Below are 72,089 nucleotides of genomic sequence, written 5' to 3'. Positions count from 1 at the left end.
TTTACTACACCTGAAGCTTTGTGTGTCTCTCTCTTGGCTCCCAACCTAACAAATGTATGTATGCATATTGATCTCTGGTATTTGATTTTTAGGGATAGTTAAATAAAAATCACGAAATAATTCCACTAATTAAAAATGAATCCTCGCCTGTAATCCTAGCACTCTGGGAGGCTGAGGCGAGAGAATCACTGAGGTCAGGAGCTCAAGCCCAGCCTGAGCAAGCGCAAGACCCCCATCTCCACCAAAAACAGAAAAATCAGCCAGGTGTGGTGGTGTGCGCCTGTAATCCCAGCTACTCGGGAGGCTGAGGCAGGAGAATCGCTTGAGCCCGGGAGTTTGAGGTTGCTGTGAGCTAGGCTGACACCACAACACTCTAACCCAGGTGACAGAGTGAGACTCTGTCTCAAAAAAAAAAAAAAAGAATCCTAAAATTATGCCATTAATTTTTTAGACACCATCATCACAATTTTAATTTTCCTATGTATTTAGCAAAAAGAAAAAATTATATAATGCCAAAAATTAAAAAGTTACTCCAGCTACTAGAATATAATTTTGGGTTTTGATAATAGAAGACACAAAATATTAAACATTTCAAAAATGGAAATAAGATGAAGATGGTGTGGTAGGCAGAATTCTAAGATGCTCCCAAGATGCTTGCCCCCGTAGTGTACAAACCCTCTATTATCCCCTGCCCTTGAAGTGAAGGGGCTGTGAATACAATGGGATAACTACTCCTTTGATTAGGTTATATTATATAAAACTGTTTTAGCAAACTGGAGAGATTTTCTGGCTGGCTATGAAGAAGTAAACTGCTGTGTCATGAGGGTGCTTGTGAGAAGGCCACATGGCAAAGAATTGCAGAGGCCTCTAGGAGCTGAGAGAGACAGTGGACAGCCAGTAAGAAAGCTGGGACCTCAGTCCTACGATCGCAAGGAGCTGTATTCTGCCAACAACAGTGAGTTTGGAAGAGGACCCAAGCCTCAAATGAGATCAAACCCCTAGACTACACCTTGATTGCAGCCAGAGACTGGAGTAGATGATTTAGTTAAACTCTGCAGGGGCTCCTGACTCATGAAAACTGAGATGATAAAGATGTGTTGTTTTGAGCCGCTAACTTTGTGGTTCTTGGTAATTTGTTACGCACTATAGAAAACTAATACAGATGGCCTGTAGTAAAGGAATGAATATTATTGATATGATTTAATAAAACATGTTCTAACTACTGTATTGAATAATCCACGTTGACTCTAAAAGAAATTGCAAGCTGGGGCGCAGTAGTCTGCACCCGTAGTCCCAACAATACTGGAAGCTGAGGATCACTGGAGCCCAGGAATCTGGGCTGTAGTACACTGTGATCGTGCCTGTAAATAGACATTGGACTCCAGCCTGGGCAACATAGAGATATTCATTTATCTCTAAATAAATAAATTTTTAAAAATAAAACAATTTATTAATAAAAAAGAAAATAAATTACATAAAATGTTTATCTACGATTTTATCCAGCGTCGAAAACTTTTGATAAATTCAATACTCCAGGAGACTTTCCAGTTATATTAAAAAGAATCAGTCTTATTAACCTGTACTGCTCCAACTACCATCGTGGGGTTTTTTGGGTTTTTTTTCTTCCCCAGCCAATGACACATCCTGGGGATTAGTACTATAATTGAACAGAATTTTTAAAACTTCAATTTATAATGAGAGCTATGTTAAGCCTTTCAATATTTCTTATTAAAGCTCTCTTTACTTTCACCAGACTTTCCTTCATGAACAGTGCATTGTTGGGCACATGTCAAGGGACAAAAGAAGTAAGTTTGTTAAGCAAGGATCACCACCACTTCCATTGTCCACACCGATTTCATCTCAACAAGACCAATATATTCCACTTATAAATCAGTGAATCATCCTAAACAGAAATATGTTTAAGTCTAGGAAAAGTGGGACACTCTAAGGAGGATTTATGGCATCTCAATTAATGTTAAAGGGGTCATTTCCAATTGTCCATTGGTTTGGCATCTTAGATGTTCTCACACTTGGGACACTGTCACACTGCAGTTATATTCAGCATAGAGGGTAGGAGTGACTTTTCTGTGAACAGTGGGACTTGCGCTGTTATGAAGAGGAAATGGGGAAGGATAGCCTGAGTCATGCTACGGGAGGGTACACATGAAAGTTGAAGGTGTGGAAATAGAATTTCCTAAAATTCTACATGTTTATATATCCCTTGGAAAGTCTTCCCATTCTCTAGTTTGACGACCTTGACTCTAAAATATACATTCCTCCTGGTCAATGACTGTTTCTTATTATCTGTATTCCCTTCCTGTCTTCCCCTTCCTTAGCACCAAACATGGCAGATAATGGACGTTCAGTAGACATTGGCCTCCCAGTGGGCACAGGGAGACTCTGCCAGAAGTAGGGTCCTTCTGCCTGGACAGGGCGGAATAACTGCAGTCAAATTCCTGCTTCCTAATTCTCCATTATATTTATTTCCTGTAGGCCATTTAATACCACCTCATTATTTCAGAAAGGCAGATTACCATGTGAAATAAACCATTCCTCTCTAAGTACTCTAAATTCAACATAGATTTGTTGAAACTTGGCAAAAGCTCTGTGTTTCTTAGGAGTGTCTATGGGAGAAGGGGTGAAGAGAAAAAGTCCAGATGGGGAAATAGATTTATGTATAGGAAACTCGCACATAGGACTGTTTTGTTTTAAGCAACACTTATGCTCCAGAAGATCTCATCAATGCAAACATGTTTTTCAAGACTGATTTGGACAAAGGACTGCAATGAAACAATTTCTGTTTAGCAGCTAAAGTGACAACAATATTTGAAAAAAACTCAGCTCCTTAGCTTTGAAATCATGTAATTCTTGATGAATTTTTAAATTTGGGAAATGTACATTATTTCCAAATTCACACATTCAAAAGAACATTTATTAATACTCTTATATCACTGGGTTTCACCATCTTATAATTCAAATTCTCAAACAGCAAATATGTTGGGTTTGGCAATTTCATTCTGTGTTCTCAGTTCCTGGTGTGCTCTTGGCTGAAGAATGACCAGACACACCAAACTAAGACAAGCACAAGGTGAAATTTATTGAGGGGGAGCTAGATAGGATTATAGAGCAAGAGCAAGATACATACACCACAGATGACAGTGGGACCCCTTGTTAGCAAAAAGAGATCTTAGTTATGGTCTTGGTCTTGTTTCATAGTGTCTGGACCACATCCTTGTGGTTCAAATGTCACCATGGAATCACTTTGATTGGACAGTTGGGAATTGTATGACCTGAGTCTTACTGCACACGCAGATCTCCCATGAGCCCCTCTGAAAGCCCATTTGGGGGAGGTGAACCACAATGTAGATTTAAGCTAATGACATGATAATTAGCCTTATGTTGTCCTAAGTCACCTTCCAGACTCTATTGTACCTATGCTGCTTGGCCTGTGGTCTAGAGAGTCCTCTCCATTCTTTTGCAGTTGGCATGCTAAGTTCTGATTGGTAGATTGGTAGGGTGTTCCCTCCTCCCGCAAGTATGGCAGTGCTCAGGACAGGATTAAGGTGGGGCAGCACCAAGTCTGGGAGAGGGGGGCGTCTGGGGCCCACCCTTCTTCTTCCCAGGTGGGGCAATTGCAGTACCAAGGCAAGGCACCCACTTTCATCCTTAGGAGACCTGGGATCCCTTGCTATCTACTTAACACATCTGCACTACCCAAGTACTGTAGCTGAATTAACTGTTTTGAGGAGAGCCCCTTGGTCTGTAAATTAAACATATGAGGTCACCCATGCTTAGCAGAGTATGGGGCACTTGGAAGGTGGGCAACACATGAGTATTGCAGTATACTTAGTACATATGGTGGAAATCAAGACAGTTTCAGAAAATCCTGAATATGTCAAGGGATACTTTTCTGGGGGAAGTGTGTATGTGTGTGTGTGAGAGAAAAATTAATATACCTTTTAAATTAAAACAAAAATAAACAAAACAGGATGGAGGGAGGCAGCTTTGCTTTGCCTGAGGCTAGAACATAATGGCTCAGTTCTGCCTCCATCAAACTGGGATTTTCACTTTCCCCACTCTCCAGTCCAGCTTTCAGGACAAAGGGGGAGGAGGTTTCTTCTACCCACCTAAATTTTTGAAAGAAAAAAAAAAAAGAAGGCAGAGGAAGGGATTTGTTCTTCCCTCATCCATTCTTTCTCTCTCAGACCAAAGGGAGCCAGACATGGGAGACACAAAACCTTAACTAACTGTGCTGGAAGAACGTCAGTCTGAAAACACACTCAAAAGCAAACCCAAGGCACTGCCAAGGGTGTGGGGCACTGAGCCACAGGAGGATTCTTTCCGGGGCACCAGATCTCCTCTCAGCCTCAGAGCCTCAGGAGACTGGGAAGGTAACCTAAATTTAAACATAGGATCTTAAGTTTACTTAAATAGTGCAATAGAAGGCAATGGCAGCAAAAATGCTCTCAGTGAATCTTTGAAAGGGGGCCTTTGTGACAACAAAAGAATGGAATCTGGTTAGACCTGGGCTGGCAGTGTTTCCAACCTTGCTAGTTATTAAAATCTTCTGTTGAACTCTTAAAAATCCCAATGCTGAGACATGACCTCAGACTAACTACATGGGAATCTCTAGGTGTCGGACCCAGGTATCAATATTTAAAAGCAAGCCAGTGAGGTGGCTCACACCTGTAATCCTAGCACTCTGGAAGGCTGAGGTGGGAGGATGGCTTGAGGTCAGGAGTTCGAGACCAGCCTAAGCAAAAGCAAGACCTTGTCTCTACTAAAAATAGAAAAAACTAGCAGAGTGGTGGCTACTCGGGAGGCAGAGGCAGGAGTGCCACCAGAGCCCAGGAGTTTGAGGTTGCTGTGAACTGTGTTGACACCATTGCACTCTAGCCCAGGTGACACAGCTTAAAAAAAAAATTTTAAAGTGTCTCAGCCTATTCCAATGTTCAGTGAACACTTTTGGAGAGAGCTGGGAGCCCACCTCTTAACCTGCCAGGCAAATGCTTATTGCATTTAAGTTAGCATATTCTATTTATAAGTCAGACTGATTTAGTCTGCCATAAGTACTCAAGGGTAAACATGATATTAGGGCATGATTAATATTTCAAGTATATATTCCACAGGAACTATGAAGAAGGTATCATATTTCTTTATTAGTTGGCCTCTTCCCCTTCCTTTTGTCTCATGGAGCACAGTACCTTTAAATGAACTAAATATTACTCTGAGGCCTGAGAGACTCTGAGTTAATCTCTCTCTGCCTCAGGTTCTTAAAAACATTTTTTTAACCTCAATTTTATGTAGTTTGAATCCTGAAGCTGCTTCACTCAAATAACTCTGCAGTCAGAGTGACCTTTATTTTTTAATTGAGGTAAAAAGTACTGTTACATTAAGTTTAGCCTAAAGTTGCCTCCTTACATATTTTAAGTTCCGGCTAATGGTTTCTCCATACACAGTGAACTATAACCTAACTGGATGTATAAACCACTGTGACCTACTCTTGCACCTATCACTGAGTTTCGGCCAATCACAGGCAGCCAACTGTTCAAATCATGTTCAAATAAGGCAAACGCCGAGCTGTAACCCACCCAGTTCTTTCTGTACCTCCCTTCTGTTTTCTATATGTCACTTTCCTTTTCCTGTCCACAAATCCTTTCTGACCATGAGAAAGCAGCAGAGTCTCTCTGAACCCATTCTGGTTCAGGGAGCTGCCCAATTCAAGAATCATTCTTTGCTCAATTAAAATCTGTTAAATTTACTTTTGTCTAAAGTTTTTTTCTTTTAACAGTACATACAGTGAAATGCCCAAATATTAAGTTACATTTTGGTGAGTTTTGACAACAAATACACCTATGTAACCATCACCCCAATCAATATATGGGACATTTCCATCACCTCAGGCAGTTTCTTCATGCCCTTTTACAGTCAATTCTTACCCCTCTGGCCGGGCGCAGTGGCTCACGCCTGTAATCCTGGCACTCTGAGAGGCCGAGGTGGGAGGATTGTTTGAGGTCAGGAGTTCGAGACCAGCCTCAACAAGAGCGAGATGCCGTCTGTACCAAAAATAGAAAAAATTAGCCAGGCGTAGTGGGGCATGCCTGTAGTCCCAGCTACTCTGGAGGCCGAGGCAGGAGGATCTCTTGAGCCAGGAGTTTGAAGTTACTGTGAGCTTTGATGACACCACTGCACTCTAGCGGGGGCAACAGAGTGAGACTCTGTCTAAAAAAAAAAATTCTTACCGCTCTGCCCACAGGCAACCACTCTTCTAATCATCATAGATCAGTTTTGCCTGTTATTGAACTTCACTGAGTTGGAATCATATACGACACATCCTTTCACAGTGATCTTTTTAAAGATATAAATAGGATCATGCTAGTACCCTGCTGAAAACCTTTTAATGGTTCACTAGTACTCTTGGTATAAAATCTAGACTCCTCTCCATGGTCAGCAAGGCCCTGAATGCCTCTTAATCCTCCAGCATTGTCTCCCACTCTCTACTTCGGTGCTCAAGACGATGGTGTTCTAGTGACGATGATGTTCTAGTGACATGGGTCTCCTTTCCTAGGCTCCTTCCTGCTTGGGTCCTTTGCATCACTACATACCCCCGTTAACTCATACTTACCTTCAAGCATCATCTCAAATGTTATCACCTCTGAGACACAGTCCCTGGTGCTCCCAATTCTAAAGTAGGTTCTTCCTTGGTTCTTTTCACTTCTGCCACTATCACAATTAGTAATTATATATTTCTGTGTGTTTATTCTGTTCTACTTAAAAATTGTCAGTCTCTCCCCCTTTACCACGAGGGTAGAGGCCATGTCTGTTTTGTTCACCACCGTATTCCCAGCCCCTACCCAGAGCCTGAAATATATTAGGTGACCAATAAATATTTGTTAAAATAAATGGATGGAATGGCTTAACTCTTTTTTTTTTTTTTTTTTTTTGAGACAGAGTCTCACTCTGTTGCCCTGGCTAGAGTGCCATGGAGTCAGCGTAGCTCACAGCAACCTCAAACTCCTGGGCTCAAGCAATCCTACTGCCTCAGCCTCCTGAGTAGCTGGGACTATAGGCATGCACCACCATGCCCAGTTAATTTATGTGTATATATATATATATATATATATATTTTTTTTTTTTTTAGTTGTCCAGCTAATTTCTTTCTATTTTTTTTTAGTAGAGACAGGGTGTTGCTCTTGCTCAGGCTGGCCTGGAACTCCTAAGCTCAAACGATCTGCCCGCCCTGGACTTCCAGAGTGGAAATGGCTTAACTCTTGAGCCTACTATGTCACAAAATGGAAAAAAGAAAGAGAGAAGAAAGGCAAAAAAGATGTGGGCAGGTAGGGGTGGGATTCCAGTGGAGTAGTGAGAGTGAAGAGTAAATATTACCTTTGAGTAGTGAGAGTGAAGAGTAAATATTATAAACAACAACGGGATGGAAAGAACACTTGGAAAGGGGTAAGGACACCTGGCTCAGTGTGGCTTCTCTGGAACCCACTTTCCTCATCTATAAAATGCAAAAGTTAGGCTAGAAGATTTTTTCCATATTGCCTCCCCGCTATTCAGTATTTGGAAATAAATGCGGGCATTTTCTGTAGTCACAATGACTGGGGACCACTACTGGTATTTATTGGTTCAGGGCACCAGAAATGTTAAATGTGCTATGTAAATGTCAATGTATGAGATGGTCCTACATCTTGTATTATCCAGAATACCAGTGTTGAGAAACACTATGAGAATATAATTCTATGAAATCTACTGAGCATGGCCTGTGATTCCTCATTTTGTCATACTTTATAGGATACTTTCTAAGCAAATGTTCATTGGATTTGAAGTTACCTTATTGATTAAGATCAATTATTTATTTATAGGTCAAACTGCTTAATTTAGTCTGTGATAGGAATTCAAGAGTAGATATGACATCAGGGCATAATTGGCATTTGGGGTATATATTTCATAGGAACTATGAAGAAGTTATCGTATTTCTTTATTAGTTGGCTTCTTCCCTTTCCTTTTTTCCTATAGAGCACAGTAGTTTTATATGTTGGTAAGCATTTCTCCAAGCAAGTCAAAGTTTGACTCTATTTCATTCTTCCTTAGGAGATGTATAGACAGAAGTCAGTTTCTGTCTGGGAAACAAGGCTCAAAGCAGAGAAACATCAAGATTACACAGAGAATCTTCTGCGACAAGGTTGAAATTTTAAGTGTTGCACTTCTTAGTCTAGCATTTTACCCATCAGATTTGACTTCTCAGTTACAGTAATTAAGATTATGTTTGCTCAGTGTAGTCTCATCTGCACAATTTTAAGGTCCTGGCCTGCTCTATGTAGTTTCAAAAAAATGTGGCGGACACAGCACAAATGTCCATCAACTGATGTACAGATAAAAAGAAATGTGATATATCCATACAATGCAGTATTTGGTCAGAAAAAGAATTGAAGTCTACATACATGCTGCATGGATGAAACTTGAAAACATTATGCTAAGAGACCTGTCACAAAAGACCACATATTACATAATTCCACTTATATGCAATGTCCAGAAAAGGCAAACCTACAGAGACAGACAGTAGATCAATGTTTGCTTAGGGCTGGGGATAGGTAATGTGGAGACAGAGGAGTGATAACTAAAGTATATGGGGCTTCTTCTTTTTTTTTTTGAGACAGCATCTCGCTGTGTCACCCGGGCTGGAGTGCAGTGGCATGATCATAGTTCACTGTAACCTCATACTCCAGGACTCAAACCATCATCCTGCCTCAGCCTCCTGAGTAGCTGGGACTACAGGCATCAGCCACCACACCCAGCTAATTTTAAAAGTTTTTGTAGGGACAGAGTCTTGCTATGTGGCCCAAGCTGGTTTCAAACTCCTTTACTCAAGCTATCCTCCCACCTTGGTCTCCCAAAGTGCTGGGGTTACAGGTGCAAGCCACCGTGCTCAGCCTGGGGTTTCTTTTTGAGGTAATGCAAATGTTCTAAAATTGAATGTGGCAATTGTTGTGAATGTACTAAAAACCACTGAATTGTACACTTAAAATGAGTGAATTGTATTATATGTGAATTACATATCCATAAATCAATTTTAAAAATATGAAAAGTATTTAACTTCATTCATAATAAGAGAAATGAAAATAAAAACAACTACTTTTCACTCATCAGATTGGCAGACGTTTAAAAGTCTAAAATATTTATCATGGGCAAGAGTGTGGGAAAGTTGGTGCTCTTGTGCCCTGCTGGTGGGAGTATAAATTGAAGCAACACTGTTGGAGGGAAGTTTGCCTTGGTTTTATATATATATATATATATATATATATATATATATATATATATATATATATGTATATACCTTTTGATTTAGCCATTCCTCTTCTAGGAATTTATTCTACTGTACATTCATAAAGCATGAAAATGATTATTGCAACATTGTTTACAATAATAAAACCTGAAAACAACCAAAAGTCCATTAACAGAGAATTGAGTAAAATAAATTGTAAATCCATTTGTGAATAATTCACACATTATAAATACCATGAAGTTGTTAAAAGAATGAAGGTGTAGAACAATATACATTATGTTCATTTTGTGCAAAAAGGGAAAAAATGGCTGAGTGTGGTGGCTGACACCTGTAATCCTAGCACTCTGAGAGGCTGAAGTGGGAGGATTGCTGGATCTCAGGAGTTTGAGACCAGCCTGAGCAAGAGCAAAACCCCGTCTCTACTAAAAATAGAAACAATTAGCCAGGTATTGTGGTCCCAGCTATTCCGGAGGCTGAGGCAGGAGGATCACTTGAGCCCAGGAGTTGGAGATTGTAGTAAGCTATGATGATGCCACTGCATTCTACCCAGGATGACAGAGTGAGATTCTGTTTCAAAAAAAAAAAAGAAAAGAAAAGAAAAAAGAAAAAAAAGGGAAGAAAATAAGAATATATGCGTATGTATTCACATTAAGCATATACAATAATATGAGTGGTTACCTGGTTGAGTGGGAACTAGATAGATGGGAGATAGAAGTGGATATGAGATTTTTCACTGAATATCTTTTTTTTAATACAGTTTATCACATAAAAGAAAGAATGAAAGTAAAGAAGGAAGCTATACAAAATGAACATATATTCCAGAAAGAGTGGAATGGGTCAGTCTCTAAGAATGGAGAAAGACCTGAATATCTTTTTATATTGTTTTATTTTTGAGTCATGTGAATGTCTAACCTAAATAAAGTTAAATTTAAAAATTAAGAATATGACCAAAATAAAAGAATAAAGCTTATCCACATATAGTAAAATATAACTTGTACAAGATACATTAAGTGATAAATACAAGTTGCAGAATAGCATATACAGCATTTTTTCATTCATTTTTTTCAATTAATAGATAGTTTTGAGCTCCTAATTTGTGTTCTAGATACTAGGAATATGAAAGCAAACAAGGCAGCCTAGGCTCCTTCTCTCTTGGAGATGATATTTTAGTAGCGAATAAGTAAGCAAGCACATAAATGAACAAGGTAATCTCAAACATAGTGATGGAGGGTGACTTAGATTGGAGAATAGTTCCTTGACAGGTGTCACAAAAGGCCTCTCTGAGGAAGTGACACATGAGCTGATACCTGAGTGGTGAAACCTGGGAAAAGAAAGTTGTCCAGGAAGATAAAGCAAAGATCCAGAGGCTGGAACAAGCTCGGCAAATTTGAAGATCTGGAACATAGTCTGCATAGCAGGTAGAGAGTGGGAGACGATGAAGTCAGAGTGGTAGTCAAGAACGTATCATGGGTTTAAATAAAAAAATAAACATGTTTGTATATAAATTGAAAATATTTGGAAGGATATACATGAATCTTATTAATAGTGGCTATTTTGTGGCTGGGAACTGGCGATGAGAGTCAGTAGGAGTCTTTCATTTTCTATCTGCTAGTAGAGTTTGAATTTTTAAAGCACTTTAGAATACATAAAATAGAAATATGCTTCAAAGAAAAAAATTTTAATGTAGTGTTGGGCATGAATCAAGGAAACCAAACACTGTACCTAGAAGCTTGAGGATTCCTTTGGTTCTAGTCCCTCTAGTGGTGAGAGTGAAGTAGTGCTGGTGACTGTGTCCAAGCAGACGCATCCTATAGTGAGAGTTAAAACATCTTTAATATTACTATAACTCTGAAACACTCAACAGAAGTTTGAATTCTTGAAATCATGTAACCGTTGCCAACTTGGGGGTGGGGAAAACCCCAAAACTGCATAAAAATCACTACAATCACTTACTGTTTATTGTGAAGCAGGGGCCAGCAAGGTCTTTAGTTTTAAAAATCATAATAAAACATCAGGAAAACTCTCCAGTGTGATTGTCTTGAAACTGAATGGCTTAAATACCTGGGTCCTGGTCACCATCTCTTCTGAGCCTTTCTCAAGCACGTACTGCCTTGTCTTCTCTCCACCTGGACAAAGCTACCTCCTGCTCCCTTCTTGGTCAGCTCACCCCTTCTGCATGGCTTCCCCAACAACTCACTTTGTCCCCATCCTCACTCACCCTTTAGCACTTCCTGAGCAGGATAATTACAGCTGACATTTATGGAGCTGTCATTGGGTAGCAGATGCCACGTTAATTCATGTTATCTTGTTCAATCCTCAAATTGACCCTGAGAGCCTTGGTAACAGAGCCATTGTCATCCCCCTTCTACAGATGAAAGGGGGCAATCTGAGACGTAGGGCCTTTAAGTAGGATCACACAGCTGGCAAGTGGTAACTGTGACTTGAATCCTGTCTGACTCTAGACCACACACATTTAACCAGTAAACTATATTTGAACATATTGTTTCTATTTGGATATTAAATATATATTTTAATAAGTATAAATCATAGGTCATAAATTCACCTGTTCCTAGGGGCCAGAATGTGAGTCCATACATATTCTTTATATTCTTAAGGAATATGTCCTCTCTCATTTTCTTGAAACCTAGGGCCTTCTTGCTCTCTCTCTTGTATTTCTATATTTGATAAAAATAGGGATCAAGAAATATTTACTTAACAGAAAAGTTAACTTTTCTGTCAACACTATTATAAAAATATAAGTGACATTGTGATAATGCCTGGCAGCAGACACTTGGCCTCAGTACAAGAGAGTAAACAGGGAGTTGGGGGACTGTGACAAAATCAATAGTACAGGCCCCATCTACAGTGGGTAGCTGGGTGTGATGGTGGAGCCATCCTATAGTCCTAGCTTCTTGGGAGGCCAAGGTAAGAGGATCACCTGAGCCCAGGAGTTCCAGGCTGCAGCAATCTATGATTGCACCATTGCATTCTAGCCTGGGTGGTAGAGTGAGACCCCATCTCTAAAAAAATTTTTTTTTAAAAGGGGGTATTCATAGCTCGGCTCCAGGCAAATGCTGCCACTTGGAATGGCAAGCGGACCCAAAGTTGTCAGATCTTCCAATATTTTAAGAGAAGGCAGAAGCCTGGAATTTTACGTAAAATCTCTCAATTTTAAAAAAAGTTAGCAACTAATTCTTTTTTTTTTCTTTTTTTTTGGCGTGGGGGGGACAGTCTCACTCTGTCACCCAGGCTAGAGAATGCCATGGCGTCGGCCTAGCCCACAGCAACCTCAAACTCTTGAGCTCAAGTGATCCTCCGGCCTCGGCCTCCCAGAGTGCTTGGATTAATGTGAGCCACTGCGCCCAGCCTAATTTATATATTTTTAAGAAACATTGTATGGGAAGCCTGATTTGACCTGTGGGTTACAAGTTCAGTCTTGTCTCTTTAATTGTAATGCAAGTTCCTTATGGGAGTAACCACTAAAATAGATTCCTTTTGCATCTCCCACAGCATTAGACACGTGCCATGTTCTCAAGGAACTTTTGCTAAGCCCCCAATCTGCTCATGAATATTAATCAATGTTTCACTTCCTTTTGGCAAACATTCATTTGGCAAGCTTGAGCACTTATAGAATCATATTACCTGTGAATTTGTCACTGAATCAAATAGATTCTCTGAATTGACCACAGAGGACTAGGCCTAAGACATAGAAAGTATTTAGTAAAAATTCTTGGTTTTATTTCATTAATATTTCCTATCAGATTAACATCCTTGGTCTAGGTGACACCTTGCTGCACTTTAGAATCATTTTAAAGCTTTAAGAAAATACCCATGCATGTTCTTCACCATGAGGCTCCCTTTTATTAATAATTGGTCTGCAGAAGGGTCCTGCATTGGTATATATCTATTAAACTTCGTCAAGTGTTATGTAACTTTGAAACGATTCCAAACACTTACATAGTTTCCATGTGAGTGACGTGTTTTGCTGTAATAAGAAGATGGAGTGTACTCTCCCTTCCTTGTGAGGATGTTACATTACACCTCATCAGACCACACATGTGAGTTATTGGCCTCAACTACTTGAAGTAGTTTTCTGTAATTATTAAAAATGTAAAAAAAGAAAAAATACATACACATAGTAAAAATTCAAAAGGTATAAAAGAATCATTCCTATACTAGGGCCATCTAATCCCTCTCCCTGAAGGCAACTACTCTTGTGAATTTCTTGTGTATCCTTCCAGTGACATTATTATCATAAGTTAATAGTTATTTGTTTGGCTTCAGATGTGAATCTTTACTTCAATCACTCTCCTTTTTGACAAATCCTTTAATATTTCCTTGAGAGTAAAGGTGCTAAGGTTAGAGGGAAAGAATGACTGAGTGTGAGTGCTAGAGTTTATAAGGATCTGACGATCATCCTGTCCTTTGCTATTCCAGTGTGGTCCCTGGATCAACAGAGACCTCACCTGCATGCTTGTTAGAAATGTAGAATCTCAGAACTCATCCAGACATCCTGAAGCAGAAGTTGCCTCTTAATCAGATCTCTGGTGATTTGTATGCACCTTTTAAGTTTGAGAATCATCGCTCTTGTCCAATATTCTTCTTCACAAATTAAGGAAGCATGGCTCAGTAAGGAATCAGTGAAGAGCTGATACTAGAAATCAGGTCTCCTGACACCTTGTCCAGTGCATTTTCTCATATGCCAAAATTCTGGCTAGATAATTTGATGTAGCTTTTTTTTTTTTTTTTTGAGACAGAGTCTCACTCTGTTGTTTGGGCTAGAGTGCCGTGGTGTCAGCCCAGCTCACAGCAACCTTCAACTCCGGGGCTCAAGCAATCCTCCTGCCTCAGCCTCTTGAGTAGCTGGGACTACAGGCATGTGCCACCATGCCCGGTTAATTTTTTCCATATAGATTTTTAGTTATCCGGATAATTTCTTTCTATTTTTAATAGAGATAGGGTCTTGCTCTTGCTCAGGCTGGTCTTGAACTCCTGACCTCGAATGATCCTCCTGCCTCAGCCTCCCAGAATGCTAGGATTACAGGCGTGAGCCACTGTGCCCAGCCTGATGTAGCATTTTCATAAATTTTTTACTACCATGGACTTTGGAGTCAGACATAGCAGGTTCACATCCTAGCTTAACCACTGTCACATAGTAGGAGCTCACTAATGGTGTGTTAAATAAAATTTATAGGAGGTCATTGGTTTAGACTGAGTTCCTGCACTAGGCCCAATAACCCAAACCAAAATGGAATTACTCATGCTGAAGTGGTCCACATCACCAAGCCAAAATTAAGTTGTTTATCCTATCTTCCAAGAAATTAGGGGAGAGAGAGATGGTAGCAAATCCCCAAACAAGCCAGTTTTAGCCAGCATGATAAGGAAGTCCCCTCTGCTTTAATCTTTAAAAAGAAAGTAACTTTGAAACAACCAACCTGCCTTTCGTTCTGTTTCTGCTTTGTTCAGCCCTTTTCTGTCTATAAAGCCAACCTCCTACTCAGCTCATCAGAACGCTCATTCTATTTTATAGAACGAGGTGTCTGATGTTAGAACTTCAAATAAAAGCCAATTAAGATCTTTAAATTTGTTGTAATGTTGTCTTTTGACAGGTGGTTATGCTTCCTCTTGAGGCTTGAACTCTGATATTTTCTTTTGCCCAAAAATTCGTTTGTAAGGGGGCCTGGTGAGTCACACCTACAAATGATAAAATATCACTAAACAGGTTTTGTTAACCCAATATAATGTGGTTTACTTCACAACCTGATTCTGGTATAGCATCACATGAAAGGTAGAAGACCCTTATCTTAAGCATTCTTTTCTATAATGCCCAGTCTTTTAGACAAAGCCTTACTCTTTCACCCAACTGTCAACTAAGAATCCCTAAACCCACCTATGACTTGTAAGCCCCAGCTTTTTTTTTTTTTCTTTTGAGACAGAGTCTCGCTGTGTTGCCCCGGCTAGAGTGAGTGCTGTGGCGTCAGCCTAGCTCACAGCAACCTCAAACTCCTGGGCTTAAGCGAGCCTACTGCCTCAGCCTCCCCAGTAGCTGGGACTACAGGCATACATCACCATGCCCGGCTGATTTTTTTCTATATATATATATATACATATATATATATTTTTTTTATTTGGCCAGATAATTTGTTTCTATTTTTAGTAGAAACGGGGTCTCGCTCTTGCTGAGGCTGGTCTCTAACTCCTGACCTCGAGCAATCCACCCGCCTCGGCCTCCCAGAGCGCTAGGATTACAGGCGTGAGCCACCATGCCGGGCCAAGCCCCAGCTTTGAAATGTCCTGCCTTTTTGGGCCAAACCAATGTATGCCTTTCATGTATTGATTTATGACTTTACCTGTAATTCCTGTCTCCCTGAAATGTATAAACCAAACTGTAAGCCAATCACAGGAGTCCACTTGCTCAAGGCTTCTTGGGCGTGGCTCTAGGCCATGGTCCTCAAATTTGGCTCAGAGTAATCCTCTTTAAATTATTTTACAGAGTTTGGCTTCTTCTCTGTTGACACCTCCACCCATGAACAACCTTCCCCACCAGGAATATCCTGCATGCTTATTATTCTTAATAATGGGATTAACAGCATTTGTCATCGCACCCGATTATAACTTCACAACATTTCAACAGCCTTTAAAGATTCATTTACAAATCCTAATCAACATCTGACTCAACAGAAAAACTCGTTTTGACACACCTCGGGTCAGGACGCTGTCTTGCTCTGTCAGCCAGGGAGGGATTTTATTTAGCTATTCTACAAATGGAGGAACTGAAACACAGGGAGGTTAAAGTTCTGGCAGGCTCTGTTTTCTTTCTACTGGATCTGAAGCTGGAACGGATCAGTAGATTCTGAAGCGCCGGCCTTGAGAGCCAGGAGCCAAGCTGGAACCTAAACCGTCTATCAGAGCGCAAGCCTGGCGTCCAGAACCCCAGCCTGCCTTTGAGCGCGAGCCTGTGTTGTGGGAAATCACGACGAATGGTGTCAGTTTCTGGAACTAGGGCTTTGACCCCTGGAAACTCGGATTTGGAGGAAACACAAGGGAAAGGCGCCGATTTCGTTTTAGAAGACAGAACTTTGGCGCCAGACGGGAAGGACAACGAGAAGTCGGAGAAGGGCACGTGTGCGCGCGACTACGGGGCCCGCAGAGCCACCTGGGGGCTGGCTAATGTCTGTCCTCGCTCGCAGCTTCTGGCGCTCGTAGCCGCTTGTCTTCTGGACTTTGTCCTTTTCATCTGAACTGAATGTCAGTCGTTTTTCTCTTCCCACTTCCAGACGATGGCATTTGATGTAAAAATAGCACTTCCGGAGGGCCGGGTCCCTGGAGACCGATAGGAAGCGGCGCGTCTGGGGTTGCCCCTGTGGCGCCGTTCCCGCGGTGCCTTGTGGGAGTTGTAGTTCGGGGGCGGGCGGCGCCGCCCGGCGGGAGGAGACCGACTGGCTCTTCCGGCGTCCCCAGCCTTGAGGCTGCGCATCTGATGCTGCGTCCAGAGGTCCAAGGAGCTTCAACTCTGCTAGAAAGTTCTACGTGATTTCTACTATATGCATATATACCGTATATATGCTTTTATATATCTATTTGGTTTTCTTTAGTGAACGCATGTAAATAAAACAGTTATTTGCGGTTTTAAAATACTAAAAAAAAAAAAGTCGAGATGACTACATTGACTTCATACAAACAGTTCAGAAAGGTAGCAACTGAAACAGCCTCCTTTCTGTATCTACCCAGTTCCATCCTCTGAAAAAATACTGTTACCTGCTTTTTAAAGATGGATACCTGCAGAAAAACTTATAAGTGCAAAAGTACATCTTGTTAAAAGGTACACAAAGGAGATAATACCATAACACTCTTCTCAACCTTCTTTTTTTCATTTGTTGTACATGTTAGAGATCTTTCCATTCTTGCACGTGAAGAGCTATCTTACTCTTTTCAATGGCTGTATATCATACAAATTATGAATACCATAATTTAGTCATCCACTGCCCTTTTCCACCCCATTGATGAATATTCTGGTTGTTTTCACTTTTTTGTTGTTGTAAACAATGCTGCAATGATCATCTTGAAGACATTTTGGTGTATATCCACAGGCTAAATTTGTGGCGACGACAATTTGCCCAGTGAAGGATTTATATGCTTTATAAAAGTTGATAAGTACCACCAAATTGCCAAATTGTAACAATTTACACTCATCCAACAAAGTATGAAAGTATTTTCTACCTCACTTCTGCTTTCTAGCATGGGTATTATCAAACTTCTGACGTTTTGCTGATCTGAGATAAATCTAACTTTATCTTCTTTTTATTTGTAGTTTCATAATTAGTAATGAGGTTGCACTCATATTTGTATGTTTATTGGACATTTATATTTCTGAAAGTGGTAATATTCTTGGGTTTTATATTGGGTTGTTCTGTTGTTTCTGTTGGGTGGTTCATCTTTTTCTTATTAATTTATCTGCTCTTGTAAATTGATGAAGTTAGTCTTTTGTTATGAGAATCATGAAATTTCTTTCCTTGTACATTATTTGCCTTCTGATTTTGCTTTTGTATTTCTTGGCCACACAAATGTGCTTAATTTTTATATAATCCTGCTTATTCGTTTTTTTCTATGGTTCTTGAGTTATGTCATTTTCTGTAATTTATTTTAGTATAAGAAGAAGTGGCTCTAGCTTTATCATTTATCATTTCTCCAAAAGATTAGCTAATGGTCCTATCATGATTTTTTGCTACCTTTATAGCTAGGGAGAAAACCCAATGAACATTAAAAATATACCCTACTATGAGATGCTGCAACAGGTGTGAAGGTTAGTTTTGGGGAAAAGAGTAGAAATAATTAAGTGGAACTCCAACTTTCTTCAAAACATCTGCTAATCTTGTATTATTGCTTTTTCTGAATAATATCCTAAAAGGTTGTTAATATTTATTAAAATAAGTAATAAAAACTTTTCTAGCAAATACATACCTAAAAAAAGAGACTAGTTAAATGAAGTATGGTACTACCAGGATGGAATGCTACATGCAGCTTTTAAAAGAATGAGACGATTAAGTGAAAAGGAGAAAGGAGCAAGATGCCGAAGAGCGTTGATGTTGTCTGAATGTCTGAATGTGTCCCTCCAAAATTTATGTTGAAATCTAATCCTCATTGTGGTGGAATCAAGAGGCTTCCTTTTGGGAAGTGATTAAGTCAAGAGGGCTCTGACCTCATGAATGGAATTAGTGCTCTTATAAAACGTTAAAGAGAAGGCTCATGCCTGTAATCATAGCACTTTGGGAGACCAAGGTGAGAGGATTGCTTGAGACCAGGAGTTTGAGACCAGCCTAAGCACTAGCGAGACCCTGTCTCTACAAAAAAATAGAAAAATTAGCTGGGCATAAGCATGTGCCTGTAGTCCCAGCTACTCGAGCCCAGGAGTTTGAGATTCCAGTGAGCTATGATAACACTGCTGTACTCTAGCCCAAGTAGCAGAACAAGATCCTGTCTCACAAAAAAAAAAAAAAAAAAAAAAAATTGAAGCGAGCTGCCTTGCCCCTTTCATCATGTCAGGACACAGGAGTAAGGCTTCATGTGTGAAGCAGAGAGTGAGCCCTTACCGGACACTGAATCTGCTGGCACCTTGATCTTGGACTTCCCAGCCTCCAGAACTGTAAGAAATAAATTTGTATTATTTATAAATGACCCAGTCTAAAGCATTTTGTTGTAGCAGCCCAAACAGACTAAAACATGTGTGTACAAAATGCTGCCATTTCTATGGAGATCCAAGAATAAATATCTATGCTGTGTATATCTGTAAATGCATAGAATGACTCTGCAAATTGGTACCAGTGGTTGCCTCTAGGAAGGGAACTAGTGGTTGGAAGACCAAGGGTGGGAAGGACACTTACCTTTCATGCCTACCCTTCTGTACCTTTAAAATCTTATTCTATGGGCATGTAGTGCTCTTTCAAAAAATAAAATAATAAAATCTAAAATCAAAGTGGGCCCAATTTTCAACTCTGTTTGTCAGTTTCCCAGCTTTTCCTTCCTCCAAATGCACGCAGCTTCCAGATTAATCTTAAAGCTCCATTTTAACATGTTGTTCACGTGCTCAAGAACCTACAACATTTCCCTGTTGCCTCCGTACTTGCTCAGTATCCTCCAGTCTTTTTCTTTGTTTTTTAAAATTGAGATGAGGTCTTGCTGTGTTGCCCAGGCTGGTCTCAAAGTTGTGGGTTCAAGCAATCCTCCCACCTCAGCCTCCTGAGTAGCTGGGATTACAGGTGCACAGCACCACGCTCAGCCAATACTAGCCTTAAAGGCTTTTCTCTCACAACACACCTTGACGTAAGGTCATTTTCCTTACTTTTCCCTGAACTTGCAATGGACACATCCATCTCTCTACAGCAGCTTATGTGTTTTGCTACTTCCTCCTGCTTTCCATTTATTTTGTGAATGCTTCTGTGAATTTCTGTTAAATTTTATCTCAAAACCACACAATTTAGCATGTGATTGTGTGATGTGGTAAAGTTCCATATGGATTAACTTTATGTTCTTAAATAAATTAATTTAATGAGATGTAAGTTCTGGTGATTAAGACATAGTCCTGTTCAAGGAACATGGGGCAGAGTTCCATGTTGTTGCTATCTCACTGTGATTCCAGATTCCAGTAAGCAAGGGATCATTCAGGAGATACAACTGGACCTTGCAATCAGAATGAACAATGGCCAGGACACCTGTCAGAGAGGAAGCTCCCTGATGGGAGGATTAGTTTCATTGTTTTTTGTCAACCCCACAGCACAGTGTTAGCTTTAAAGGATGAGGTAATTAGCTAATTACACAGCCACAGTAGAGCATGTAACAAAATAAAACCCACCAAAGAACAGGTCCTTGAATCAGGCCCTCTGAATTGTCATTTCTACTAAGTCGGTAAGTTACTATGTGAAGTTTGGCAATTTGTAGATTTTACTGACTTTATTATAGAAGAATACTATATGTTCATCTTAGTAAGTGTACATGAGTAAAGAGAATAGCATATTAATCACCTGTAACCCCATTATCTAGTAATACCTTGCCATATTTTGGTGTATATTCTTTCTCATATTTTATCATCTTTTTTTTTTAGAGACAGGGTCTTACTCTGTTGCCCTGGCTAGAGTGCATTGGTGTCATCATAGCTCAGGGCAACCTCAAATTCCTGGGCTTAAGCCATCCTCCCGCCTCAGCCTCTTGAGTAGCTGATACTACAGGTGCTTGACACCACGCCCGGCTAATTTTTCCTATTTTTTGTAGAGATGGGGTCTTGATCTTTCTCAGGCTGGTCTGGAACTCCTGACCTCAAGCAATACTCCAGCCTCGGCCTCCCAGACAGCTAGGATTACAGGCACGAGCCTGTAATGCCCAGCCTTTGTACACATTCTTGAGTATAATCTTTGAATAAATGCCTAGATATAGAATTGATTAGACAAAGATCATGTAAAATTCTATGACTTTTGATATGCCAATTTCTATTTCAGAAAATATGTACAGATTTCTTCTGCTGCCAGCATTTGTTGTGTGTGTAGCATTCTTTACTAACTTTAATATGCAGAATGTGAGAACATGGTGGTTTAGGAAAAAAAAACCCTGTAAGTTTTTTTAATAAAACCTGAGGCCAGGTGCAGTTGATTCACATCTGTAAGCCCAGCACTTTGGGAGGCCAAGGCAGGAGAATCACTTGAGCTCACGAGTTTGAGACTAGCCTGAGCAAGAGTGAGACCCCGTCTCTACAAAAAAATTAGCTGGGTGTGGTGGCATGCGCCTGTAGTCCCAGCTACTGGGGAGGCCAAGGCAGGAGGATCACTTGAGCCCACAAGTATGAGGTTGCAGTGAGCTATGATGATGCCACTGCACTCTACCCAGGGTAACGGAGCAGGACTGAGTCTCAAAAAAAAAAAAAATTGTCCTGACTGTTCTCAGGATGGAGAGTGTCTTTGTCCACTTTGCATTGCTATAAAGGAATACCTGAGGCTGGGTAATTTATAAAGGAAAGAGGTTTATTTGGCTCATGGTTCTGCAGGGTGTACAAGAGGCATGGCACCAGCATTAGCTTGTGGTGAGAGCTTCAGGAAGCCTCCGCTAATGACATACGGCAAAGGCAGAGCAGGCATGTCACATGGCAAGAGAGGGAACAAGAGAGAGAGGCGGGGGTGCCCATTAATAGGATAAGAACTCACTCATTACTTCCAAGAGTGCACCAAGCCATTCACAAGTGATCTGCCCCATGACCCAAACACCTCCTGTTCAGCCCCACCTCCAACACTGGAGATAAAATTTCAACATGAGATTTGGAGGGGACACATATCCAAATCATATCAGAGAGTAAAAGAGCAACAATTTTTTTTTTCTGGTCAGGGTTGTCTAGTCTTTGAGGGACTTCACATCATTTTGTTGTGGTGGTGGTAAAATATACATGCTATCCAACTTACCATTTTAACCATTTTCAAGTGTACAGTTCAGTGGCGTTAAGTACATTTATGTTGTTATGCAACCATCACCACTATCAATCTCCAGAACTTTTTTCTGCTTCCCATACTGACACTGCACCTTTTTAAAAAAATTACTCCCTATTCACCCTCTCCTCTAGTTCCTGCTAACCTCTATTGTACTTTCTGTCTCTATGAATTTGACCACTCTTGGTACTTTATATAAGTGGAATCATACGGTATTTGTCTTTTTGTGACTGGATTATTTCACTTAACATAGTATCTTCCAGGCACATCTATATTGTAGCATGTGTTAGCATTTCCATCTTTTTTAAGGCTGAATAACATTTCCTTTTCTTTTCATTTCTTTCTTTTTCTTTTCTTTTTTTTCTAAGGCAGAGTCTTGCTCTGTTGCCTGGCTAAAGTGCAGTGTGGCATGATCATAGCTCACTGTAACCTCAAATGCTTGGGCTCAAGTGATCCTCCTGGCTCAGCCTCCTTGGTAGCTAGGAGTACAGGTGAGTGCCACCAAACCTGGCTTATTTAAAATTTTTTGTTGTTGTTAATATGGGGTCTCACTATGTTGCTCAGGCTGATCTGAAACTCCTAGGCTCAAGCAATCCTCCCACCTAAGATGAATAACATTTCATTGTATAATAAGAATATACTACATTTATTCATCCATTGATGGACGCTTTGGTTGTCTCTACCTTTTGGCTATTATTAATAGTGCTGTATGAACATGGGGATATAAATATCTTTTCAAGTCCCTGCTTTCAATTCTTTTGTGTATTTATTCAAAAGTGGAATTGCTGGATCATGTGGTAGTTCTATGTTTACTTTTTTGAGGAACCACCATATGGCTTTCCATAGTGGCAATTTTATATCATTTAAAGGGCATTCATCAGTAATTCCAATCAAGATTGTGTAATATCCAAGTTGACTTCCAAATACGTCAAAGGATGTGGTGAAATTTCCAAAACAAAATTAATTTTACTTTATTTAAAAGTTCCATCAGAACTTTTAGCAAGACAGCATGTAAAATAAAGAATTAGCAAAAATGATGCTTCACTGTTTTTTCTTGCTTCTCTTCAGGAATAAATCTTTAAAAAGGTGTCTATAGTTGGGCTAGAAGAAAAAGTATTTTTTTCCCAAGGCAATAATTTATGGGGGTGTTCAAAATGTTAAAGCAGTTAAAGTTTTGTGTCTCTGACCACTCACCTTCTTCTTTAAATCCCAGGCCTAAACTGCCTTTTTTAGGGCCAAAATGAACTGAAACAAAGATTGCTTCAACCCACTCTAGACCAGATACATTCCTGAGTGTGAAGAGCCAACCTAGGAGAAATGGCACAGGGATCCAACCCAGGGTATCATACAGTTCTCCTTCTCATTGTCCTGTTTAATTCCTATGCAGCACAAATCACTATTTTGAATGATCCTGTTTCTTTGCATGTGTCTTGTCTGCCTTCTTCCATCAGAATGTAAGCACCATAAGAATTGAGACTTTGTGTTGTTTACCATGACTTTCCCTACAACAGTGCTGAGCACAAAATAGGTCCTCAATAAGTTATTGAATGAATAAATTATCACGCAAATGAAAATTTGCTCCCTAGTATATTTCCTTCTACTCTTAAATTATTTTAAAAATTGTGAAATATCTTAAACACTCAGAAAAGCACTCACTTCTTATATTTAACACATCCTACGATTTTATCACATTGCTTCAAATTTTCTTCTGTCTTTTAAAAAACAGGTAAAGACACAAATATATAAGAGATGGGGAAATGGCTAATGTGGGGAGTTTGTAAAAAGAGACAGTCTTTATTAACCCATATTACAAATGGTTCACCTGCATCAGTTAAACTCAAACTACAGATCCCAGGCAGCACTGCAGTGCTAGGCACGTGGTCTGTTCTTTTCTCTTCTGCAAACAGCCAATGAGAAGCTGTGTGTACAAATATCTGGGATGACATCTGGTGTATTGACTGTGGCCAGTCTTAAAGCTAGTTTTTGCCGTTTGGAATGTGCTGCTGTAGCTCAGATTTAAAGAGGTTTTTTTCCTGTTAATTTGAAGCTCGTCGTGCCTCTTGTTTCCAAGGGAAGAAAAGCTGATTCAGTCATCTAAATGGATGCAATACTGAATTACAAGTTGGAGGATACTGAAGATTACTACAAGTTACTGGGTTGTGATGAACTATCCTCGGTAAGACAGTGGATAATGCTGTTCTTTTTCACAATAATATTTCAAGTTTTTACTTAAGGTTTTAACTTAAATAAAACTTTTTGTCACATTGAACTAAAGACCTAATCTAGTATTATTTTAAAGCACTTTTGACCCAGAAAAAAATTAAGAATTTAAATGTATATTGAGTCTTTACTTGAATAATGTCTTATGGTAACTTTATGGATGCTTCTGATTAAATATGTATATTCTGACACATGGCCATACATTCTGTTTCACAATCAGTATACTGAAAATAAATACGTGAAATTGTATCATAATTTCTGATGGCAGTGTTTCATAGTATACATAAGCTATATCTTTATTATGGTAATTCATACTATAATTGAAATGAAAGATGATTTTTTAGTAAGTTAGGGATTTTAAAATATTTTATTAAAACATGTACTTTTATGTGAGCAGTTAACTTATAAAGGAAGAAGCACCCTTTATGTTAGTATTTCAAATTGTGTGACAGAAATTACTTCTTGAAAGGGTTGCTTGTGGAACAAAACATGTGCGAAAACCCTGTGGTTGTTCACTGGATCTATAATGAAATAATGTTTTTAAAGTCCCCTCACAAACAATTGTAAAAGTTGTAGAGGTTTTTATAAATTATGGAAAAATCATTTATAATTTTATCTCCCAAGGGTAACACTATTAATATTTTGGCATATCAATCTCCAGTCTTTTTCCTATGTATATTTTTTGAAGATATGTTTGGGTATATCATATATACTTGTTGATTCCTGCTTCTTACCCATTAATATTATAACAAGGATTTCTCCATGCTATTAAACTTTCTTCATACATATTTTCATGATTGTAAAATATTTCATTTTATTATATTACCACAGTTGAATTATTCTCTTACTGTTAAATATTTTATTTATTTCCAATTTTTCACTATTTTAAATAATGTTAAAATAAGTATGAAATATATTCATTATTATTAAATTATCATATGTTATTAAATTATGTTATTAAAATATATTTATATTATATAATTAATGTTTCATTTTATTCATTTTTATTAAAATATAACTTATTTTATTTATTTTTATTAAAATATAACTATTAATATTAATGTTTTAAATCAAAATGTTTTTATATTTATTCTTGTTTCATAAAGACAGGAATTTAGTTATAAAATGTACTTAGTTTTGTTTTGAGGATAGGATGCAATATTCGACACAAAGGATTAAAATCTCTATTTTTGCCACACTGTGAGGAAGTTATCTTAGAAACCTTGAAGTTAAAACACACACACACACACACACACACACACACACACACACAAAACAGCTTATAATGCTCTTTTAGTTGCATATTTCTTTTCAAGAATAATATCTTGCTCTTGTTTATGTTGGTGGTAATTTGCTTATATCAATTGGGAAAGCTTATTACCATTTTTACCATATATATTATTCACACTTCAGATTTTACTACTACCAGATAATTTTTGAAGGAATAATTTAAAATTAACAGAACATAATTAAACTTGATAAGGTTAATCTGGATTTTTAAAAATATGCACTAGGTTATAAAGTAAAGGTTACTAAATCCCCCAAATAAATCTTTTGGTCCATTTAATAAGTCTTTTGAAGTTATACCCCTATCTTTTCAGTCTACAAAGAAGGAGGATTCATTTGGATACACTCACAAAAAAATGATCCTATTGTTTATGTATAACAGTTTCATTTTATGGTTACCAGGTATAGTCATACTTCTCAGTCTCAACAGTCCTTTTTCTGGATGTATTTTACTGATCTATTAATGGCATAACATATCTAGATAACAATCACTTATTTTTAATGAAATGACTCAGTTTTGTCACTTCTTTTTATATGTATCATTTTCTCTCTTTTTCTCAAAGGTATGTTTTCCATTAAAAAATATTTTTATGACTTCTTTGTCTATTTAGTGTGACATTTCCTTTACTTTATTTGTAATGGATAAATTTCTTTAACTTCAAATATCCCTTGGTTTGATACTTTAAAATCAACCAGAACTCTTCATACTCAAAAGCAATTTAGCAGTTATAATTTCAAAGCAATTTGATATTTTGATTTTACTTATAACAATTGAACTGAGGCACCCACATAATAGTTTTGCTTTGGTATATAGTTCTTATAATTTAAATCTCATACTGGAAATTGATTAAATTCAAAGTAAAGTTACATATTTTCTGGTAGTTTAAGGGCAGTAATTTTGAAACTTTTTCTTCTCAGAGACTTTTAAAAAATCATCTTTCACAAATTGCAACTACAATCATGACAATAAACAATGAAACTAATTTCCTACTTTACATAAATGACATACATAAATTATGGAAGGATTTCCACATTGTATAGAAAACAACATAGCCCCCATTGAAAAAAAATTTACCAAATTTCGATCTGAAGTCAGTCAGCCTTTTCTCCTTATATTGAGTTTTACACAGAAGACACATGCTATAAAACCTGTAAAGTCCTTATTGATGCATACACTACTCACTAAGGGTGTAAAGTATCCTCACTGGTGTGGATCTTGTTTGTTTTTTAATATTTGGTCACTGTTTCAGTAGTAATAGTAAGAAGACTTCATGACTTCAAGACTTCATGGACTTGAAAATTGAGCACAAACCTGATAAATAGAAACAGATTTTTTTCCCTTAATCCTCTTCTTATTGACTTCAGACTGTCTGGGTTCACATCTTGACTCTGCCACTTACTAGCTGTCTGGCCTTAATTAAATTACTTAAGTTTTCTATGTCTTGGTTTCCTAATTTGCAAATGGGAATAAATAATACCCACCTCAGAGTTGTTGTGGAGATTAAATAAGACATGATATTGTGCTAACAGAATATGGAAAATATAAGTTTTTAAGTTTTAAAATTTAAGTTCTAAAATTAAAATATACTCAGTGAGGAAATGTGGAATACAAAGAAAGCACAAAGAAAAATGGTAACCTAAACGTTTAACATTTTGGAGTATGACATATGCATGTTAATTATCTACACATATATGCTGTATCTATGTATGTATGTAAATAAGTACACGCATATATATATTATTTATTTATATATGTATTTTTATATATGTTTGGAGTCAGACTGTGTGGGTTCAGTTCCTGGATCTGCTACTTTCTACCTGTGAGACCTTGGGAAAATTACTTAATTTTTCTATGTTTTGGTTTCCTAATCTGCAAAATGAGAATAATAAAGGTATCTATAGTATGTCATAGAGTTGTTGTGGGAATTAAATGAGACACTATTTGTAAAGTGTTTAGAACAGTGCCTGGCACATAGTAAGTCTCAATAAATCTTAGTTATGATAATAATTATTATTATCATTATCATCACTACATACATATATATTTACATAATTCCTTTTGAGATAAAACACCATGGATTTATATTGCACATAATATCTTATCTTTTCTCATAGAAATATATAAACTTTCTCAGGTTGTTAAAAGTCTTCTACAAGATGATTTTTTAATGACTACTAAGTATTCTAGCTAATAGCTATATTAGAATTAACTTTAACAAATATCACATTATTGAATACATAGGTTTTTGTTTAAAGTTTATATTTTATTCACTGAACTTACTTACAGCTAAATTCTTTTCCCACCTCTAATTATCTCCTTAGACAAATTCCTAGAATTAGAATTGTTGGATCAAAGAGTAAGAAACAAATTAGGGGCTTTTCATATATATATATTCCAATTGCTTTCCAGAAAGTTTACACCTATTTACATCCTCACCAGGAGAGCGTGAGTGTTCATTTCTATACACCCTCAGTAACACTGGTTTAATAACTCATTCTTTGGCTGTTTTGATTTATTTGATTACAAGTAAAGTTGAACATTTTGTATGTTTACTGGCCAGCAAGATAGGCAGTTTTCCAGATCACTGGACATTGGATCAGGAAGGCAGGGTTCACTGGACCTTGATGTGGAAGGCCTCAGTTGCCTATGGGCTGCACTTGGCACTGGGCACATGGGGTGGGGAGGCCAGGAAATTAATAGAATGTGTCCAAGACAAACTAACTCACTTTACCAGTTTATCTAGAACCAGCTGTACTGGAGGTGTGTGATAAACTTTGTGATAGTTAAAACTATGAAAAATAATGAAAGACATATGGACTATTCTTAATTTAAAAAAAATATGAAATTGGCAAAACCCCAGGAAATATAAAGAAGAAAAAAACAATCACACATGTTAGTGTTACTGAGAATTAACCATTTTGACACACTTGCTTCTGTGGACCAATACCAGAATGTTTTTTAGTGGGATATGAATTAAAAAATAAAACAACAGCAACAATAAAAACCCAAAACTTTCTACCTTTAATAAATAGTTATAATCTTATCCATTTGTGTTATTTAAAAACTCCAAGGTATATGTACATAAATATGTGTTAAAAGTGTGTTTTGAAGGGTATAACCTGTTATCTTGGGGAAGAGGGGCAAAGGGCTTTTACTTTTATTCTGCATTGATAGAAATTTTTTCAAGGAGAGTTTGTATTTATAAATTACTTATTAATTAAAAATGCTTATTACTGCACTCCATAGAATATTTAATATTTTAAAATTTAAAAACAAGTCTAATTCTCAATTATATTTGTTATATAAGTGAGTTATGGTGACTGATGATTAAAGGGTTAGCACCTAGGAAAAGGAAAAACACAATTTATTACAGTTCTTAACAGGAAGTTTGTCTCTTCCTGTTATTCCAAGAAGTTCTCAATAGAAGCTTACCAAAGAAAGGAATAGAGTTAATAGTCTGGGCTTTATACATATGCCTATCTAATACAGTCTGACTTTGATTGTAAAGGTGAAGACATTTTTTGTGAGATTTGACTAAGGATGGCATGGAGCTCGGAAGAATATGAATCTTATGACAATATTGAGCTGAGTTGCTTGAAAATTAATTTCTCAAACAAGAGGTAATTTGCTTTCACTTATTAGTGATTAGTAAATATGGAACCCCATATTAGTTTCCTAAGCGTGAAGAATTATTTAAAGCAATGGTTAAGATTAGAGGATGACTGCTTAGTTAATACAAAACTCAGCATTTTTAGTCACTAGCTGAATGACTTCGAACAAGTTACTTAACCACTGGTATTTAATTATAGCTACGGTTACCGAGTTCTTACTATGACCAGGCTTTGTGTTAAGTGCTCTACTTATATTATTCATCTGATGTAAAGATAAGGAAACCCTAGACACGTGGAAGTTATGTAATGTGCCTAAAGTCTTGTGGAGGAAGTGGGATTTAAAACCAAGCAAGCAGGTTCTAGAGTCATGTAACCACTGTTGTCTCCTGCTACAGTCATTACAGTCATGATTAATAAAACCAAGTCTTAATTCGTATTAAGAGGGATTAGGTGGGTAAATGAAATCGTATCAAATCATGGATGGCCCTCAAATCTCATTTTAGTTTGGGCTAGAGTTTCTGTTTTCCCCGTCAAAATCTCTAACAATCCTAACTGGTAACAAAATTATTAGGTTTGAATTGTGTCCTTTTCCTTTTAATTGTGAAATTCTTTAATAAAAAATAAAAGGGCCAAAAGGCAGAAAGAAGGAACTTTATAATGGATGATATATAAATTTTAACTTATAATTTATAATTCAGGGATAGTCATCCCTGCATAATGAATGGTGGTTAAGCATCTTGGAAGAATTCAGATGTGTGAACACATATTTTATGTATTCTTAGGAGAAACTTATCTGACCATATTGGACATTTAAATATATTGAGACTGGGCGAGGTGGCTCATGCCTATAATCCCAGCACTTGGGGAGGCCAAGGCAGGAGGATTGCTTGAGGCTAGGAGTTTAAGATCAGCCTGGGCAACATAGTGAGACCCCATCTCTACAAAAATAAAATTAGCCAGACGTGATGGCATGCACCTGTAGTCCCCCCAGTTACTTGGGAGGCCGGGGCAGGAGGATTGTTTGAGCCCAGGAGTTCAAGGTTGCAGTGAGCTGTGAACATGCTGCTGCACTCCAGCCAGGGTGACAAAGTGAGATTCTGTCTCTTAAAAAAAAAAAATGTGAGTATATATTGAGCTCATAGGTATCTTGGGCCACCATTTAAGTAAAGCAGCAGGTTAAATTGTCATCAGACCACTATATAAATAGGAGTTTCTAATGGATGTTTTCTGAATTTGGTTATTTAGGAAATTATTTCTTAGAGTCAAAAGTCAAAATAGAAGTATAAGGATCAAAATAAAAAGTTGAGTTGATCATGGCTGTTTCAGGTCAGACTGTTGCTCATCTTCTTTCTTCATGCTATTTAAGTTAGACTCCTTATTTTAAACACTGATTTTTGTTTTAGGTTGAACAGATCCTGGCAGAATTTAAGGTCAGAGCTCTGGAATGTCACCCTGACAAGCATCCTGAAAGCTCCAAAGCTGGTAAGAATTTAATAATGGCTCTTTCTCAAGAAAATGAATAGAAAATAGAACCAAAAAGCTGTTGAATAGTGACTTAATTTTCTTTTGTCAATTATGCTCAAAGTTATTCTTTCATTCAATGCCAAAGTTGTTTTTGCACTATTGGATGATAGGAGGGGAGAAGACTGTGCAGGGTCTCTTCTAATAGTGGTCATTTAACATGCATTTTTCCTTCTGCTATAACGTGCTGCTTTGTGGTTTAAAATTTATCTAGTTCATACTTTGTTTCACCAGCTTTTGAGTGTTAATGTAACTTAAGTACATTTGTTACCAGGCCTTTGTCTTGATGAGAACCTTGCTATGATTTCTTCCCTTACATGGACGTGAATATATCCATATATTCATACTTTTGTTTCTTTCCTTTATTATCATTTAAATATGCTTATGTCTGTCCAAGCTTGGAAAAATACTAATAAATCAATATTCATTCTGCAACTCATCTCCCTCCTCTCCGTCCCTATGTCTGTCCCTCTCTTCTGAGGCAAACTTCCTGAAAAAGATATCCACAGTTGATGTCTCTACTTCCCTTCCTCCCAGTTTTCCATTTTTCTCACTCTGACTTGCCTCCTCACCCTTTCTTAGGAATGGCCAAGGACTTCCTGGTTACCAAATACAATCTTTACTTTTTAGTCCTTATCTCCCGAGTTTGCTTCAAAATTTGACATTGTCCACCATACATTCCTTCTTGAAACATTCTTTTCTCTTAGCTCTCAGGATAATATGCACTTGTGGTTTTCCTCCAGCCTCTTAGGGCTGCTCTTTCTCAGTCTCCTTTGTGACTCCTTCCCTGCTGCCCTAAGATTCCCTCCTAAACTCTCTTCTCAGCTTACCTCACACTTTCTCTCTGGAGCCTTGTGCAAGTCTGTGGCTTTAATCACCAGCTCACTGTTTTGTTTTGTTTTTTCCCATTCAGAGCAGATTGAAGAGCCTGAACCAGCTCATTGTTGATGGCTCCCCAATCTATCCTTAACCCAGTTCTTGCTCATCTTCAGACTATAGTTTTTACTGCTTCTTGGAAATCTCCATTTGGAAACATTTCAAAGTCACCCTTTCAAAAACTAGACTCATTATTCTCCTCTCACCCCTTCTAAAATCTTGCTTATTTTTCTATGTTTCCCCATCTCAGTGAACAACACCAGCATCCATTCACTTGATCAAGCAGAAACTGTGTCTCCTTCCTCTCCCTCATGTCCACATCTGTGCTGTTGATTTACCTTCCACATCTCTGCTATGTCCTCTTACCTTTGTCCTCACTGCCACTACTGTAGGTAGGCCCCCATCATTTCATGCCTGCATCCCTCCAAGCATTCCTTTAATTGCTTCTCATTGCAGATAGTGATTTTTCTTTTTAATTATGGAAGAAATATTTATATTTGTCTTTTTTTTTTTTTTTTGAGACAGAGTCTCAGTCTGTTGCCTGGGCTAGTGCGTCGTGGCATCAGCCTAGCTCACAGCAGCCTCAAACTCCTGGGCTCAAGCGATCCTTCTGCCCAGACTCCCAAGTAGCTGGGACTACAGGCATGTGCCACTATGCCCGGCTAATTTTTTCTATATATTTTTAGTTGTTCAGGTAATTTCTTTCTATTTTTAGTAGAGATGGGGTCTCGTTCTTGCTCAGGCTGGTCTCGAACTCCTGAGCTCAAACGATCCTCCCGTCTTGGCCTCCCAGAGTGCTAGGATTACAGGCGTGAGCCACTGCGCCCTCTGGAAAAAGTATTTAATATGTACAAAAAGCAATAAGCAATAAAGAATACTATAACAGATGCTGACGTATGTAACACCCAGTTTAAAATTTTACCAGTGTAATGGAAAATTCTTATGTTTTCCTACTTTGATTTTATCCTCAGGGTAGGTAAATATTATATCTTAAATTTGATGATTATGTTTACTGTATGCATATAGTATGTATGTATATGTGATTTTTTCTGCAATAAAAATATCAAACTAAGACCTATCTATAACTCCACATTGCACAAACCCAAACTCTTCTTTATTTAGACATTTTTTCCTTGTCTTAAAGGTCCTTATTAATTTTCTCTAGAAATCACTGATCCCTGTCTATATAAATGCATAATTTTCCAATATATGAAGTCATCTTTTTTTAGATATTTTACTATTACTTTTGCTCATTTGATTTTTTCTCTTATTAATTTATTTACGGTAACATGAACAAATCATAGGTATAAGCTTGATAAATTTGTGCATCTGTATAACTAGTTTAACCACTGCCCAGGAGGAGAGTAGAACATTATCAGCACCCCGGAAATCCCTTTTCATGCCCTGTTCAAAGTCAGCACCTCTCCCATTTTTGGATCTCTATCATCATTGATTAGTTTTGCCTAGTTTTGAATTTCATATACATAGAATCATACAGTATGTGTGGCTGCTTTCGCTTTGCCGTGTGTCTGTGATATTCACCCACATTGCACACGTAGCAAGAGTTCATCCTTTGTCATTGCTGGGCCCTGAGGCACAAATCCCTTCATGCTGTGTACCCTCTTCATTCTCTGTCCTCTTTTTTCTTTTCCACCTTGCCTAGAACTCCATGTTTCAGCCACTCAGAACTATGCTGGATCTTTAATGTGCTCTGTTCTTTCTACTCTCCAGCGCTCTATGTCTGCTGCTTCCTCTGCGTGGAACATCCTTGAGCCCTGCATGCCTCCCTGCCTGCTTTGCTTGGCCAGTTGTGCTTCTGGGTCAGGTCTCAGCTTAGCATCACTTCCTCTGAGAAGTCCCGTGTGCCCCAGCTACTCAGAGCATCATGTACGTCAGGCAGCAGACTGTGTATCACACCTTCTCCTTATTGCCTGTTTGCTTATTAGTCAGACTGGAAGCTCAGTAAGGCAGACCCCCTGCTTGCCTTGTTCACAGTGGAATGCCCCATACTTAGCATACTACTTGCTGCAGAGGACACCTACTCTGCATAATTTCTTGAATGAGTGAATGAATGAATGCATGAGCATTTCTTTAGGATACATATTAACTACCTCTCTGAACTGGAGTTAATATTAAGATAGATGTCCCTGCATAAAATTATAAAAATTTGATAAACACTTAAAAACAACCAGTATCCCTGGTTATTCTTTAACTGGGTTCTTTTCCAGTGAAGCATGACTCTGAGTTGTTTCTCTGTCTCTGACAAACAATTTTTATTCACGATACATGATGAATCACTGTGCAGTCATTGCCATTTCTAGTTGCCATAGTGATGGGGGTTTTCATGTATGGGCTGCCTCAAGGCTTCTTGTTCGAGAAACACTGGACTGTGTAAATATTGTTTAAAATGAAAAGGTCCATGAACATCAATATTTTCCCTTGTCAGGCATGCAGTTGATATATGATTCAACCTTTGGGTAGAGATTTTTTTAATCTATGTAAGCATCCATCCATTTACTCAATTTGAATTAATATGACTTTCTGAAAATTTAAGTGGTTATTTACACCCTTGGAGAAAGATTAAAGTTATTGATAAAAATACTTTAAAATTAAAAAAAAATCAACCAAATACTGAATTTTAACTTGACAGAAATTCAGAATATAATAGACAGATTTCAAAACCTATCTCGTTAGGGTGAAAGGCTAGCTTGTAGAGGAACTGCAGGTAGGAGAAATGAAACATGTATGTATACCTTTCTGGTCCACTAAATGTAGTCTCAGCTGTTGCCATGGAAATTACTGATTTGCTAGCATGATGCAGTAGTGGATGTGAACGCAGTCTTGTCTGTCTAGCTTGTTCCCATCTCCTACTTGTGAGCTAGTTGACCTTGGGCAACCTCTCAGAGCCTCAGTATTCTCACAGGTAAAATGGATAGAAATAATATATTGTTTCATGTGTCTGCTGTGAAGATTAAATGAGGTATCCTGCATGTGGGAAGTGCTCAATGGATATTGGCAATTATGATTCAGTGAACTTTATTTCAGAGATAAAAATTTAACAAAATGGGATAGTTTTCTTTTATTAAGTAACCATTAAAGTTCTTTATTTTATTCATAAACAAATCTAATTCTAAGGCTGTTAGAAATCCCTTCCCCTTTCCAGGTGTAAGTGATGTAGGCAGGACTGGCTGTGCTACAGAAATTGTGTCACTAAGCCTAGAAGAGCCTAGAAGCTCCAGGCTGGTGCTCCCGCCACCCCTATTGTGTGACAGTAACTGTTGCAGATCAACACATTATTAACTTCTCTTTGACTACGAAGAAAGGAGGTTTCAGACTAAATTAAGGACCTGTGACATGATATTTTTGTTACTGATGTGCAAACTTCAAAGACATTTGGATATTTGAAGAAGGGTATATTTGAAGAACAAATTTCTTTGTTAACTGATATCTTTTAATGGCTCAATGTTTTCCTAATTTAAAATCTCTTTATTGCTTTTCTCCCTTATAATAAAAATAATGTAGCAGTAATAAATAACATTGAAAGGAAAAGTCTGCTCTTATCTCTCTCTGCTAGAGAACAACTATTTTTTTTATCTCGATAGATTTAGGAGTACAAGTTGTTTTTTTGGTTACATGGATAAATTGTATAGTGGTGATGTCTACGTTTTTAGTATACCCATCACCCAAACAGTGTACATTGAAGAGAATCACTATTTACAGTTGGTGTGTTTTACTACAGATTTTTTTCAAAGCATGTTTGAACATCGCATTATTGTTCTTATTAATATTTCTCAAGTAATTGTAAGTGGCATACATTTAAAATGTGGCTATAATAATACAAATTCTATTGTGAAATGTGAATTTAAAAGAACCTTTGTATTTTCAAAGTAGAGCCAGGAGTTAAATCAGAATATCTCTCAAGAGTTCCAGTATCATTTGCTCATAAAAGCTTATAAAATGAGATCTCTTTTCCCAGAACTGGTAAATGTTTGTCTTGTGTGATTCATTTGATAATACATTAGAGAACAAATATAAACCCAAACTCATTTTTATTAAATGTAGTGAAGAGGATGGAACAAAAATAAAAGTCCACATTATAGGAAAGATAAGGTCTCTTTTTCTTTCTGCTTATCAACTCTAGTTGAGGGATTGACATCAGCATAATTCTAAGCTGGCTTCTTTCATTCTGGAAATTCTGGAAAGTGAGTCCAACAGTAATGTGCAAAGTGAAGGTGACTCATAGATAAAAATATAAATCTTTACAACCGCTGCATTAGTGGTAACTGGCATGTGCATCCTTGTTGATAATTTAATAAGCTTTTTATTCTCATTGGAAAAAGTGACGTCTTATTTATACAACGGGACATTGTCGTCAGCAACAGGAAGGATTGCTCACTGGATCAAACTGCTATGGCAAGATGCTTTTATTTGTTTTCCTGTAGCTTTCAATATTCCCATATTTAGGGTCTTCCCTTTAATCCATTAATTGCTACCACCTCCAGGGGTGATATTAAAATAGTTTATGGTTTATAAGGTACCTGTATTGTCCAGCTTTTGTCCTGGAGTTACCCCTGCTGCATCAGGCAGTATCCCTGGATGCTGAGGGAACACTTGAAGTAGAGATGTTTGAGGAACAGGGCTCAGGAACACCGGCTCTTGACCAACTAGAGTCCGGAAGTATTTCAGGATTTTCACAATTGGTGTGGAGGAACTTTAAGTATTGACAGTATATGTGTCTTGACACTTTCTGTTTCAGGGGATCCCGGTTACTTCCCATGAGGTATTTTTGAGTACTATTGGGGTAATCTTAATTGTATTTCCCAATGATGCTATTAAAATGTTCCTAATTCATGAAATGTTTTGAGGACATGTGCCATTTCTTTGGTGCTTGGAGCTCAAGGAATAGCACTATAAGAATTTCTTTATATTCACCCAAAATAGGAAGCATTAATTAATTAATTAATTCATTCAGTGAATATTTTTTGAGCACCTACTGCACTGCCGCAGTGGAAGGGATGCAGCTGAGAACAAATCAGATAAGCTCTGCCCTTATGAAATTTATATTCTGGTAGAGGTCAGAAATCATAAGTAAATAACTGTATAATGTCAGAGAGTAAGTACTATGAAGAAAAGTAAAGTAGGGCAAGGAGATAAAGCAGCGAGACTGATGGGGGAGGCCCCACCAATAAGGTGATGCCGGAGCTGGCATCTGAAGGAAGTGAGCTACATGGTGCCTGGGATAAAAGTATTCTTGGCAGGGACAGCGAGTGCCAAGGCAGAGTGTGCTTGGTGTGCTCGAGGAGCAATCGCTATGGCTGGGGTGAGAGGAGATGGCGGAAAGTAGGAAAGAAATGAGATCAGAGAAGGAAGAAAGGGATAGAGATCAGGCCTGGTAGTCATGATAAAAATTTTGGATTTTATTCTAAGAGAAATGGGAAGTGTCTGGAAGTTTTAAGCAGAGAAGTGATATTTATATGACTTCTTTTTAAAAAGATCACTCTGCTATGTAGAAAATAGACTAAGGGCAAAGGCAGGGAGATCAGTGAAGGAGCTGGTTATAGCAATTTCTACTTCCTCTAAATCACTGCGCTGCTTCCTGCCTTCCAGTCTTCATTTTTACTGTGCCTCTTGCCTGGTCACTAGCATCCCTCACAACTAGCGCTAGAAAAGGTAGTTTTCTTCCCAGTAGACAGAATTGTATTTTTCCAATGTTTGTAAATGTCTGTCTATCCTGCTAACAATGTCTATCATTCGCGTCTGTGTCATCAGCATCTGGAATAGCACCTGACACATCACCAAAGCACAATGAAGGGCGTGGATAAACCATGTGCCAGGCACATGGAAATCCATGATCTCACTTGTCCTTAGGATACACTTTACAAAAGCTGAACGAGGTATATTGGCCCAAAGTCACATAGCTAGTAAGTGGCAGAGTCATGATTCCAGTGAGATTTGTTTGATAGTTTTGGAGTTTAGAATAATCCTTCTAAGAGAGCAGTTGCTCATCTCTTGATTTGTTTTCCAGTGGAGACTTTTCAGAAACTGCAGAAGGCAAAGGAGATTCTGACCAATGAAGAGAGCCGAGCCCGCTATGACCACTGGCGAAGGAGCCAGGTGTCGATGCCATTCCAGCAGTGGGAAGCTTTGAGTGATTCGGTGAAAACGGTGCGTTTCTCTCTGGGGATGACGTGAATTTGTGGAGCTGAGACTGTCCATGTATTATACTCACATAGTAGCTTAAAGAGTCCATAGGCAGTCGGAGAGAGAAGACCAAGAAGTTTGTAGAATCTATATATAACTCAGTATCTACAAAATCCTATGAAGGGGAATTTACCAGAACAGAGGCAATGAATTTGTGCCAGAGAGCCTGTGACTGCGTTTTTCTGTCTCTTTGGCTGTTCGTTTCTGTATATACACTCCCCATTATCACTTCCTGTTTTATGAGTTCTAATAAATGTGCTTCTCAAGTTGCTCATATACTGCTAAATTTTGAACCATTGCAGATGTATCTCCTCTATCTTTTTTATTAGTAGTTCATATCAGCTTATTCTCTTTTCAAAGCTTATAATTATAATATAAAACCCACATCTGATTAGTCAAAGAAAGTTATAAATTATTCCTATTACGCATTCTGGTGAAAGAATTGTTAGACTTCTTAAACCATTGTGTTATCTTTCTTCATGCCATTAAAAAGTCAAAACATCAAATTAATCAATATAGTTACTGTTACATATTTATTTTGTTCAACATTGACCTTATTTTATTTTATTTTATTTTATTTTTCTTAAGAGATAGGGTCTTGCTCTGTTGCCCAGGCTGGAGTACAGTGGTATGATCATAGCTCACTGTAACCTTGCACTCCTAGGCTCCTCCCTCAACCTCCTGAGAGTGGCTGGGACTACAGGCACATGCCACCATGCCTGGCTAATTTTTTAATTTTTTTGTAGAAATGGAGTCTTGCTATGTTGCCCAGGCTGGTCTTGAATTCCTGGCCTCAAGCAATCCTCCTGCCTCAGCCTCCCAAAGTGCTGGGATTATAGTCATGGGCCACTGTGCCTGGCCCTAATGTTGACCTTTCTATATTATAGGGAAAACGTAATTTTATTTTTTAAACAAGAAAACAAGGTTTATTGAGGAAGAGCTAGATGGGTTTATAGAGCAAGAGCAAGATACATTTGCCACAGACGACCAGTGGACCCCCTGCAGTAACAAGAGGCCGAGAAAATGTAATTTTAAAGGTTTCTACATGCCTAGGCATGATTTATGACCTAGATTCTTTCCATTGGAACACTTTTCTATGACATAAAACTTAACATACAGAAATTGTCTTATAGGCAAGTTTTCAGGAAAAGTTAGAATTAGTCTATAAAGGGATTCACATCTCTTAAATTACAGCCCTTCAGGGTTGCATTTATAAAAGATTTCCTGCTTCACAGTTGGAAAAAGGCTTGTGATACTGAGGGAGGGTCTTTGAAATAATTGGGAAGAGCAATGCAAAACTTCCAAAGTATATGGTTCAAGCCACTCTGCATAAAGTGTAAATTGTTTTCTTCATTTCATTTTGGAAAGAACTGTACATCCATATCGGTTTCTTTAAGGTGGGATAATTATTTATGAGGGACTAAACATATGCATATTGTATATATTTACAAAATTATTAGAGGGAATCTTCCAAAGGAAATAGTGACTTAACTTTGCATATTCAAAAATAAGATTTTTTTCATTTTCATTGTGGTAAATTCAAAATTCCTTGTTGCTGCTGGCTAAATAAACATTGTTCTACCAACTCTTTGTAACCATATTTCCCAGTCTCCTAAGTGTGGCACACTGTAACTGCAACCAAATTAGTGACTCTTGCTATTCTAATGCTTTCTGATTTATAGTTTATTTGTCTTGATGATCCACTCAACTGTGTCACTTAAATTTTAATAGATATCCAGTTAGCTGTGGATTTTTCAAAAACTCTTCTCCTGCTTTAATTTATATGGGCAGCATCTTTCCATTAAAGACTAATTTCCTGTCTCCAAATGCATTTCTACTTTGAATTTAGCTTAGCTATGAATTATTTGAAGTCTTACCAATAATTACATTTTAGATCTTACTGACTGTATTATTTGTCTTGTCAGCAAAAATAAGTAGTATGCTGGGCTCGTATTTGGTTTCATATTTATTTTTATTAGCAGTACAAAAATGATGAGATACATATCTCTCTGCTTTAAATCAGCAGTGATATTTTTTCTCACACAGTCTTCTTTGTTTGGGCTAAACCTTGTTTGTGACATCCTTTTGTTTCTCTTTCTCAGTGAACTCTGAATCCCTTATACCAAGCATTGCCTGTTTTGTACCTCATTTGATAGACTTTCTATAACTTTCCTGTCATTCCTTTCTGTTCTACTCCTCATAGTAGCTTCTGTATGTGAGAGCCTGACTCCTCTCTGTAACATTTTAATTGTTGCTTTCTCTGTGTGTGTGTGTTTCATTTGTTCATTCTTTTGCATTCACTACTCTAGAGATATTAATAGCAATGATCATATCTAGTATTATTCATCACCTAATAGATCATTGTACTTTTGTAGATAAACATCACCATTAGGGTATTTGGGTTAGGTATATAGTAGTCTGCTTTTATCCGTGGTTTCACTTTCCTGGGTTTCAGTTACTTGTGGTCAACCCTGGTCCAAAAATAGGTGAATACAGTGCAATAAGATATTTGGGGAGAGACTGAGAGAGAACATTCACATAACTTTTATTATAACATATGGTTATAATTGTTCTATTTTATTATTAGTTATTGTTTTTGATTTCTTACTGTGCCTGATTTATAAATTAAACTTTGTCATAGGTGTGTACGTATAGGAGAAAACATAGTATATATAGGGTTCAGTACTATCCACAGTTTCAGGCATCCACTGGGGGTCTTGGAACACATCTCTCATGGATAAGGGTGGACTACTGTATTACACATACCATTCTGACAATAAAAGGGTTAGAACTTTAGGATTTGAATTTCAGGTGCCATTTCTCTAAAACACACCTGCATGTTTGCATGCCCAGCACATTAATAGATTGTTAAATCTTGTAAAATACCTTTTCCTTCACATCACCAACCTGTGTTTCTGCTTTTTACTTAATTGATATAATCCCTCTGGAAGGAAAATCATTAGTTGGGAGCAACATTAGTCCTCATATCTAGAGGGCAAGATAAAACACAATGCACTATTGTAGCATCGTACACAGAATCATAATGTGTGAATCTCCTTTGGGAGAATTCCTCACATGAGCCAGAGTGTCAGGGGTGCCATGTTTCCATTATCTATGAGTGCTGGAACTGAACTGAAATTTTTTTACCACACCAGGTCTTTGTCACTTCAGTAGCTATTTATTTTTCTTTTCCTTTTCTAGAAGTTCCTTCCGATAGTTTAATTTGTAAAAATATTTTAAGCATTTTCCCAGATCAATGAATATGTTGGAAATTTAAATTTGGACACGTAGTGTTGGTTTAAAAAAAAAAGGGATATGGAATGAGGGTCTCAGTAATCCAGGCCTTTGGGATCCTGGGATAATGTGAAAAGAGAGACCTTTCTAGCTCAAAGAATCTCGGGTAAATTTATCTTTGTCATGCTAAATGATTTTATGCAAAATGATCCCGGGTATGGATGGCTCTCCTTGTAGCTCCAAAATATATGGTAGAATGGCTTAAGGATGGCTGTGGGAAAATAGTTGCAGCAAAGCCACAGTCAAAATGAAGCCCTGAGAAAAATTCTCATAAGCTGTTTAAACTGTCCCATGCCACATCAATTGCTACAAACTTTATAGACAATTAATAGAAACACATTTTTGGTATTAGGATTGTTTGAGAAATTGATTGCTTCTAAGAGTGGTTTTCAGGTCACCCCCATGTGAGCCTGTTTGCTGGCTGTTTCTGGGTTCCCAGCTGGGCGAGGTATCCTTAGGGTGAATCCAACTGGCCTCAGACTACCTACCAGGAAAGCCTCATACTAAGCCTGTGTGGCCAGTTTCCTCAGCCAGATGGGAAACAGTCTGCAATTCAATACCTTCTGCCGGTTCAAAAGGCAATCTGTCCTACTTGGATATTATCCAAAAGCGGATCAGAAATCACCCAGACAAATAAAAAATTCAGTCATAGTGATGCAGGGTAATAATAACTAGTCAATTTTGTATAGTTATAGAGCTGATCTGTGGCTCATCTGAGTCAACTGAATTTTTTTCTATTTGTCCCAATGTTTACTGGCATGTAAAACAAAATTTTTTTTTTATTTCCTAGTGTTGACTAAAGTCTAGAATGTAAGAAAAATACTTTCTAGGAAAAAAAATACCCATTAAGGAAAGCTGGTAAACAAGTTAATTGTGAAGGCAGAATAACAACATACTAGTGTCACAGACTGGAAGGTTAGTGGCCTTTGCACCTAGGCTTGCTGTCTGTTTAGCGTTAGTTCACTCCGTGTATATAAAGATTTTCTATCTTGTGCAGTTCATTATTTTGCTGTGTAGACTCCCCTCTTCCTAGTCTTCCCTCTTAATCTCTAACAATTGCTATCACTTGATATTTTTTATTGATGCTGATTCTATTGAAATGAGTTGCTCCATAATAGACTAGTTCGCTTGATGTTATACAACCAACGTACTGTGCAACTAATACCCCAGTGGAGCTATGCTCTGTGAACACAGAAATGAGTGATTTGCAGGCTATCTGTGTCCCAGCAAACCAGGCTGCCTAGAATCACTCTTATATTAGTCCTTTGAACTACAAAGCGAGAGAAGCACCTGGATATGGAGTTAGATACAGTTTGGATTTTTCCTCTGTGTATTTCTTTAATTGGGATTGGCAGATACAAGAGTCTGATGAAAAAATACTTTATTCTGATTTACTCATAAAGGAGATGGATTACTATTTCAGAATATCTTTTCACTGAAGGCTTTCAACGCATTTACTATAGATAAGTCATTAGTCCTCGCCACCTATCTAAGGCAGACTTACGCACTTTGATTTCAAAAGTACTGAAGCACAGAGATGAATGCATCATGTACAGCCCACCTAGCTGATTTGTGATGCTTACAGTTCACATTTTTGGCTCTGTGGGCCCTGAATTCATGAATTTCTTACTCTCTGGTTTTCATTAATCTTCATAATGTCCTTCTCCCTGGAGGTGGCCACTGGCTAGCCTCTTCTCTTCTATGCATGTGCTAAAACCCAAACCAAAACAACAATGATCCCAAAACAACCAAACAAAAGCCAGATTATTTTCTGCACCAGCTAAGGCCATTGCCTCTTTTTAAAATTAACATTTTTATTTTGAAATAAAACCTATAGAGAAATGCATAGCATCTGCATTTACAGTTAAGTAAATTGTTGTGAAATATTTACTCTGTAACCATTCCTCCATCCATCCATCTGATTTTTAAATTTTTAGTAGTAAATACATATACAGAACACAAAATGAAAAAGGTACAAAGGCATGTATGATGAAAAGTGACTATTAATATTTGGACTAATTAATATCTGAATTAGTTTATGAATATCTGATTAATAGTCAAATATAACATTCTGTTAATTAGTATTATAACCGTAGGTCAGATGTTACCATGCATTGTACTTTAAATGTAGAAAACTATATAATATTGATTTAATATTTATATCTCTGCTTTTAATTAATTTAGTCAATGCACTGGGCTGTCAAAAGTAAAAAAGACCTGATGCTGGAAGAACCTGACCAGACCCATACTAACAAGATTGAAAATGAGGAATGGAATGAGCAAAGAGAAATAAAGAAAGAGGAGTTGACTTCAACCACAGAGAAAATGGAGCAAAAAGAAGAGCCCCTGGAGAAGTCAGTTTCCCCCCAAAATCCAGATTCTTCAAGTAAGTCATGTCATACAACTTTGCAGAATGGAAAGTTCTGAAATTAAAGAGCTTGGTTTATATTGCATTTATTCTCAGCCTTTTCCAATCTGCACAGTAGTGCCAAATTTAAGGGCTTGTTTAGCATCTTAAAAGATACTTATTAATATTTATCATTGACTCAGAAACTAGAAGATCCATACATTCCTTGCAAGAGAAACCTTGAGACATTTCTCAGAGTGTCTTTTGCTTTACTGAAATAACACTAGCTAACATGTATTAAATGTTTGCTATGCACAGGAACACTCTTTACATATATTACTTTACATTTATTGTCTCATTTAATATTAATTTTACATATATTAATTCATTTAATCCTCACTACGAGCTTGTGAGGTTGGTATTGATATTATTCTCATTTTATAGATGAAAAACAAGCCCAGGGAGGTTGAGTAATTGGCTCAAGTGTTTACAGCTTGTGTGTGGTAGGGAAGGGGTCTGAACGAAGACAGTTTGGCTTCAGAGTTTGTGTTCCAAGCCATTGCGCTATCCTGAGATGACATCTTATCTGTAAGTAGCTCTGTAGACATTATGAATCATTTATAGATCCATTGAAACAGGGTAATATAGCATTTCAGCTGCTGGCTCCCAAGCTACACTACCTGAGTTCGCATTCTAGCTGTAGTACTTATTATCTTTATTACTTGGAAAAAGTTACTTGATTTCTCTAGACTTCAGCTTCCTTATCTATAAAATAGGGATTATTCTAGTACCTTCTCAGCTGGGTACTGTGGTGCACGACTATAGTCCCAGCTACTTGGGGGGGCTGAGGTGGGAGGATTGCTTGAGGCTGGGAGCTATAGTATGCTATGATCATGCCTGTGAATAGCCACTGAACTCCAGCCTGGGCAACATAACGAGACTCTATCTCTCAAAAATAAATAAATAAATAAATAAACAAATAAATAAATAAATAAATAAATAACACCTCATTACTCACCGTGAAGATTGTGGGGAGATCTATCAAAAATGCTTAGCACAGTGATTCCTCTGTGGCAGGCCCTGGGTAAATGTCAGCTGTTATCATTCTTTCTCTCTGCCCATCTATTTAGCCATTCAACTGTGTTAGTTTAGTTCAGGTGTGTTATATACACACATTGTAACTGTCCTTCAAATTCTTATTTGTTGATTCTCAAGGTTGTGATATAGCACCCCATTATGATTTAGCCTTTAAGCAGAAGTTTCCATTGAATGGTTGTATAAAAAAAGAAGATAATTAGATAGCTTGTGGTGGATTATAGTCTTTCTAGAAATAGTCACTTTAAATCTTCCTTTGGGAAGAAGTTTATATGCTCATTTCTTGCTGGGAATGAAGATTCTTAGAGTTTGATTCAGGTGTCTCTGCTGGTTACCCAAGAGATCTCTGCAGAGTCTGCACTTAGATTGCATCAGCCTGGTGGCTGGACATGGTTATAATATAACAAACTGATCAAAGCAGAAACCAGATTTTAGAAAAACACAGTGTTTTAAGCAACCACACGAGTATAAACAACACCCCCATTCCCATGCAAACATGGGCAAAGACGCAAATGTTTCTGCTTTCAGCCCTAGAATGTTCAGTGCTGTGCTCCCTGATGAACCTTTGGGAGTTCCCTTAATCTTTCTGTCTGAGTCAGATTCAGACCAAGTCCTAGTTTACCAGGACTGGGGGTAGGTGAGAGACACTTCAGAGACTCAGACATGATGCCAAGGCCCCACTTGAGTTCCTTCCATAGGATTCCATGAAATTTTCTTTCTTTCTTTTTACAAAATAGTTATTTAGATTTTGGAAAACAACCCACAAGTAATATGGGTTTGTTGTTAAAATATTCAAAGAATCATATATAGACAATAACTGAGCATCTACCCCACTCTCCCATCCTTCTCTGCTTCTACTTCCTGAAGTAACCAATGCAGATGCTCAGGTGTATTTCCTTCCACACTGTTCTCTATGCTAATACAAGTGTATAAAAATGTAGGTGCACTTATGAGAACTTTAAAAATAAAGAATGGGGGCTGAGTGTGGTGATTCATGCCTGTAATCCCAGCACTTTGAGTGGCCTAGGCAGGAAGACTGCCCAGGCCAGGAGTTTAAGACCAGCCTGGGCAACATAGCAAGACTCCATCTCTACAAAAAAATAGAAAAATTAGCTGGGCGTGGTGGCACATGCCTGTAGTCCCAGCTACTCAGGAGGCTGAGGCAGGAGGATCACAGGAGCCAAGGAGTTTGAGGTTGCTGTGAGCTATGATGAGACCACTGCACTGCAGCCTGGGAAACAGGACAAGACACTGTCCCTGCCCCTGCCACCCCCGCCTCAAAAGGGGGATTGTACTGTGCACATGCCTCTGTGTTACACAGTGCTTAAGAGTGCAGACCTGAGTCAGATCCTGGCTTTCATCTGATGAGTTGTGTGACTTTGGGCAAGCTGGTTAACCTCTCTGTGTCTGAGTTTTCTTTTCTTTTTAATTTATTTATTTAGACAGGGTTTATTTAGACAGATCCTCCTGCCTCGGCCTCCCAAAGTGTTGGGATTACAGGTGTGAGCAACTGTGCTTGGTCCATCTTTACTATTTTTAAGTGTGCAATTCAGTGCCAATAAATGATCAAAATATTAGTATCTACCTTGTAACATTTTTTTGAGTAGTAAATAACTTAATACACATAAAATATTTAGACGAGTGCCAGGTACATGGTAAACAATAAGCACTTTTTTAGTGTTAGCTTTTATTATTATGGAATTTTTCCTTAGATCCTTACATTCAGATTGAATTCATTCTTTTAAACAGCTGATAATATTCCACAGTGTAGATATATATATGTGTGTGTGTGTATATATATATATATATAAAATAGTATGTCAAAGTCAAATAAAAATATAAAGATGAATCTTTATGCAAAACATTTTATTTGGGAAAATATATAAAAACAGAATTGTAGTTTAGGGTATACACACAGACCAGGATGGTCTTTGGTATGTCCAAAGAACAAAGAGAAGGTTGGGTTTTATTAGAAAGAAAAGTGCTATGTATTGTTTTAAAAGAAAACTTACTGGCACTAGCAAAGTTTTTGGGAGCTGGCAAGCTCTGTCTGGTGAGTGACAGCAGCAGGTAAAGCTAGCCTTAGAGGCTCAGCAGTTCCAGCTCATTTCAGCAGCGATTAGGTAAAACTGGCCTTAAGGTTACAACAGTCATTTTGGCAGCTGGCTGGAGATGTAATCCCCGGGCAGATGCTCATGTCCTGAGTGCTTTGCTTTTCCTCCCCTAGGTTTCTTGACTCTAATCTAGTTGAGTATGACAAGGAACTCCAATTAATATAACCAGTTTTCATACAAAATTAACTCAGAACAAATTGTGATGCCACTTTTGATGTCCTCATGTTATGAAGTATGTGCTCTTACTGTGGTTTAAAAATGAAGTGGAGGGGGTGGGGGGAGGGAGGATTATTGTTCTGAGAAGCTGTAGTTAAATTATTTACCAGTATTTTCTTAAAGTTGCTTAAGAGATTATTGGCCCTTCTTAGTAGTGCCTTAAAGCTGGTGTTTGATATATCAAAGTGCAGTTGCATGATTACTTATAATTTCATTTTACTGCAGTGTAAACTTTTATAACATCCAGCATTTAAGACATATTATTCATGTCAGCTTTACCAAGCCCTGAGTGGCTTCTTATATATTTCTTTTCAGCATATTTGTTAATTTCCTCAGGCAGTGCTTGATAGTCACTTTGGCGTTTGCCTTTGATGTCTCTTCTGTGATGAATAGCCACTAAATAGTCCCTATCACATTCTGACTCTTCATTGCAACCAGTAAAATATGGAGCACAGCATCTGAAAACTGGTGTGCAAGACAATCTCTCTTTTACTTTCTTTCTGTTTAAATATGCAACAAATATTACTTCTGATAGATGCAATTCTAGAACAAAATAGTTTTGTGTAACATCCTGGAGTTAAAAAAAAAAAAAAAACTCAAATGCTATTGGTGTGCTGCCATATCCCTTGGGCACCTACCTTCCCAGGCATTGCCAGCTCTATGGCCTCTACCACAAATATTGCGACCGCCAGAGGGCTTTCTCTGGCAATGGAGCTTGCTTGGCAGCAAATGAGCAGGCAGTAAGTGTCAGGGAATAAACGCCCTTTGAATGCAGCCATCAGACAATAATGAATGGGAATGGGAGGCTAAATTCCCCAGCTTCTTCACCCCTCAAATGGAATAACTCTAAGAGAGTGCGATCAAGCTCCAGTCACTCATGGTGGTACCTTGTTTGATAATGTACCTTTTGTAGATTTGGTTCCCTTTCTCATTCCCCTACCAGGGCCTCCTGGGATCACCTCCTAAATTACCCACTTTGTTTCACATTCGTGTCTGGGTGTCTATTTCTTGGGGAAACCAAAATGGAAACTACATCTTTTTAAAACTCCAAAAATGACATTTACTATAGAAATGTGAGAAAATATGTTCAAACAAAAGGAAGAAAATACAATATTTTGGTATATTTTCATTTACGTTAGTATACCTAAAACTAATAGGATCATATCATACATATTTTATGAGTGAGTTTTAATTATGGGTTGTCAGAAACGATTTCCTTTTTTGCGTTTTCCCCAGATGGATATTTGCCAGATTTGTTTTCTCTGATAATTCTTTAAAAAGTGCAACCAAATTCTGTTTTCCTAAGATAATCACTGTCAACTATTATGTGTATATTTTTCCTGGCTAGATATTTAGGTATTATTTTAAAATATCAATGAAGCATATTTTATGTATTATTCTGTAACTTGCTTTTTCATTAGCGATATTATAAATATTTTAAAAAGACACAAAGTATACTTGTTTATTGCAGAAACATAAGAAAGTACAGATAAACAAAAAAAAAGAGTATAAAAAATGAAAATCACATCTATTTCAACTAACCAGGGATAAATACTGATAACATTTTGGTGTACTTCCTTTTAGACTTTTAAAAATTTTCACATAAATACGTAAATGATAAATTTAGGAATGAGATTATACTGTATAAACTGTTTCCTGTCACCTAGCAATACGCTATGAGCATTTTTCCATGATAGTAAATATTAAAAAACTGATAATGACTATGTTAAAACCTTTTAACCAACCTTCTTTTGCTGAAGATTTAGATTGTTTATTGATTTTTAAAAAACATTCATAAACGGTACCATCACAAACATCTTTATAGTTAAACCCTTGGACACATCCATTATTATTTCCTTAGGATAAATTTCTAGAAGTGGAATTTGTGGGTCAGAGGTTCATACATTTTAACAAGTTTGATAAATATTGCCAAATTGCCTGCTAGAAGAGTTTTGCCAATTTACACTTCTAGTAAAGAAGAAAAATGACCTTTTTTCTTTAATTTTCAAGAATGTTTATTATAATTAAAAAAATCTTATTACTGAGGAATTCAATTATAGAACTTGTATTTCCAGGGATCCTTTACCATTGAGCTTTCACTTTTTGAAAGGTTTTTGAAAGGTTTTCTGAAACTGTGTAAAAGTTGTTTTCAGTTTCTTTGCAGATGAATTATCATAACTCCCACCACTGGAGGCATCTATAAATTGCCTTTTATTATGAAGCATTTAACTATGTGAGGTCTTCTCATCCATATAAATTGTAATTCCTGTTCATAAGAATACCAGAGTCTGCTTAAATGAATCAGTTTCCGTAGGATATTAATAATTCATATCTTACATTTTACTTACTTCAGTGAAATCTTATCCCCAAGCTGTTTTACTATAACGAGGCTGACTTTTATTTTCCTACCTCTGATTTTAAATATTTCTTTTCTCTCTTTTAAAGGTTTTTCAGATGTGAACTGCTGGCATCTTCGTTTCCGCTGGTCTGGGGATGCTCCTTCGGAACTCTTGAGGAAGTTCAGAAACTATGAAATATGAAATGTCCCTGCTCCATAAAAGAGGGAGAACAAGAGTGTCCCCTGTGCTGTCAACATACAATCTTTGTTCATGTCTTAAAAATGTCATGTTTATATGTCAGGTTTGTGAATTGCTGAGTACCGATTGATTCTTCCATCCTCGAACCAGTTCTCATGTTTTTCAAATGAGAAAATATTCAGAAGACTAGTTTCTTTCAATATTTGAATAGATTAAGCTTCTTAGATCCAGAGTAGATTGTACTGTATACTTTTTCCTGTTATTGCTATTTATAAAAATCCATTTAAAAATCAATCTCTGTACAGTGTATTTAAATATTGCATTGATAGACTGTGATCTCTATTAGTACTGGAGGTACAAAAAATGTTCTCTGACTCTTGTCTTAAAATGAAATGTGAAATTACTTGTGTAAACCACAGAGTGAAATAAAGTTTTCCCAAAGTTCATAAATGAATTTATAATTCAACTATATTTTTAAAATAACTTGAATAGATATTTCTACTTTAATAATTGTGAATTTAAAAGGCTATGATTTATTTGAGGAAATGATATGGTTTTATAAGATTTCTTGTGTATAAGCAAGTGATAAACTTATAAATTATGTTCTAACTATGAAAATGGCCTGTTAGGTAACATAACCTCTTTAGGTTGGAATTCTTTTGGGCTCAAGCTATCCTTCTGCCTCAGCTTCCTGAGTAGCTGGGACTGCAGGTGCCTACCACTGCTCCCAGCTAGGTTGGTATTCTTGATGGTAACACGTAGTCTTTAGTTACTTTTTAGTTTGAGAACAAGTAGATGACAAAGTAAGAAGAAAAAAATATTTTAGAGTAGTTTCCTTAGTCAATGACACTGGTCTACACAACCATAAAGAGTAAGAATATAGCAAATGCTATGGTCTGAATGTTTGTGTCCCCACCCTCCCAAATTCATATGTTGAAATCCTAACCCCCAAGGTGGTGGTATCAGGAGTTGGGACCTTTGAAAGGAGATTATGTCATGAGGGCAGAGCCCTCATGCATGGGATTAGTGCCCTTACAAAAGAGAATTGGGAGAGAAACTCCTTGAGTTCTTTCTACTGTGTGAGGACACAGCAAGAAGGTACCATCTATCACCCAGAAGGTGGGCCCTCACCAGACACTGAATCTGTCTTGAATTTGGACTTCTGAGCCTCCAGAACTGTGAGGAATAAATTTCTGCTGTTTGTAAGGTACCTGGCTTATGGTACTTTGTTACAGTAGCCTGATGGACTAAGCAAATTTTTTAAAAAGCTAAATATATTCAATATAAAGTGTTCATTATTCAGAAGTTATGTCCTTCCTATTGTTGTGGTTTAAAATGTGTTTCCTTGTATGAAATGGTGTCAGAGTGGATTGTATTAGTTTTCTAGGGTTGCCATAACAAAATACCACAGACTGGATGGCTTAAACAACATTTCTCACAGTTCTGGAGGCTAGAAGTCCCAGATCAAGGTGTCGGTAGGTTTGTTTTTTTCCTGAGGCCTCTCTTGGCTTGTAGTTGGCCACCTTCTTGCTGCGTCCTCACATACCCTTTTCTTTGTCCACACACATCCCTAGTGTCTCTCCCTTGACTTATAAGGACACCAGTCATATTAGATTAGGGCCTACCCTAATGACCTCATTTTAACTTAATGACCTCTTTCAAGATCTTATCTCTAACTGAGGTTACATTTTGAGGTACAGGAGGTTAAGACTTCAACATGTGAATTTTAGGGAAACAGTTCAGTCCATAACATAGATGAAGACTTAAAAAAAAATTAATACAACCCTGTGTTGGTTCCCTTAATTTTATTTGAATTTTAACTGTTAAATCCAAAGGTCAGGGCCAGCCATTCGGAGAATTATTTCTATCAATATTTTACCACTTAAGTAAAATGTGGTTTGGCATTGTTAGCATTTCTGTAAGTTTTACTTTAAAAATAGGAAAAAATGCAAAAAATATACCATTAAAATATAGTTAAACAAGATTTCGGACAATAGTTGTCTATCCTAATACCTAACTGGCCCAAGTAGACACTGGAATATAAATACTATATTGAATAAGTAAATTTTTGAATCTAAGAGTCAGGGTTTTATTTATTTTTCCTTTTCTCCTCAAGACTGATTTATTGCACTAATGACTTTTAATGACTTGTCAAAGGGAGAAAGACTCCACTCCCATGTTCTATCCTATTTTTGTCACAGACTCCTTTTCCCGATTGTTGACAAGATTGAGCACTAGCTCTTGTTTACTTTTCCCTCCCATAATGCCGGAGGCCTCCAAATTAGAAATGAGAAATAGATTCACTTTAATGGGGGTTTATGATGGGTCAAGCTTATGCTGAGCACATTATATACTTGATCCCATTGAACTTAGTGCCAGACCTTTTATACCTAAACACTCCCCTGAACTCAAAGTTTAAAAAGGGAGGAAACTGTGCTTTGATAATGCAGTCCTTTGAATGGAAAATAAGAGGAAAACTTGACTTTTCTTCAGTAATTTGGCTCACTTCCCTACTGTGTTCAGCATAACCACAATTGGCTATTCATATCTATAATAGTACACTTTCAAAGCCACTTATTTTTGCATTGTTGTGCAACTTCATGCCATAGCAAACTGATTATGAAAAGATAATTTTACTTAAAGATTATCAAGCTGATTATAAATCAGCTCTAAATGGTGAAGATAATTAGTTTCTTTTATATTAAATACTGAATGAATGAATGAGGTACATGTTTCTTGAGAACATTATAACTCGATGAATATTGTACTAACATTTCGGTAGGACATAAAAGACTTATGTCATATTTATGCTCTCAAGGAGTTGATATTCCAGTGAAGTAAGACAGGTATGTGAATAGCCACAGTTTAAAAGGAGTATATTCAATTAGTTTAAACATATAATGTGCTTAGAACATGACTAGTGAGCACTATGTGTAGAAGTACTATTCTTACTATATTATTATGTGTTAAGTTTTGCATTAATTAACAGAATTGTGACTTCCCTTAACTTTTTTTCTCCAGTTGGGTCTCAGAGGCACTATTTCTTGCATATACAGACTATTTCCTTAGATATGCTGTATTTACACCCATGTATGTGCTTCTGTTCTTTACACAAATGGTAGCATACTATATTTACTGCCATATACCTTGCATCTACTCAGTTAATATATCTTGGAGATTTTCCATTTTAGTACAGGAGTGGTACTCTATTCTTTTTACCTGCTACATAGCATTCCATTGTTTGGATGAACCGTAATTTATTTAACTTGTCTTCTATTGATGTCTTTTCAGGCTGTTTACAATTTTTTGCAATCACGAATAACACTGTGATTTGTACAGAGTATTACTTGTATGTGAAGTATACCTGTAGGATAAATTCTGAGCACTGGAATTGTTGGATCAAAGATATGTATGGGCATTTAGAATTTGATTACCATATTCTTAAGCAAACAACAGATGCAATTTGGCAGGTTTCAGAGATCTTAGGGACATTGGAATGAAAAACCCAGGAAAAAGTTCTTGTTCATTAGGATTCTTGCCTTTAGTTTTTTTCAGTCTAGGCTAGACTTTCAGTCTAGGCTAGACTTGTTGAGTGGCTCAGTCTGAAGCACTCTGCTTATGGAACAGTATACTTGTCACCTTCCCTAACCCCTAGTACCAGGGAGTGCCCAAGATATAAAGTAACAAAAAAACCAGAGTACACATTTCTTCTGGTACCTTCCACAGAGAGAGGAGGAGAACAGGACTTTTTTTCAGTACTATGGCTACTTGCCTTCTGGGTGTGCTGAAATACAATTCTGAAACACTTTTGCTCTTTTAAGTAAAGGGCAACTCTGGAAAACCCAGGCAGAATTCACAATTTCTTATGAAGCTAAATAATTTTCAGTACCCAATGGACATATTCCTAGCCTGTCAAAAATATGCCCCTTGATGAGCAAATTAGAAATGCAAAAAAGACTTTGTAGATATTTCTTATATATCAGAGAGCAGGATAAGGAGAAGATAAGGTTGTTTTCCTGCTTATGAATTTTCATATCTTTTCCCTGCCCAGATCTGATGGTGATTACAAGATCAATCACAGCAGCAAGTGTCGATGACTAATACAGTTATTGAGAGGGGTCTTTAATTTCCTGGAGGCAAACACCATTACCCGCCACCTCCACATCACAGACAGCAGATGCCAGGACTACTGGGGAGTCAGTGATGGAAGAAATTATAAAACTGATACAATTACTGAGAAAATGATGAAATGTCTCACAATACCAGGCTTCAATTCCCTTCAATTTCAGGTTTTGTGATATGATCAGTATGGCCTTGTCTTCAGCATTATTACTTCTCTGCTCTCTGTGTCACCTCACCCTCATTGTGGGAACAAGTTTTGCATCAGGCAGCTCATTCTCATCATTTTTCTTCCCACTGAGGCTCTTCTGTTTCTTCCAATGTTTGTGCTTTGATTATTTCATATATTAATTGTAGAATTTAAGTTAGGGTTGTGGAGAGCCGGATCTTTCTCTGGCTCTAACTTATTGTGGGACTTAGGGGCAAATAACTTTAGTTCTCAGATCCAGTTTCTTCTACCTGTGACTGAATAAAGGATCTCCCTGTTGTGGAACACAAAAGCTCTGCCAAGGACCGGGCCCAGAGTTGGCCAGTTTAGGACCTTGGGCAGGAGCCAGGACAGTGTGGGAACTGGTGGCGAGGAGTGTGTAGGCCAGATGTAGATGTTAAGGATTATCAAAGACAGGGAAGGGAGAGAAAGAGGATGTGTCTTCAACATCATTCCCTTCCAATAACTCTTCCTTTCTTACTGTTCTTTTAACTGAAAGGGCAGAGATAGAAAGGAAAAGATTACAAAGTACATCTATATATACCAGCCCCAAACACCTCAATTATCTTTTCACATTCAGCTGAGTTTGATGTCATTTTTGATAGCAAGCATCACACTTCTAAAGACAATGGTGAAGTTTCAATATTAAATACTTTCCAGCTCATTAGACTATTAGTGGAAGCTCTAAAATAGGGTCTGATAATAATGCTAATTGTAACTATTACCTTTAATAGTTTCCAAAGCGTTTCCTCATGTATCTTGTTTGAACCTCACAACTAACTTCATTTTCTTGAGGAATTTGTAACTTTTGTTACATTCTAAAAACCACAATAGAATGGAAAACAGATTTTTTTTATTCTTTTTTTTTTTTTAAAACCATTGGTTCTTAACTTTAGATTCACCTGGGGAACAGGAAAATCCTGGTTCTCACCTGTGACATTGTGAAATATACTTTTGATCTTTGTAACTGTTTCTTCCCATACAGCTCCTAAAACCCCTGGGATCTCTGGAGTGATTTTTTTTCCCCCTTTTATTATTTTTTTTATTTCAGCGTATTATGGGGGTACAAAAGTTTTGGTTACGTATGTTGCCCTTGTCCCACCACCGCTCCCCACCCCCACCCCCCAGTCAGAGCTTCAAGCTGTTTGTGAATGAGCTGACTGGTGGCTGGGGGCCCCTAGACAGCTTCAGGATGGGGGCTGGTTATTGGAAAATTGGGACTTTTCAGCCCAGCTCCTCAGGAGAGGGGCTGAAGGTTAAGTTGATCACCAATGGCCAATGATGTAATCAATGACACTTACATAATGAAGCCTTCATAAAAACTCTAAAGGACAGGGTTGGGGGAGAGGCTTCCGATAGCTGAACACGTGGAGCTTCCTGGAGGGTGGCCCTTCCTAGAGAAGGCATGGAAGCTCCTCATCCCGCCCCACATGCTCCCATGCTTCTCTTCCATCTGGAAGATTATCTTGAGAAAACAAAGAAAAATAAATTATATTAATTTTTCCTCAATTTCTTTCTTTAGGTCCACAATCCGTATCCTTTGTAATATCCTTTATAATAAATAAGCACAAGTAAAGGATTTTTTTTTTATTTCTATGAGCCTCTCTATTAATAAACGTGAAGGGGAGGTCAGGACCCCTGATTTATAGACCGCGTGTCAGACCCACAGGCCACCACCGGAGACTTGTGATTGGCATCTGAAGTGGGAGACAGTCTTGTGGGACTGAGCACTCCGCCTTGTGGGATCTCATGCTATCTCCAGGTGGCTAGTGTCACAGTTCAATTGAATTAGAGGACTCCTTGCTGCAGAATCGGCTGGAGTTGATTGGTCGCTGGTGGGGAGAAATACCCACACATTTTGGTGACCAGTGGTGAAGCATTTCTGCATAAGAGAAGAGGATAGGAAAAACGCTTCGGTTTTTCCTATATCTCAATACCACTCCCACCCATTCCATAGATTTTGATTTTATTGTTTCTGGAAAGGAATTTTACAACTTTAGGTAATTCTAATGTGCAGCTAAGGTTGAGGCCCACGGTGACTTAAACAAATACAGGTTGTAGGTGAAATGGTTAATATCTTGATGGCTCTCCCTCTTCCATGACACCAGTTCTTTCTGGGGGGGGGCCCCATGGCCCCAGGTGCACTCCGCTTGGGCTCCCAAACGGGGCTCTTATGACTTGCAGCCACCGCCCTGTCTCCGCCCCAGCTCTCTCGTCCTCACCTCCGGCCCAGGAGGCTACTTGGAGCGCCCCCTGCTGCTGCTGCGGAAGAATGGTGGCTCTTTTCTCTGCAGCTTCCATTTCACTAGTATTCTTCTCTTGTACAGTTTCCCTGGGTCTGGGCATCACCCCCTAACCGTGTGGTCACAGATCCTGGCTGCCTGGCCCGACAGGGAGCACAGACATAGCTCTCTCTGACACATCCTCCTCTTCTCTCACCTTGGTCCCGTCCAAACGCCTTTCCTCCCCAAGCTTCCAAAAAGGAACACCTGGGCAGACAAAGGACAAAAGATTCCGGAGTGTGTGTGTGTGTGTGTGTGTGTGTGTGTGTGTGTGTGTGTGTGTGTGTGTGTGTGTGTGTGTGTGTGTATGTGTCTATAGAAGGGAGAGAGGTGTGGTGTGTCTTCACTAGTAGCAGCTAGCAAGCTAAAAATGCTCAGTTTTAGAAATTCTACCAGTGTTCACACTAGAAATGTGGCATGGAAAATGTTAGAAATAGAAGCTGTCTATCATATCATGTGAAGGTTGTAGCTGTGTGGCTATAGGCAAGTCTCTTCTCTGAGTCTGTTTCCTCCCTTATAAAATAAATGTAAAGTGAAACCAGGAAAACTGTGAATCAAAACCAGACTGGTTGACTTAAAAAGTTCTCTTCAGGTCTAAATTGAAGGATTCAGGGAGTCTATGCATCACAGCAAAGTCTCTACACTGGCAGAACACACATTGTTCATGGTGTAAAGTGTGTTGGTGAAGAAGGTAGGTCTGGAGATAGTGTGCTTACCAGCAATGTGACCAGCAAGTTCATTAACCTCCCTGTACCTCAGTTTCCTCATCTGTAAATTGGAGATAGCACAGACACTATTAGTAGTAGTGCTATAGTTTGAATGTGGTGTCCCCTTCAAAATTCATGTTGAAATTTAATCCCCATTGTGGTGGTAGTAAGAGGTGGGGGACCTTTTGGGAAGTCATTAAGCCATAGGGCTCTACCCTCACGAATAGGTAAATGCCCTTATAAAAGAGGCTTCAGGGAGAGTTCTCCCTTTCTTGCCATTCTGTTCCCTTGGCCGTGTAAGGACACAGTGTTCCTTCCCTTTGGAGGATGCAGCAACAAGGCACCATCTCAAAAATGAAGACTGGCCCCTCACAAGACACCAAACCTGTGATTTTGGACTTCTCAGCCTCCAGAACTGTGAAAAATAAATTTCTGTTGTTAGTCAATTACCCAGTATTCCTGGTATTTTGTTATAGCAGCACAAATGGGCTAAGACAAGCAGCATCTGAGAAAAAAAATTAGAGTGATTAAAACTATTTTTTTTCCCCAGCACGTTCCCATTTTCTAGAATGGTGCTCCAGCACCACCCAGGAACTTGTTACAAATACAAATTTTTGGAAGCCACCCCAGACCTACTGAATTGGAATCTGTGAGGGATAAGGCCCAGGAATCTGTTTTAACAGCCTCTTCAGGGGATTCTTATGCATGCTAAAGTTTGAGCGGAACTGTTCTAGAATCTTGCTCCCAAAAGTGTGGTCCAAAACCCACCACCATCGGCATCAGCTGGGTACTTATCAGACATGCAGCATCTTGGGCCTCACCCTGGGGCTGCTAAATTGTAATCTGTGTTTTAACAAGATACCCAGGTGTTTCTATGCACATTAAATCTTGCAAGGCACTGCCCTAGAAATGCATTTCTAATATGTAGCCAGTAACCATATGTATCTGTTAAAATTAATTATAATTAAATAATATTAGAAATACTATTCCTTATTCACACTAGCCACATTTCAAGTACTCTCAATAGTCACATGGAACTAGTGGTTACCATATTGGACAGTGCAGATTATAGAACATTTCTATCATTCAGAAAGTTTTATTGGACAGTGCATCTCTAGAATAATTATTACCATCATTTTTTATAGTCAGAGACCATCTGGATGGAGAAAATTGGCTGGGACAAAGTTAACAAACTCTACTGTTTACAAGAGGCAGGCAGGTGAAGTAAATGAGTGAGGTAGGCCAATTATGAGAGAACCAAGAGCACAAACACAATGGTAAGTGGCCAGTAATACTCAGTCTCCATACTGGGGATTAATAGAGAGTGGTGGGGACTGTGGTAATCTGGGAAAAGTATGTTTTGATACAGCCAGTAGGTACCATAGAGGAGGTTAGGCCCAGGCTAGGTTAGATAGTTCTATTTTTGTTTAAAAAGCTAGAAATCTGGATTTTTAAATATGATTCTTAAATTGTGATCATTAAATTAAAATTTTAAAAATGCTATACTGGCCAAGGAAACATTCCTGAAGGCCTAATTTGACCTTGGTTTTGCAACCTAGAAACCAAACTGGCTGATTCTGTCTTGCTAAAGTCAGTTGTTTGCCTTGTGTATATCTTCTTTTCCTGCTTCCCTTTCTTCTTTCTTTTCTTCTTTTGATTTCATCTTTGTGTTCCCTTCCCTTTTCGTCTTCTCTTCTGCCTACTCTAATTTTTCTTCATTCAGTAACCACTTATTGAATGCTTTCTGTGTGCCAGGCACTCTGCTAGGGACTCAAGATATAAAGATGAACTAACATTGCCCCTCCCCTCAAAGAGCCCACAGTTTAGTGGGGGACTCAGACATGAATGTAGATAATGACAGCACAACTTGAGGAGCACTGCAGTAGAAATATATTCAAAGCCCTACAGAGTGGTAGATAAAGGAGTAAACCAACTTTGTGGGGGAGGAGTCAGGGAGGAGTAGTCACAGAGGTGTGGATATCTGAGCTGGGTTTCAAAGAATGCCTAGGAGTTCTCCAGGATGATAGGCTGGGATGAGAGTGGGGGAAAGTATTTTTAGTGGAAGAAACTGCTTATGGGTTTGACAGCATTTAGCATGTTTGGAAGGAGAAAATTCCTGGGTGGCTGACATGTAGGGCATGTAAAGTTGCTTATTTGACCTCCTTGTTCTTGAAAGCCTGTCAGTCAGCCCTTCTCCATCTCTGTTGGAGCCACCTTCACCTCTCCCCAGGGTCCCCTCACCACACTTTGTGGCCCCTGGATCCACAACCTTCTTCTTGGCTCCTCTCTTCACCTCCCCCTTCTGTCTCCCTTCTTCACTCCTCTCTGTCCACAAGGTCTCCCTCTGTCTGCTTCAAATTCTTGTCACTCAGAGAAGGTCAACAACCCCCCCAACCCCTATTCCCATACTCAGTTTCAGTGAGTGAAGCTATCCAGTGTTCAACCAACCAGAGGGAGGAAAAGATGCTGAGATTGTTGACCCAGCTCCATTAGTAGTCATATCAATGACTCTAGGACCTTATTTGGATCCTGATTCAAACAAACTGTTAAAAAATGGAGACAGTTTATAAGACAATTGGAAATCTGAACACTGGTATTGCTGATCAACATTTTAAGGTGTGATAATGTTATTGTGGTCATGTTAAAACAAAGAATCTTTATCTGTAGAGATGAATCGGATATTTATGGATATGAGGTCTGGGATTTGCTTCAAAATAATATAAGGGGGGAGGGGAAGTGGATGGAGGTGCAGATGAAAAGAGACTGGCAGAGAATTGATGATTCAATGGGAGATGGGTACATAAGAGCTGCTTATATTATATTGATATTATATTATAGAATATTATTCTAGACTTTCTATGTATGAATATGTTTGCATATATATTATGTTTAAAATACTCCATGTTATTGGTTGAATTGTGTCCCCAAAATTGTGTCCCCCAAAATATGTTGAAATTCTACCCCCCCACCTCAGAATGTGACCTTAATTAGAAATGGCATCTTTTCAGAGTAATACAGTTAAGATGAGGTCATTAGCGTGAGCCCCAATCCAGTATGGCTGGGGTCCTCATAAGAAGAGGAATGTGAAGACAGAGACAGAGACACACATGTGATGACAGAGGCAGAGATCGGAGTGATGCCGCTGCGAGCCGAGGAACTCCAGGGACTGTTGGCCACCACCAGAAGCTAGAAGGGGTAAGGGAGGATTTGACCCTTGAGGGGGCATGGCCCTGTTGAAACCTTGATTTCTAGCCTCCACAACTGTGAGACAATAAATTTCTGTTGGTTTAAGTCACTTGGTTTTCGGTTCTTTGTTACAGCAGCCCCAGGAAATGAATACACTCCATCATAAAACATTAAAATAACAAATACCAATGCTTCCCTTGCTTAGACTTTCTTCTTCATTGCTTTCTCTGCTTCTTCATCTACCACATCATAATCTAAAAACCTTCACTATGTGTCCACCTTGGGTATGACGCTCTGTTACTTTCAATAAGGAGAATTACACAGAACTGAAACTCTAAGAGTGGGAGGTTGAGGGGGAGGTGAGGAAGGAGGGATTCACAGAAACCTAGACAAAGGTGTAAACGACCACCTCACCAATCCACACAGCCTCACCAGGCCTCTTGCATGCCCCGAGTAAGCCATGCTCCTCTGAACCACTGACCTCCCAGCCACTTCTGGGGGTCACCAGACCTGATTTTTATCCTAGCACTGCCATTTTCTAACTCAGAGATGGTAGGTAAACCATTAAATACAAAGGAATGATTTTCTCCCCGGTAAAGGGAGGGTGTTGGGTTACACCAGGAAACCCTCTTTGCTCTCCTGACACTGGCTCAGGAGCTCCCTCAGTACCCGAGCTAACCTGCACCTACTGTGCTGTGGATCAGTCTCCTCATCAGTCATCATCTGTTGCTACTGGCAGGTCTAGGAGCTCCTTGAGGTAGGAACTGTCTTGTTCACCACTGGATCCCCTCGCTGAGCACCCAGTCTCACCCAGAGGAAATGCTCAATGAAAGTGGCCTGCCACAACAACACTGTAATAATGGCGAATCTATACAAACATACAGTAGAAATTCTCTTTCAGAAGGCTAGAGAAGAAGTCATTTATCTGTGTGTATCTTTTTTAACGCTTTACTCTAGGCTCTGCCAGGTACTGCTCTTGCATATTCCTATTTGGGGGTCAGTTTCTGAGGGCCTCCCCTGTTCCCAGCACCAGGGCCTCCACTTCACTGTACTATGGCACTGGCTATGCATTGGTTACAATGACCAAAAATATGCTGAGGACAACTAAAATGTTTGTCCAGGGTAGATTTTTGTGCGTGTGGCAAAAGTTTTGTGCTTTTTTAGTGATGAGGGTTAAGTTTTACAACTGGTTTCAAAGAGGAAGCAAGAAAGTGACATAGTACTATGGGTGTTTCACAGGAACTTGGAAGGATTTTTCTTTGCTCAAGGGAAGACATCAGAACTCTAGATATGCATGTACAGTTGAAGCCCCGAAGAAAAATGAGCCAGGGAAAGCACTTCAAACAAACGCATGCTGGTTTCTGCTGAGTCTCAGATGAGATCTTTCCTTAGGAGTGATTCCATTTCAGGAAAAAGGAGAATTTCAGGATGCAAAGTTACCATATGAAAAACGTGTAATCTGATATTTAGTGACTTTAGCAGAAGGATACATCAAGGTTTTAGCATTTTGGTGAACTTGTTTTATAAAAAACCTGGCCATTTCTTTACAAGGTGACTTCTAAGATCTAAACTTCTATGCTTCTTTGAGTAGAATTTTTTCTATTCTACTTTCAAAATTCTCCAAAGTAGGTTCTACCTCGATTAAAAATTGATAGAGGACATGACAAAGAAATGTAATGGCTTTTTTCTCCCCAGCAATATGTTCACCTGGTACCTTGAAAATAAAAATCTTCAAAGTAAGCTCAGGTCACCTTTCTATAGAGGGTCACAAGATGGCAGCATTGGGCTGATAGTATCAGAAGACTCCACCCAGAAAGCATTTACTAGTGGCTGTGATGGTGCAAACAGAGTCTAGCACTGGTTGTTTCTTTGCCTCTACATCTCTACAGTGTGGTCTGCTAGTATTGTTTTACACTGCAGGAATTTCATGAATAAAATCTTAAACAGAAGAAATCTTAAACAATCTAGCAATTCTGCAAGTTCCTCTGGACAGTGCTGATGTCGATGTTGTGTAGAAAGGAAATACTTTTGTCGACAAAGGGAATATGTATGTGTCAAGAATCTGAAACATTTTGCTCTCTGAGACTTTGTGGCCAGAAATAAGACTGATGTGGAAGCTTAGACACACATTTTAGGTTGTTAGGAAAGAAGCTGTAGAGAGGTGTTACAACACTGAAAATATTAATAGAATTGAATATCACTAAATGATGTTATGATGAATCGTCACTAGATGGTAGCCTTCAATATGGTAGGGATACGTCTGTTTTGTTGACCACTGTATCCCTAGCATATAAAAAAGTTTGCATACATTGATTACCTTTTCCGCTGAATCACAGTGTTATTTGCTGTTATTTGAAACTTTTTGAGAATGGGCTCAGAAGGGCTATAATCCCTTCTTCCCCCTCCCAGACTCATTTCTTCTGCTCCTACCTTGAATATCCTCAGTATACTTCCTATCCCAGGGATCTATACTAGTGTTTCCCAAAGTGTGGTCAATAGACACCCCTGCATCTCAATCATTTTAAAAAGTGTAGATTCCTGGTCTTACCCAAGATCTGCAGAATCAGAATCTCCAACAGTGAGGTCCAAGGAGTATGTTTTTAATTAGCTTTCCTAGGTGATTCTTCTAATGTTTGAGAAACTCTGACATAGAAAGAACCTCTTACAACCTTGGAGCTTGGTGGGTCAAGGAAGATACTTCCTCAAATAGCCTGTGAGGTAAGAAAAGAGAGAAAAGAATGTAAGTTTAGACCACAGGCTGGGTGCACTGGGTGGCTCACACCTGTAATCCTAGCACTCTGGGAGGCCAAAGCGAGAGGATTGCTTGAGGTCAGGAGTTCGAGACCAGCCTGAGTAAGAGCAAGACTCCATCTCTACTAAAAATAGAAAGAAATTATCTGGACAACTAAAAAATATATATAGAAAAAATTAGCCGGGCATGGTGGCACATGGCTATAGTCCCAGCTACTGGGGAGGAGGCTAAGGCAGAAGGATTGCTTAAGCCCAGGAGTTTGAGGTTGCTGTGAGCTAGGCTGATGCCACAGCACTCTAGCCCAGGCAAGAGAGTGAGACTCTGTCTCAGAAAAAAAAAAAAGCAAAGAAAGTTTATACCATAATAGACTCACACGTATCTCAGTATCAGTCAGTCATGCCTACCCTAATATCTCCCAAAGCAGAAGTTGAACCACCATATTGCCAACGAGGAACAGAAAGTAACAGGAATTACTGTTATCATTCAGTCTGCATTTAGTTGTGCACCATTTATTTTAAATGCTGGAACATGGGGCTAGAGGGGTAATGGGGAAAGGGTGGATAAATCTTGTAATCTAATAAAATAATAAACTTTCTAAAAAGTAGATATTAAGACCATAAACTCTCAGCTTGGAATTTGTTAGCCTTTTTCCTTTGAAATTGCTGTCTTACCACCATGACATTCAATTGTTTCCAATAAGGATTCGCCCGGGGGTCAATTTCAGCAGCAGCTCTAGGGACTAATAAATGGTTTAGTAGAGAGTCAGACATTGAACAGCAAATATAACTAGTAAACAAACATATGGCAAAACATAGATATCCTATTAGTAATCAAAGAAAAGCTAATTAAACAAAACTAGCATGCTTCCCTAGTAAATTAGCCAAAAAAAAAGCTGCAAGTGATAATAACTAATGTATTAATAGATGAGTGTTCCATGATCCCAGCGTTCTTATGTATTACTGATGGCACTATACATTGGTACAAGTCTTTAGCAATGTAATTTATGAATATGTATTTAGAACCACGAACATGTTCATATCCTTTGCCTTACAATTCTCATTCTTGGAATTGTAGATCTTAAAGAAATAACACAAAATATGCAAAAAAGCTTATATCACAAAGATGTGCATCACAACATTACATAGCAAAGAGAAAAAAAGAGGTTACTGAAGTATGTGATAATTGATTCCTTAAATTTGATGGAGCTTCTGCAGTCTATTATAGAGCTGTTAAAAATCATAGATAAAGGCAAAGGAGCAGCAAAAAGCTCATGCAACAATTTTAATAAAAAATGTAAAATATAATATATATGATGTTATTTTCTTTGGATCCCTGTATGTTTGAAATAGTCAATGATTTAATTTGTAATGTAATTATATACATCAATATAGGACAGGAAGGAAATAAACCATAGTGACAAAATCTGTATGCTAAGGTGCTGGATTGTGGATAATTATTTTTATTTTGTCTATTTCCCAAGCTTTCTGTAAGTCAGAGTTTCTGTAAGTCTGTTTGCCCCTCCAGACCTACTCTGTGCCCTGTTCTTAGCTGCAGAGGCTAACCAGTTTGGCCAGTGGGGAAGCCCCAGCTGGAGAACAGACAACGGAGATGAGTGAGATGGTGCATTATTAGGTCATTAAATATGAAATGTCCAATTTCGAATCTAAAGTGTCATTGATTATATCTGAAACAAGAAACAGTACAATTAAAATAAAGTACGAACCTAAACTGTTGACATAGTTTTGCCATCTTAACAGTAGCTTGTTTATGCCAGCAGGGAAGAAGACTGGAGAGCGAGTGGCAATGAAATCTTGAAAGGTGTTTTCCATAGCTTGTTGAGAATTCAATATTTTCCTCACAAGAAGGGGTCCAAAGCCTGGCAGAAGTGGTAGTCAGTTGGTGCAAGGTCTGGTAAATACAATGAATGACAGAGAGTTTCCAACTCCAGCCTCTGTAGTTTGAGTGGTGTTGTTTGTGTCACATGTGGTTGAGTGTTGCAAGAGGGATGGTCTGTCTCTATTGACCAGTCTTGGCTGCTTAATTGCAAGCATCCTCATCATTTTGTCCAATTGGTTGCAGTAGACATCTGCTGTAATTGATTGATCAGGTTTCATGAAGCTGTAGTGGATAATACCAGCGCTGGACCAACAGACACCATTAGCTTTTTTGTACGAATATTCGGTTTTGGACTGTGTTTTGGCACTTCATCTTCATTCAACCATTGTGCCAAATGTCTGTGATTATCGAAAATAATCCATTTGTCATCCCATGTAATGATACGATGTAGAAATGGTTCACCTTTATGTTGTGACAGCAAAGAAAGGCAAGCTTCAAGATGATTTCTCTTATGATGCTCATTTAATTCATGCAGAACCCATCTATCCAGCTTCTTTATCTTGCTGATTTGTTTCAAACTGTCTAATGTTGTTGGATTAGTAACATCAAACCTTGCTGCTAATTCCCTAGTAGGCTGAGATGGATTCGCTTCCACTACAGCTTTCAGCGCATCATTATCCACCTTGGTCTCAGGTCACCCACGTGGCTCATTTTCAAGATTAAAATAACCAGAATGGAACTTTTCAAACCATCAAGGTACTGTGCATTCATTAGCCACATCCCTCCCAAACACTTCATTGATATTTCAAGCTATCTGTGCTGCATTGGTTCCATGACAGAACCCATATTCGAAAATAACATGAATTTTTGACTTATCCATGATTTCACAAAAACTGCTCTAAAAAAATTTGAAAGATAATCACAAGCCAAAATGTGTTTGAAAGACGTACCTTCACAATAAAAATAAAATGAGAAGTGTCAAAATGAAATATCAACTGTCAAGCTCAGTACTTAAGGAATCAGACATTTCATACTTAATAATCTAACCCAGCTCCCTCCCCGAAAGGATCACCTTGAACTGGTTCTGTCCCATGGGGCAGCCCTCTTCTCAGAACTTTCTGCTTTTGGAGTTCAATGACTGTTTCCTCCCCTTTTAGGGGTGGTGACAGTTCAGTTGTTCCTTGTGGTTTGTTTACACTCTCTCCATATCTTTGTAAATAGTCTCTTTATTAAATCTGTATAGAATTGTCTTAAATTGAGTTTGCCTTCTGTTTCTTGCTGAGATCCTGTTTTATAGGGGCAGTTTGATACTTTTATCATTTTTTTTTGAGTCAGTTATCTTGCTCTATTGCCCAGGCTACAGGGCAGTGCAATCATCATAGCTCACTGCAACCTGAAACTTTTGGGCTCAAGTGATCATCCTGCCTCATCCCCCTGAGAAGCTGGGACCACAGGTGTGTGCCACCACACCTGGCTAATTTTTCTATTTTTGTAGAGACAGGGGTCTTGCTCTTGCTCAGGGATGGCTCTCGAGCTCCTGGCCTCAAGCTATGCTCCTGCTTCGGCCTCCCAAAGTGCTAGGATTATAGGCATAAGCCACTGTGGCCAGCTTACTTTTATCAATTTGAAAAGGTGGAGCATCCACAGAACCTGTGACATAGCGACCTAGAAAAGTCATGACTAGAAAATTTTACAACTTTGTGGTAGGTTTTATCTGGAAAGATGAAAATCTCTGTTTCTTCAATAGCCAAACATTATCCCCCATGAGAAATCCTCAAATGCTATAGTAATAATAACAGATAGTAAAAAAGAGCAACTAAAATATTGAAATGTGAAAATACAGACTATACTGTAGCAGGCTGGATATTTTATAGAGACAATCTTGAGAAAAATGGTTAGAGTGTTTTTTTTTAAAATGAAGTTTAAAAGCAGTGGGGAGAAAACAAAGAATAATTCAGAAAGACATACTACTTGAAGGTAGTGCTGATGTATTAATACGTCCTAGAAATGAGTGGCTCAGGAAGCATCAATCTGCCTGAGCAGTGGTCATTTTTCAAGTCTGGATGAATGTAAACCAAAATCAAATTGTCACAAGTGGATCTGAACAATATATTGGCTAATTTTCATGGCAAAAGCAGGAACAGGAAAAGCAATACATAACAGCATCTCTAAGCTTCATTGTTTGAATTTTTGAAATAAATTAGTTTCTAGAATGAATCTACCCTCAAGTCAGTCTTGCAAAAGAGTTGGAACTGTGCCATGATATACATGTAAGTATGAAAAAATTCATAGAGTTACACATCTCACCTGGGAAAAGTTCTGCAACAGAAGCAGTAACTGAGAGTGGGTCTCATAGACCTCCCATCACTCCCTTCTTTTATAAATGACCCTTGTCCCTCTGCAAGGAAGGCTCCAGACCTACATCCTTTGTAACGCTAGTCTTTATCTGTGTCTTTTATGAGATAGAGGCAGTGAGCACTACACCCAGAGGGCATTTGAGTTAGCAGAGGCTATGATCACATAAATTATTACTGGAGCATCTTGAATCGTTAATACAAAATTCCAGGAAGCCAAGTAGTTTCTGTGGAGGTTATGGAGCTAAGGAGAGGGGAGGGGAGACAGAGGTAGGAAGAAAAGGGACAGTTTCCAAGAATTGACTCATTTGAGAGGTCACAAGGTAAAGAATACTTTTACTTCTGCTCTTCATTTTCCCTGGAATGGAATAGAGTAGCAGAGGGAAACGCTTCCCCTTTCTTTCAAGGGTATTTGTGTAGACTATGCTTCGAGAACTGCTTGACCACAGTGATTTCTTGTGCCCAATTCGTAATAGCTACACAAGGACTGACCACTCTCTTCCAATTCTGCATGAAAATGATGATGTGGGTTAAGACCCTTGCTTTAGAAAATGTCATACATATTTTAATTTTCTTTGAAGTATTTTTGTTTTGTAAAATCAAAAGATTGGAAACAACTCTAATGGTCATCAGTAGGGATTTGGTTAAACAAATTATGATCCATCTGTTCTGAGGCAGTGAGCTCTACCTGCAGAGGAAATTTGAATTAGCAGGGGCCACTTTTAATGAGCAAGCTCTTTATATAGAAAGATAGTATATATCTTTAAATAACAAAAGCAGGGTTCAGGACGAATGTATGTATGTATGTATATATTCTTTTATGTGCATAAAGAATGCATTGAGGCTGGGTGCAGTGGCTCACACCTGTAATCCTAGCACTCTGGGAGGCCGAGGCGGGTGGATCGCTCAAGGTCAGGAGTTCGAGACCACCCTGAGCAAGAGCAAGACTCCATCTCTACTAAAAATAGAAAGAAATTATCTGGCCAACTAAAAATATATATATAAAAAATTAGCCGGGCATGGTGGCGCATGCCTGTAGTCCCAGCTACTCGGGAGGCTGAGGCAGGAGGATCGCTTAAGCCTAGGAGTTTGAGGTTGCTGTGAGCTAGGGTAACACCACGGCACTCACTCTAGCCCGGGCAACAGAGTGAGACTCTGTCTCAAAAAAAAAAAAAAAAAAAGAATGCATTGAAAGAAAAAATGTGAAACTAATAAATGGTGGATTCTAGGAAGGTGACCTTGATGGCAGGAGGACAAGGGTGAGAGGGAGCCACTGTGATTTTAAATCATTAGAATATGATACATGCAATAAGCAAATTAATATTATTTAATTTAAAAAATCTCTGCTTGTCTTGTTATGAAACAAGATTACTGGTGTTTGAATTCTTGACTAGTCTCTAGTATACCTAATGTTCCTTTTAGCTTTTCTAAAATATTTCTTGAAAATGAGACAGAAATGGGTTTTTGCTTATATATATATTTTGTATATAAATTGGTTTCTATGTATATATACATGTTTTAAACTTATTTGTGTGTATGTCCTCAAATCTATGGGTATGTATGGGAGGCGTGTGTGTGTGTGTGTGTGTGTGTGTGTGTGCGCGCGCGTGCGCGTGCATGTTGGTGAGTGGATATATTCCAAATCAACCATTAAGGACAGGAATAAGTTTCCAGCCAAGGTGTCAATGTGTGCAAGGGCCAGAAATTGCTTGTCTGTTCTGTGGGAGGGTGTGAGCCAGTCTAATTGGTCTTATGGAGTCATGCTGGGCAGCATTGTGAGAGAGGGTCAGAAAGATGTTAGGGCCAAATTGTGAAGGGCTGTGTGTATGAAGCTATGGAGTTTGGCCTTTACTCTGCCAGCCATGGGGATCTACTGGAAAGCAGGGGAGAGAAGTGGTCAGAACAGTGTCTAGAAAGAGGCAATGGTGATGGTGACTAAATAGCCTTACCCAGGGGGGGATACAGGAAGAGAAGGCTCCTCCAAGTCAGGTTTTCCTTCCCAGGGATAGGGTATCTCATATGCAGGGTCATTGACACATATCATACAATTGACATATATTTTTAAAAAAATTGGAGTGGACTGGAGTTGGAATGAAGAATGTAACACAGGCTGGGGAATTATATTTGTAAAACAAATCATGAGCTATAAGAGGCATCAAAAAAAAAAAAGATCTAGATCAGAGAGAATGTCAGAATAGCCTCCTCATACAGTCTCAAACACATCCCCAGCTAGAGTCAACTCCGGGCAGCTTTGTACATCAACTCCCAGGGAACTTATTTCCCCCTTTATCCAGCTCAGAGAGACAAAAGAGCAAAGAATATTCCACTCTTTGAGTAACATGAATCAAATGACTTCTTTCATCCCTGTCCTATGGCTCCTTCAAGCAGAAACAGTCTATGAAGGACCTGTTCTGGGGAAAGGGGAAAAGAATAACAGCATGTGATCCCAGCCTCAGTTCCTCATCTGTAAACTAGTTGTGGTCGGTTTTGGAGGTTAAATGAGATGAGCATTTATCCCAGGGCCTGGCTTGTGGTTAGGGCTCCAGAAAATGGCAGTTACTACTACCACAATGCTTTGAGGTAGAAGTAATTATTATTACCACTTAGTGGATAAGAGGACAAGGAAATTAAGGCTCAGAGAGGTTATGTACCCTGCCCAAAGTCACACAGCAAAAAAGGGAAGGAGCCTAGATTTGAAGCCTGGTGGCTCTTGCCTCAAGGCCCCTTTTTTCCACTTCTTTAAGCTACTTCACAAATCAGCTTGCAAACCTGGATTCAGACCACACCTTAAGATGCTCAAGGGCTGTAAGGCTTTGTTTACAACAGCAGATACAGTACGTCCTATTTCCAGAGGATTGGCTATGGGGCAAACTACAGAAAGAGGAGAAAATAAAGTAAGCCTTTCCAGGACCTGCACCCCACCCAGTCTCACTGCAAGTGGAGCAGACAAGCACAGTGTACAGGAGAGGATTTTGGAAGGTTCCGGGGCATTCTGATGTATTGGGAGAAAATGACTTTGGAAAACGTTCACTCCCAATTTTGCCTCATGTGTATATTACTGATGTCCTTTCTTGATACATCTTTATGTTAATGGAAATCATAAGATTTCACAGATATGTATAAACTGGGAAGACCTAGTGAAATGTAACCAGTCTCCTATCAGTATCCCAATTATTCATATTTTCACAGTGATAACTGAGGAGGACATTTTTAATTATAGTGGAGAAAATCCTCCAGAGCAGGGACTGTAAACTATAGCTGTGGGCCAAATACAGCCCACTGTCTGTTTTTGTAAATAAAGTTTTATTGTAAAACAGTCACATGTATTTATTTACAAATTACCTGTGGCTGCTTTCATGACACAAAGGCAGAGTTAAGTATAATAGTTACAACAAAAACCACATGGCCTGCAAAGCCTAAAATATTTATTGGCTGATCTTTTATAGAAAAAGTTTGCTAACCTCCTCACTAGAAGAGGCATGTACGAAAAGTTAAGTGCAGAATTTCTGTGCTCCAACATCCTAAGCACCAGTCGTTTCAAAACATTAACACCCTGTCTCCACTGATGTTTGTGTCTTAACATCTGGAAGACAAGTAACTTTTAGATGGACACTGTGTATACACATCGCTTGGAATGACTTCTGGTATCAGATAAAACATGTCTGAAGTTCCCGTTCTGGACAAATACTCTGAGAATTTTGTGTCAAATGAATATGTTTGGTTGGGAAATACATTCCCACAAAGTCTTTGTGGACACATGTGATGTAGGAGGTTTTAATAGAGTGAAAATTAAAAGAACAAAGGGGCTCTGAGATCCTTGGGTTGGGGACGAGAGGATTTATGAGTCTAGTGTACTGGAGCTGTGCCCCACCTCAGCACCCAAGTGAGAAGTTTACCAATCCTAGTCTCTTCTCCATCCCTGACCTCAGGTACAGAAAGCATCAACAGCATAAAGCCCATGGGCCACCTTCTCTGTCACTAGATTCTTCTAAATGGCCTGAGATACCAACAGAGACCTGACCTTGCTCACACATGCCTCTCCTGGTGGCCCAGCACCAGACAAAGCACGTCTACTCTTTAGGCCATGAGAGACTGTCCCTGGACCAAGGACTGATGAGTATGTGTGGGGGAGGGTGGGAAAGAAACAACTCATTTCCTGTGGCATCTAGTCTATGAGCCTGGGTGGGCTTGACTGATCAGCTTCACGCAGGTTGGGAAGGAAACTAGTTGTTGGAATAAGATCTGAAAGCTCTAAGTTTTCTCCATCAGTGCTTCAGATAGAATGGGCCATCTGTTTAGCCTGAAAATTCCAGTCTCAGAGCTTCTGTCTCTCTAACCCCTGCAGGAGCTAAGACTTAGGTATTATTATGAGCATTATTGTTTGCACTCTGGCACATAGAGAGGGCCTGGGGTCAGATGTTTTTGGGGACAGGGGCACATTGGGGAACAAGACCTCCAGAAGTGGGCATTCCCTCCAGAGGAGACTTGAAATACAAGCCTTGCACATGTCCTAGGCCGACCCTATGTCTCAGTTCCTTTTTCCACTGCCTCACCACACAATGATGCTGCCATTAATGAAACCTCAGGGGATGAAAGTCCCTTTACAACGAACATAGTGTGTTAAAACAAAATAACAGCTTCATAAATCATGCTAAACAGTGTTGCAATATATCAGGTGTTCAGCTGCAATATTCCTGTGAATCTATGCAGTCAGGGCACAAATCTCTTCAGACGCAGTTTTAATTTATTCCCAATGTTGAAGGAAAACAGAGTTTACCCTTCCTCATTGGAGACTCTACCTGTTATCCTGTTAGAGCCGGTTCCCATCTGCCCCGGGAACAGAATCAGAAGACTCATCCAGAAGAATTTGCAGTTTTGAAGATGCCTGGGCGGTGCATTGTCAAGCCTCTGCCTGGGGCTGAGGAATGTCTCTCAGAGGCCTTCCCCTGGGCAAGACACTCGACTCTGCACCTGGTCTCCAGGCACCGGTGGTCGCCACCTGCTCTATCTTAGGGCAGGATCTCGGTGGAACCTCCAAATGTTATGGTCTGAGATGCGAGAAATGACCACCTGAAGACCGAATTGAGCCAAATCAGGAGTCTTTATTAGCTGGCCAGCGACTGCCCTCTGCGCCGCCCAAAGGCGGCACAGAGAGCAGCAGTGAGCCTTTGAAACAGAAAGTTTTTATAGTGTAAGTTTGTGGGTGGACAATTACTAAGACAGAGCAAGCACGTGTACAAAAAACCTTGAGTAAGCATGATATCATTTTCTTATCTTTGGTGTAACAGGATCTGGGCAGTTTGGGCTCTGGCCCATATCTTGTTCACGTAAAACATGAGTGCCATAATAGCTTTACGCAAAACGTGGGGGCTGTCATCATTTTACGCAGAACACGGGTGTTGTAGTCACTTAGGAATTTCTGTGTTGGGGGTAGCAAGCAGGAGCAAGCAGGTTTTACAGAAGCAGAATGGCAGATTAATGATTTTTTCAGCACAAAACTCAGACTGTAACAATCCCTTCAGGTTTTCTGAGACCTCTTGCTTTCTAGTCCTCACAGCCATAAAATTCATTC

At 38.6% G+C, this 72,089-nt stretch overlaps 1 protein-coding gene across 1 annotated transcript; it reads left to right on the top strand.

Moving 5' to 3' along the window:
* The first annotated feature begins 23,654 nt into the window (after positions 1–23,654).
* On the top strand, positions 23,655–49,519 carry DNAJC12 (DnaJ heat shock protein family (Hsp40) member C12). Its single transcript, XM_045568382.1, has 5 exons — positions 23,655–23,929; positions 30,276–30,354; positions 37,295–37,434; positions 42,949–43,150; positions 48,982–49,519. The coding sequence occupies exons 1-5, from the start codon at positions 23,852–23,854 to the stop codon at positions 49,074–49,076; spliced, it is 594 nt and encodes a 197-aa protein (XP_045424338.1). The 5' UTR covers positions 23,655–23,851; the 3' UTR covers positions 49,077–49,519.
* The last annotated feature ends 22,570 nt before the right edge of the window (positions 49,520–72,089 follow it).

The sequence above is a fragment of the Lemur catta genome, chromosome 14, assembly GCF_020740605.2.
Source record: "Lemur catta isolate mLemCat1 chromosome 14, mLemCat1.pri, whole genome shotgun sequence".
NCBI classification, from domain to species: domain Eukaryota; kingdom Metazoa; phylum Chordata; class Mammalia; order Primates; family Lemuridae; genus Lemur; species Lemur catta.
Note: the sequence above shows the minus strand (reverse complement) of the source record. Positions and strands in the feature narration are given on the sequence as shown.

Bases quoted from the DNA above. Each gene is read 5' to 3' on its own strand.
- DNAJC12 (XM_045568382.1), top strand. From the start codon at position 23,852: ATGGATGCAATACTGAATTACAAGTTGGAGGATACTGAAGATTACTAC. The intron at 23,930-30,275 runs GTAAGACAGTGG...TTTTTGTTTTAG, and splicing joins GTTGTGATGAACTATCCTCG to GTTGAACAGATCCTGGCAGA. The intron at 43,151-48,981 runs GTAAGTCATGTC...TCTCTTTTAAAG, and splicing joins CCAAAATCCAGATTCTTCAA to GTTTTTCAGATGTGAACTGC.